Source organism: Pseudophryne corroboree, chromosome 11 (assembly GCF_028390025.1).
Source record: "Pseudophryne corroboree isolate aPseCor3 chromosome 11, aPseCor3.hap2, whole genome shotgun sequence".
NCBI classification, from domain to species: Eukaryota; Metazoa; Chordata; class Amphibia; order Anura; family Myobatrachidae; genus Pseudophryne; species Pseudophryne corroboree.
Window position 1 is genome coordinate 250,504,791 of NC_086454.1, and position 72,089 is coordinate 250,576,879.

Below are 72,089 nucleotides of genomic sequence, written 5' to 3' on the forward strand. Positions count from 1 at the left end.
AGTCTTAATTTGATAGTGCAAACCCAACAGCTTACTAACTGTGCTAACCAGACTGTGCATACCAGACACGCAATTTATCAGAGATTTAAGTGAATAAGCTACAATGTCCAAGGTACTAAACATAATATATTCTATGGGGTGTCATAAGCAAGTCATTAGAATACTTTCCTACTAAATTTATAAGACATAAGCATTCAATATTTGAGTAAACAAAGAGAAAATAAAGCTATCTATTGGGTTTCACTAAAAAGTCCATTGGAAGACTTGACTATTGTTGTTAAAAGACATAGGTATTCATATTATAGAGCCACAAACCACACTAGTAAAATAAAAACATGATGACATGGGATTCAAACCAATGACAGTCTTAATTTGATAGTGCAAACACCAACACCTTACTAACTGTGCTAACCAGACTGTGCACACCAGACACACAATTTATCAGAGATTTAAGTGAATAAGCTAAAGTGTCCAAGGTACTAAACATAATATATTCTATGGGGTATCATAAGCAAGTCATTAGAATACTTTCCTACTAAATTTATAAGACATAAGCATTCAATATTTGAGTAAACAAAGAGAAAATAAAGCTATCTATTGGGTTTCACTAAAAAGTCCATTGTAAGACTTGACTATTGTTGTTAAAAGACATAGGCATTCATATTATAGAGCCACAAACCACACTAGTAAAATAAAAACATGAGATTCAAACTTATGATAGTCTTAATTTGATAGTGCAAACCCAACACCTTACTAACTGTGCTAACCAGACTGTGCATACCAGACACACAATTTATCAGAGATTTAAGTGAATAAGCTACAATGTCCAAGGTACTAAACATAATATATTCTATGGGGTGTCATAAGCAAGTCATTAGAATACTTTCCTACTAAATTTATAAGACATAAGCATTCAATATTTGAGTAAACAAAGAGAAAATAAAGCTATCTATTGGGTTTCACTAAAAAGTCCATTGGAAGACTTGACTATTGTTGTTAAAAGACATAGGCATTCATATTATAGAGCCACAAACCACACTAGTAAAATAAAAACATGATGACATGGGATTCAAACCAATGACAGTCTTAATTTGATAGTGCAAACACCAACACCTTACTAACTGTGCTAACCAGACTGTGCACACCAGACACACAATTTATCAGAGATTTAAGTGAATAAGCTAAAGTGTCCAAGGTACTAAACATAATATATTCTATGGGGTATCATAAGCAAGTCATTAGAATACTTTCCTACTAAATTTATAAGACATAAGCATTCAATATTTGAGTAAACAAAGAGAAAATAAAGCTATCTATTGGGTTTCACTAAAAAGTCCATTGGAAGACTTGACTATTGTTGTTAAAAGACATAGGCATTCATATTATAGAACCACAAACCACACTAGTAAAATAAAAACATGATGACATGGGATTCAAACCAATGACAGTCTTAATTTGATAGTGCAAACACCAACACCTTACTAACTGTGCTAACCAGACTGTGCACACCAGACACACAATTTATCAGAGATTTAAGTGAATAAGCTAAAGTGTCCAAGGTACTAAACATAATATATTCTATGGGGTATCATAAGCAAGTCATTAGAATACTTTCCTACTAAATTTATAAGACATAAGCATTCAATATTTGAGTAAACAAAGAGAAAATAAAGCTATCTATTGGGTTTCACTAAAAAGTCCATTGTAAGACTTGACTATTGTTGTTAAAAGACATAGGCATTCATATTATAGAGCCACAAACCACACTAGTAAAATAAAAACATGAGATTCAAACTTATGATAGTCTTAATTTGATTGTGCAAACCCAACACCTTACTAACTGTGCTAACCAGACTGTGCATACCAGACACGCAATTTATCAGAGATTTAAGTGAATAAGCTACAATGTCCAAGGTACTAAACATAATATATTCTATGGGGTGTCATAAGCAAGTCATTAGAATACTTTCCTACTAAATTTATAAGACATAAGCATTCAATATTTGAGTAAACAAAGAGAAAATAAAGCTATCTATTGGGTTTCACTAAAAAGTCCATTGGAAGACTTGACTATTGTTGTTAAAAGACATAGGCATTCATATTATAGAGCCACAAACCACACTAGTAAAATAAAAACATGATGACATGGGATTCAAACCAATGACAGTCTTAATTTGATAGTGCAAACACCAACACCTTACTAACTGTGCTAACCAGACTGTGCACACCAGACACACAATTTATCAGAGATTTAAGTGAATAAGCTAAAGTGTCCAAGGTACTAAACATAATATATTCTATGGGGTATCATAAGCAAGTCATTAGAATACTTTCCTACTAAATTTATAAGACATAAGCATTCAATATTTGAGTAAACAAAGAGAAAATAAAGCTATCTATTGGGTTTCACTAAAAAGTCCATTGTAAGACTTGACTATTGTTGTTAAAAGACATAGGCATTCATATTATAGAGCCACAAACCACACTAGTAAAATAAAAACATGAGATTCAAACTTATGATAGTCTTAATTTGATAGTGCAAACCCAACAGCTTACTAACTGTGCTAACCAGACTGTGCATACCAGACACGCAATTTATCAGAGATTTAAGTGAATAAGCTACAATGTCCAAGGTACTAAACATAATATATTCTATGGGGTGTCATAAGCAAGTCATTAGAATACTTTCCTACTAAATTTATAAGACATAAGCATTCAATATTTGAGTAAACAAAGAGAAAATAAAGCTATCTATTGGGTTTCACTAAAAAGTCCATTGGAAGACTTGACTATTGTTGTTAAAAGACATAGGTATTCATATTATAGAGCCACAAACCACACTAGTAAAATAAAAACATGATGACATGGGATTCAAACCAATGACAGTCTTAATTTGATAGTGCAAACACCAACACCTTACTAACTGTGCTAACCAGACTGTGCACACCAGACACACAATTTATCAGAGATTTAAGTGAATAAGCTAAAGTGTCCAAGGTACTAAACATAATATATTCTATGGGGTATCATAAGCAAGTCATTAGAATACTTTCCTACTAAATTTATAAGACATAAGCATTCAATATTTGAGTAAACAAAGAGAAAATAAAGCTATCTATTGGGTTTCACTAAAAAGTCAATTGTAAGACTTGACTATTGTTGTTAAAAGACATAGGCATTCATATTATAGAGCCACAAACCACACTAGTAAAATAAAAACATGAGATTCAAACTTATGATAGTCTTAATTTGATAGTGCAAACCCAACAGCTTACTAACTGTGCTAACCAGACTGTGCATACCAGACACGCAATTTATCAGAGATTTAAGTGAATAAGCTACAATGTCCAAGGTACTAAACATAATATATTCTATGGGGTGTCATAAGCAAGTCATTAGAATACTTTCCTACTAAATTTATAAGACATAAGCATTCAATATTTGAGTAAACAAAGAGAAAATAAAGCTATCTATTGGGTTTCACTAAAAAGTCCATTGGAAGACTTGACTATTGTTGTTAAAAGACATAGGCATTCATATTATAGAGCCACAAACCACACTAGTAAAATAAAAACATGATGACATGGGATTCAAACCAATGACAGTCTTAATTTGATAGTGCAAACACCAACACCTTACTAACTGTGCTAACCAGACTGTGCACACCAGACACACAATTTATCAGAGATTTAAGTGAATAAGCTAAAGTGTCCAAGGTACTAAACATAATATATTCTATGGGGTATCATAAGCAAGTCATTAGAATACTTTCCTACTAAATTTATAAGACATAAGCATTCAATATTTGAGTAAACAAAGAGAAAATAAAGCTATCTATTGGGTTTCACTAAAAAGTCCATTGGAAGACTTGACTATTGTTGTTAAAAGACATAGGCATTCATATTATAGAGCCACAAACCACACTAGTAAAATAAAAACATGAGATTCAAACTTATGATAGTTTTAATTTGATAGTGCAAACCCAACACCTTACTAACTGTGCTAACCAGACTGTACATACCAGACACACAATTTATCAGAGATTTAAGTGAATAAGCTACAATGTCCAAGGTACTAAACATAATATATTCTATGGGGTGTCATAAGCAAGTCATTAGAATACTTTCCTACTAAATTTATAAGACATAAGCATTCAATATTTGAGTAAACAAAGAGAAAATAAAGCTATCTATTGGGTTTCACTAAAAAGTCCATTGGAAGACTTGACTATTGTTGTTAAAAGACATAGGTATTCATATTATAGAGCCACAAACCACACTAGTAAAATAAAAACATGATGACATGGGATTCAAACCAATGACAGTCTTAATTTGATAGTGCAAACACCAACACCTTACTAACTGTGCTAACCAGACTGTGCACACCAGACACACAATTTATCAGAGATTTAAGTGAATAAGCTAAAGTGTCCAAGGTACTAAACATAATATATTCTATGGGGTATCATAAGCAAGTCATTAGAATACTTTCCTACTAAATTTATAAGACATAAGCATTCAATATTTGAGTAAACAAAGAGAAAATAAAGCTATCTATTGGGTTTCACTAAAAAGTCAATTGTAAGACTTGACTATTGTTGTTAAAAGACATAGGCATTCATATTATAGAGCCACAAACCACACTAGTAAAATAAAAACATGAGATTCAAACTTATGATAGTCTTAATTTGATAGTGCAAACCCAACAGCTTACTAACTGTGCTAACCAGACTGTGCATACCAGACACGCAATTTATCAGAGATTTAAGTGAATAAGCTACAATGTCCAAGGTACTAAACATAATATATTCTATGGGGTGTCATAAGCAAGTCATTAGAATACTTTCCTACTAAATTTATAAGACATAAGCATTCAATATTTGAGTAAACAAAGAGAAAATAAAGCTATCTATTGGGTTTCACTAAAAAGTCCATTGGAAGACTTGACTATTGTTGTTAAAAGACATAGGCATTCATATTATAGAGCCACAAACCACACTAGTAAAATAAAAACATGATGACATGGGATTCAAACCAATGACAGTCTTAATTTGATAGTGCAAACACCAACACCTTACTAACTGTGCTAACCAGACTGTGCACACCAGACACACAATTTATCAGAGATTTAAGTGAATAAGCTAAAGTGTCCAAGGTACTAAACATAATATATTCTATGGGGTATCATAAGCAAGTCATTAGAATACTTTCCTACTAAATTTATAAGACATAAGCATTCAATATTTGAGTAAACAAAGAGAAAATAAAGCTATCTATTGGGTTTCACTAAAAAGTCCATTGGAAGACTTGACTATTGTTGTTAAAAGACATAGGCATTCATATTATAGAGCCACAAACCACACTAGTAAAATAAAAACATGAGATTCAAACTTATGATAGTTTTAATTTGATAGTGCAAACCCAACACCTTACTAACTGTGCTAACCAGACTGTACATACCAGACACACAATTTATCAGAGATTTAAGTGAATAAGCTACAATGTCCAAGGTACTAAACATAATATATTCTATGGGGTGTCATAAGCAAGTCATTAGAATACTTTCCTACTAAATTTATAAGACATAAGCATTCAATATTTGAGTAAACAAAGAGAAAATAAAGCTATCTATTGGGTTTCACTAAAAAGTCCATTGGAAGACTTGACTATTGTTGTTAAAAGACATAGGTATTCATATTATAGAGCCACAAACCACACTAGTAAAATAAAAACATGATGACATGGGATTCAAACCAATGACAGTCTTAATTTGATAGTGCAAACACCAACACCTTACTAACTGTGCTAACCAGACTGTGCACACCAGACACACAATTTATCAGAGATTTAAGTGAATAAGCTAAAGTGTCCAAGGTACTAAACATAATATATTCTATGGGGTATCATAAGCAAGTCATTAGAATACTTTCCTACTAAATTTATAAGACATAAGCATTCAATATTTGAGTAAACAAAGAGAAAATAAAGCTATCTATTGGGTTTCACTAAAAAGTCCATTGTAAGACTTGACTATTGTTGTTAAAAGACATAGGCATTCATATTATAGAGCCACAAACCACACTAGTAAAATAAAAACATGAGATTCAAACTTATGATAGTCTTAATTTGATAGTGCAAACCCAACACCTTACTAACTGTGCTAACCAGACTGTGCATACCAGACACGCAATTTATCAGAGATTTAAGTGAATAAGCTACAATGTCCAAGGTACTAAACATAATATATTCTATGGGGTGTCATAAGCAAGTCATTAGAATACTTTCCTACTAAATTTATAAGACATAAGCATTCAATATTTGAGTAAACAAAGAGAAAATAAAGCTATCTATTGGGTTTCACTAAAAAGTCCATTGGAAGACTTGACTATTGTTGTTAAAAGACATAGGCATTCATATTATAGAGCCACAAACCACACTAGTAAAATAAAAACATGATGACATGGGATTCAAACCAATGACAGTCTTAATTTGATAGTGCAAACACCAACACCTTACTAACTGTGCTAACCAGACTGTGCACACCAGACACACAATTTATCAGAGATTTAAGTGAATAAGCTAAAGTGTCCAAGGTACTAAACATAATATATTCTATGGGGTATCATAAGCAAGTCATTAGAATACTTTCCTACTAAATTTATAAGACATAAGCATTCAATATTTGAGTAAACAAAGAGAAAATAAAGCTATCTATTGGGTTTCACTAAAAAGTCCATTGTAAGACTTGACTATTGTTGTTAAAAGACATAGGCATTCATATTATAGAGCCACAAACCACACTAGTAAAATAAAAACATGAGATTCAAACTTATGATAGTCTTAATTTGATAGTGCAAACCCAACAGCTTACTAACTGTGCTAACCAGACTGTGCATACCAGACACGCAATTTATCAGAGATTTAAGTGAATAAGCTACAATGTCCAAGGTACTAAACATAATATATTCTATGGGGTGTCATAAGCAAGTCATTAGAATACTTTCCTACTAAATTTATAAGACATAAGCATTCAATATTTGAGTAAACAAAGAGAAAATAAAGCTATCTATTGGGTTTCACTAAAAAGTCCATTGGAAGACTTGACTATTGTTGTTAAAAGACATAGGCATTCATATTATAGAGCCACAAACCACACTAGTAAAATAAAAACATGATGACATGGGATTCAAACCAATGACAGTCTTAATTTGATAGTGCAAACACCAACACCTTACTAACTGTGCTAACCAGACTGTGCACACCAGACACACAATTTATCAGAGATTTAAGTGAATAAGCTAAAGTGTCCAAGGTACTAAACATAATATATTCTATGGGGTATCATAAGCAAGTCATTAGAATACTTTCCTACTAAATTTATAAGACATAAGCATTCAATATTTGAGTAAACAAAGAGAAAATAAAGCTATCTATTGGGTTTCACTAAAAAGTCCATTGTAAGACTTGACTATTGTTGTTAAAAGACATAGGCATTCATATTATAGAGCCACAAACCACACTAGTAAAATAAAAACATGAGATTCAAACTTATGATAGTCTTAATTTGATAGTGCAAACCCAACACCTTACTAACTGTGCTAACCAGACTGTGCATACCAGACACACAATTTATCAGAGATTTAAGTGAATAAGCTACAATGTCCAAGGTACTAAACATAATATATTCTATGGGGTGTCATAAGCAAGTCATTAGAATACTTTCCTACTAAATTTATAAGACATAAGCATTCAATATTTGAGTAAACAAAGAGAAAATAAAGCTATCTATTGGGTTTCACTAAAAAGTCCATTGGAAGACTTGACTATTGTTGTTAAAAGACATAGGCATTCATATTATAGAGCCACAAACCACACTAGTAAAATAAAAACATGATGACATGGGATTCAAACCAATGACAGTCTTAATTTGATAGTGCAAACACCAACACCTTACTAACTGTGCTAACCAGACTGTGCACACCAGACACACAATTTATCAGAGATTTAAGTGAATAAGCTAAAGTGTCCAAGGTACTAAACATAATATATTCTATGGGGTATCATAAGCAAGTCATTAGAATACTTTCCTACTAAATTTATAAGACATAAGCATTCAATATTTGAGTAAACAAAGAGAAAATAAAGCTATCTATTGGGTTTCACTAAAAAGTCCATTGGAAGACTTGACTATTGTTGTTAAAAGACATAGGCATTCATATTATAGAGCCACAAACCACACTAGTAAAATAAAAACATGAGATTCAAACTTATGATAGTCTTAATTTGATAGTGCAAACCCAACACCTTACTAACTGTGCTAACCAGACTGTACATACCAGACACAAAATTTATCAGAGATTTAAGTGAATAAGCTACAATGTCCAAGGTACTAAACATAATATATTCTATGGGGTGTCATAAGCAAGTCATTAGAATACTTTCCTACTAAATTTACAAGACATAAGCATTCAATATTTGAGTAAACAAAGAGAAAATAAAGCTATCTATTGGGTTTCACTAAAAAGTCCATTGGAAGACTTGACTATTGTTGTTAAAAGACATAGGTATTCATATTATAGAGCCACAAACCACACTAGTAAAATAAAAACATGATGACATGGGATTCAAACCAATGACAGTCTTAATTTGATAGTGCAAACACCAACACCTTACTAACTGTGCTAACCAGACTGTGCACACCAGACACACAATTTATCAGAGATTTAAGTGAATAAGCTAAAGTGTCCAAGGTACTAAACATAATATATTCTATGGGGTATCATAAGCAAGTCATTAGAATACTTTCCTACTAAATTTATAAGACATAAGCATTCAATATTTGAGTAAACAAAGAGAAAATAAAGCTATCTATTGGGTTTCACTAAAAAGTCCATTGTAAGACTTGACTATTGTTGTTAAAAGACATAGGCATTCATATTATAGAGCCACAAACCACACTAGTAAAATAAAAACATGAGATTCAAACTTATGATAGTCTTAATTTGATAGTGCAAACCCAACACCTTACTAACTGTGCTAACCAGACTGTGCATACCAGACACGCAATTTATCAGAGATTTAAGTGAATAAGCTACAATGTCCAAGGTACTAAACATAATATATTCTATGGGGTGTCATAAGCAAGTCATTAGAATACTTTCCTACTAAATTTATAAGACATAAGCATTCAATATTTGAGTAAACAAAGAGAAAATAAAGCTATCTATTGGGTTTCACTAAAAAGTCCATTGGAAGACTTGACTATTGTTGTTAAAAGACATAGGCATTCATATTATAGAGCCACAAACCACACTAGTAAAATAAAAACATGATGACATGGGATTCAAACCAATGACAGTCTTAATTTGATAGTGCAAACACCAACACCTTACTAACTGTGCTAACCAGACTGTGCACACCAGACACACAATTTATCAGAGATTTAAGTGAATAAGCTAAAGTGTCCAAGGTACTAAACATAATATATTCTATGGGGTATCATAAGCAAGTCATTAGAATACTTTCCTACTAAATTTATAAGACATAAGCATTCAATATTTGAGTAAACAAAGAGAAAATAAAGCTATCTATTGGGTTTCACTAAAAAGTCCATTGTAAGACTTGACTATTGTTGTTAAAAGACATAGGCATTCATATTATAGAGCCACAAACCACACTAGTAAAATAAAAACATGAGATTCAAACTTATGATAGTCTTAATTTGATAGTGCAAACCCAACAGCTTACTAACTGTGCTAACCAGACTGTGCATACCAGACACGCAATTTATCAGAGATTTAAGTGAATAAGCTACAATGTCCAAGGTACTAAACATAATATATTCTATGGGGTGTCATAAGCAAGTCATTAGAATACTTTCCTACTAAATTTATAAGACATAAGCATTCAATATTTGAGTAAACAAAGAGAAAATAAAGCTATCTATTGGGTTTCACTAAAAAGTCCATTGGAAGACTTGACTATTGTTGTTAAAAGACATAGGTATTCATATTATAGAGCCACAAACCACACTAGTAAAATAAAAACATGATGACATGGGATTCAAACCAATGACAGTCTTAATTTGATAGTGCAAACACCAACACCTTACTAACTGTGCTAACCAGACTGTGCACACCAGACACACAATTTATCAGAGATTTAAGTGAATAAGCTAAAGTGTCCAAGGTACTAAACATAATATATTCTATGGGGTATCATAAGCAAGTCATTAGAATACTTTCCTACTAAATTTATAAGACATAAGCATTCAATATTTGAGTAAACAAAGAGAAAATAAAGCTATCTATTGGGTTTCACTAAAAAGTCCATTGTAAGACTTGACTATTGTTGTTAAAAGACATAGGCATTCATATTATAGAGCCACAAACCACACTAGTAAAATAAAAACATGAGATTCAAACTTATGATAGTCTTAATTTGATAGTGCAAACCCAACAGCTTACTAACTGTGCTAACCAGACTGTGCATACCAGACACGCAATTTATCAGAGATTTAAGTGAATAAGCTACAATGTCCAAGGTACTAAACATAATATATTCTATGGGGTGTCATAAGCAAGTCATTAGAATACTTTCCTACTAAATTTATAAGACATAAGCATTCAATATTTGAGTAAACAAAGAGAAAATAAAGCTATCTATTGGGTTTCACTAAAAAGTCCATTGGAAGACTTGACTATTGTTGTTAAAAGACATAGGCATTCATATTATAGAGCCACAAACCACACTAGTAAAATAAAAACATGATGACATGGGATTCAAACCAATGACAGTCTTAATTTGATAGTGCAAACACCAACACCTTACTAACTGTGCTAACCAGACTGTGCACACCAGACACACAATTTATCAGAGATTTAAGTGAATAAGCTAAAGTGTCCAAGGTACTAAACATAATATATTCTATGGGGTATCATAAGCAAGTCATTAGAATACTTTCCTACTAAATTTATAAGACATAAGCATTCAATATTTGAGTAAACAAAGAGAAAATAAAGCTATCTATTGGGTTTCACTAAAAAGTCCATTGTAAGACTTGACTATTGTTGTTAAAAGACATAGGCATTCATATTATAGAGCCACAAACCACACTAGTAAAATAAAAACATGAGATTCAAACTTATGATAGTCTTAATTTGATAGTGCAAACCCAACACCTTACTAACTGTGCTAACCAGACTGTGCATACCAGACACACAATTTATCAGAGATTTAAGTGAATAAGCTACAATGTCCAAGGTACTAAACATAATATATTCTATGGGGTGTCATAAGCAAGTCATTAGAATACTTTCCTACTAAATTTATAAGACATAAGCATTCAATATTTGAGTAAACAAAGAGAAAATAAAGCTATCTATTGGGTTTCACTAAAAAGTCCATTGGAAGACTTGACTATTGTTGTTAAAAGACATAGGCATTCATATTATAGAGCCACAAACCACACTAGTAAAATAAAAACATGATGACATGGGATTCAAACCAATGACAGTCTTAATTTGATAGTGCAAACACCAACACCTTACTAACTGTGCTAACCAGACTGTGCACACCAGACACACAATTTATCAGAGATTTAAGTGAATAAGCTAAAGTGTCCAAGGTACTAAACATAATATATTCTATGGGGTATCATAAGCAAGTCATTAGAATACTTTCCTACTAAATTTATAAGACATAAGCATTCAATATTTGAGTAAACAAAGAGAAAATAAAGCTATCTATTGGGTTTCACTAAAAAGTCCATTGGAAGACTTGACTATTGTTGTTAAAAGACATAGGCATTCATATTATAGAGCCACAAACCACACTAGTAAAATAAAAACATGATGACATGGGATTCAAACCAATGACAGTCTTAATTTGATAGTGCAAACACCAACACCTTACTAACTGTGCTAACCAGACTGTGCACACCAGACACACAATTTATCAGAGATTTAAGTGAATAAGCTAAAGTGTCCAAGGTACTAAACATAATATATTCTATGGGGTATCATAAGCAAGTCATTAGAATACTTTCCTACTAAATTTATAAGACATAAGCATTCAATATTTGAGTAAACAAAGAGAAAATAAAGCTATCTATTGGGTTTCACTAAAAAGTCCATTGTAAGACTTGACTATTGTTGTTAAAAGACATAGGCATTCATATTATAGAGCCACAAACCACACTAGTAAAATAAAAACATGAGATTCAAACTTATGATAGTCTTAATTTGATTGTGCAAACCCAACACCTTACTAACTGTGCTAACCAGACTGTGCATACCAGACACGCAATTTATCAGAGATTTAAGTGAATAAGCTACAATGTCCAAGGTACTAAACATAATATATTCTATGGGGTGTCATAAGCAAGTCATTAGAATACTTTCCTACTAAATTTATAAGACATAAGCATTCAATATTTGAGTAAACAAAGAGAAAATAAAGCTATCTATTGGGTTTCACTAAAAAGTCCATTGGAAGACTTGACTATTGTTGTTAAAAGACATAGGCATTCATATTATAGAGCCACAAACCACACTAGTAAAATAAAAACATGATGACATGGGATTCAAACCAATGACAGTCTTAATTTGATAGTGCAAACACCAACACCTTACTAACTGTGCTAACCAGACTGTGCACACCAGACACACAATTTATCAGAGATTTAAGTGAATAAGCTAAAGTGTCCAAGGTACTAAACATAATATATTCTATGGGGTATCATAAGCAAGTCATTAGAATACTTTCCTACTAAATTTATAAGACATAAGCATTCAATATTTGAGTAAACAAAGAGAAAATAAAGCTATCTATTGGGTTTCACTAAAAAGTCCATTGTAAGACTTGACTATTGTTGTTAAAAGACATAGGCATTCATATTATAGAGCCACAAACCACACTAGTAAAATAAAAACATGAGATTCAAACTTATGATAGTCTTAATTTGATAGTGCAAACCCAACAGCTTACTAACTGTGCTAACCAGACTGTGCATACCAGACACGCAATTTATCAGAGATTTAAGTGAATAAGCTACAATGTCCAAGGTACTAAACATAATATATTCTATGGGGTGTCATAAGCAAGTCATTAGAATACTTTCCTACTAAATTTATAAGACATAAGCATTCAATATTTGAGTAAACAAAGAGAAAATAAAGCTATCTATTGGGTTTCACTAAAAAGTCCATTGGAAGACTTGACTATTGTTGTTAAAAGACATAGGTATTCATATTATAGAGCCACAAACCACACTAGTAAAATAAAAACATGATGACATGGGATTCAAACCAATGACAGTCTTAATTTGATAGTGCAAACACCAACACCTTACTAACTGTGCTAACCAGACTGTGCACACCAGACACACAATTTATCAGAGATTTAAGTGAATAAGCTAAAGTGTCCAAGGTACTAAACATAATATATTCTATGGGGTATCATAAGCAAGTCATTAGAATACTTTCCTACTAAATTTATAAGACATAAGCATTCAATATTTGAGTAAACAAAGAGAAAATAAAGCTATCTATTGGGTTTCACTAAAAAGTCAATTGTAAGACTTGACTATTGTTGTTAAAAGACATAGGCATTCATATTATAGAGCCACAAACCACACTAGTAAAATAAAAACATGAGATTCAAACTTATGATAGTCTTAATTTGATAGTGCAAACCCAACAGCTTACTAACTGTGCTAACCAGACTGTGCATACCAGACACGCAATTTATCAGAGATTTAAGTGAATAAGCTACAATGTCCAAGGTACTAAACATAATATATTCTATGGGGTGTCATAAGCAAGTCATTAGAATACTTTCCTACTAAATTTATAAGACATAAGCATTCAATATTTGAGTAAACAAAGAGAAAATAAAGCTATCTATTGGGTTTCACTAAAAAGTCCATTGGAAGACTTGACTATTGTTGTTAAAAGACATAGGCATTCATATTATAGAGCCACAAACCACACTAGTAAAATAAAAACATGATGACATGGGATTCAAACCAATGACAGTCTTAATTTGATAGTGCAAACACCAACACCTTACTAACTGTGCTAACCAGACTGTGCACACCAGACACACAATTTATCAGAGATTTAAGTGAATAAGCTAAAGTGTCCAAGGTACTAAACATAATATATTCTATGGGGTATCATAAGCAAGTCATTAGAATACTTTCCTACTAAATTTATAAGACATAAGCATTCAATATTTGAGTAAACAAAGAGAAAATAAAGCTATCTATTGGGTTTCACTAAAAAGTCCATTGGAAGACTTGACTATTGTTGTTAAAAGACATAGGCATTCATATTATAGAGCCACAAACCACACTAGTAAAATAAAAACATGAGATTCAAACTTATGATAGTTTTAATTTGATAGTGCAAACCCAACACCTTACTAACTGTGCTAACCAGACTGTACATACCAGACACACAATTTATCAGAGATTTAAGTGAATAAGCTACAATGTCCAAGGTACTAAACATAATATATTCTATGGGGTGTCATAAGCAAGTCATTAGAATACTTTCCTACTAAATTTATAAGACATAAGCATTCAATATTTGAGTAAACAAAGAGAAAATAAAGCTATCTATTGGGTTTCACTAAAAAGTCCATTGGAAGACTTGACTATTGTTGTTAAAAGACATAGGTATTCATATTATAGAGCCACAAACCACACTAGTAAAATAAAAACATGATGACATGGGATTCAAACCAATGACAGTCTTAATTTGATAGTGCAAACACCAACACCTTACTAACTGTGCTAACCAGACTGTGCACACCAGACACACAATTTATCAGAGATTTAAGTGAATAAGCTAAAGTGTCCAAGGTACTAAACATAATATATTCTATGGGGTATCATAAGCAAGTCATTAGAATACTTTCCTACTAAATTTATAAGACATAAGCATTCAATATTTGAGTAAACAAAGAGAAAATAAAGCTATCTATTGGGTTTCACTAAAAAGTCCATTGTAAGACTTGACTATTGTTGTTAAAAGACATAGGCATTCATATTATAGAGCCACAAACCACACTAGTAAAATAAAAACATGAGATTCAAACTTATGATAGTCTTAATTTGATAGTGCAAACCCAACACCTTACTAACTGTGCTAACCAGACTGTGCATACCAGACACGCAATTTATCAGAGATTTAAGTGAATAAGCTACAATGTCCAAGGTACTAAACATAATATATTCTATGGGGTGTCATAAGCAAGTCATTAGAATACTTTCCTACTAAATTTATAAGACATAAGCATTCAATATTTGAGTAAACAAAGAGAAAATAAAGCTATCTATTGGGTTTCACTAAAAAGTCCATTGGAAGACTTGACTATTGTTGTTAAAAGACATAGGCATTCATATTATAGAGCCACAAACCACACTAGTAAAATAAAAACATGATGACATGGGATTCAAACCAATGACAGTCTTAATTTGATAGTGCAAACACCAACACCTTACTAACTGTGCTAACCAGACTGTGCACACCAGACACACAATTTATCAGAGATTTAAGTGAATAAGCTAAAGTGTCCAAGGTACTAAACATAATATATTCTATGGGGTATCATAAGCAAGTCATTAGAATACTTTCCTACTAAATTTATAAGACATAAGCATTCAATATTTGAGTAAACAAAGAGAAAATAAAGCTATCTATTGGGTTTCACTAAAAAGTCCATTGTAAGACTTGACTATTGTTGTTAAAAGACATAGGCATTCATATTATAGAGCCACAAACCACACTAGTAAAATAAAAACATGAGATTCAAACTTATGATAGTCTTAATTTGATAGTGCAAACCCAACAGCTTACTAACTGTGCTAACCAGACTGTGCATACCAGACACGCAATTTATCAGAGATTTAAGTGAATAAGCTACAATGTCCAAGGTACTAAACATAATATATTCTATGGGGTGTCATAAGCAAGTCATTAGAATACTTTCCTACTAAATTTATAAGACATAAGCATTCAATATTTGAGTAAACAAAGAGAAAATAAAGCTATCTATTGGGTTTCACTAAAAAGTCCATTGGAAGACTTGACTATTGTTGTTAAAAGACATAGGTATTCATATTATAGAGCCACAAACCACACTAGTAAAATAAAAACATGATGACATGGGATTCAAACCAATGACAGTCTTAATTTGATAGTGCAAACACCAACACCTTACTAACTGTGCTAACCAGACTGTGCACACCAGACACACAATTTATCAGAGATTTAAGTGAATAAGCTAAAGTGTCCAAGGTACTAAACATAATATATTCTATGGGGTATCATAAGCAAGTCATTAGAATACTTTCCTACTAAATTTATAAGACATAAGCATTCAATATTTGAGTAAACAAAGAGAAAATAAAGCTATCTATTGGGTTTCACTAAAAAGTCCATTGTAAGACTTGACTATTGTTGTTAAAAGACATAGGCATTCATATTATAGAGCCACAAACCACACTAGTAAAATAAAAACATGAGATTCAAACTTATGATAGTCTTAATTTGATAGTGCAAACCCAACAGCTTACTAACTGTGCTAACCAGACTGTGCATACCAGACTCGCAATTTATCAGAGATTTAAGTGAATAAGCTACAATGTCCAAGGTACTAAACATAATATATTCTATGGGGTGTCATAAGCAAGTCATTAGAATACTTTCCTACTAAATTTATAAGACATAAGCATTCAATATTTGAGTAAACAAAGAGAAAATAAAGCTATCTATTGGGTTTCACTAAAAAGTCCATTGGAAGACTTGACTATTGTTGTTAAAAGACATAGGCATTCATATTATAGAGCCACAAACCACACTAGTAAAATAAAAACATGATGACATGGGATTCAAACCAATGACAGTCTTAATTTGATAGTGCAAACACCAACACCTTACTAACTGTGCTAACCAGACTGTGCACACCAGACACACAATTTATCAGAGATTTAAGTGAATAAGCTAAAGTGTCCAAGGTACTAAACATAATATATTCTATGGGGTATCATAAGCAAGTCATTAGAATACTTTCCTACTAAATTTATAAGACATAAGCATTCAATATTTGAGTAAACAAAGAGAAAATAAAGCTATCTATTGGGTTTCACTAAAAAGTCCATTGTAAGACTTGACTATTGTTGTTAAAAGACATAGGCATTCATATTATAGAGCCACAAACCACACTAGTAAAATAAAAACATGAGATTCAAACTTATGATAGTCTTAATTTGATAGTGCAAACCCAACACCTTACTAACTGTGCTAACCAGACTGTGCATACCAGACACACAATTTATCAGAGATTTAAGTGAATAAGCTACAATGTCCAAGGTACTAAACATAATATATTCTATGGGGTGTCATAAGCAAGTCATTAGAATACTTTCCTACTAAATTTATAAGACATAAGCATTCAATATTTGAGTAAACAAAGAGAAAATAAAGCTATCTATTGGGTTTCACTAAAAAGTCCATTGGAAGACTTGACTATTGTTGTTAAAAGACATAGGCATTCATATTATAGAGCCACAAACCACACTAGTAAAATAAAAACATGATGACATGGGATTCAAACCAATGACAGTCTTAATTTGATAGTGCAAACACCAACACCTTACTAACTGTGCTAACCAGACTGTGCACACCAGACACACAATTTATCAGAGATTTAAGTGAATAAGCTAAAGTGTCCAAGGTACTAAACATAATATATTCTATGGGGTATCATAAGCAAGTCATTAGAATACTTTCCTACTAAATTTATAAGACATAAGCATTCAATATTTGAGTAAACAAAGAGAAAATAAAGCTATCTATTGGGTTTCACTAAAAAGTCCATTGGAAGACTTGACTATTGTTGTTAAAAGACATAGGCATTCATATTATAGAGCCACAAACCACACTAGTAAAATAAAAACATGAGATTCAAACTTATGATAGTCTTAATTTGATAGTGCAAACCCAACACCTTACTAACTGTGCTAACCAGACTGTACATACCAGACACACAATTTATCAGAGATTTAAGTGAATAAGCTACAATGTCCAAGGTACTAAACATAATATATTCTATGGGGTGTCATAAGCAAGTCATTAGAATACTTTCCTACTAAATTTATAAGACATAAGCATTCAATATTTGAGTAAACAAAGAGAAAATAAAGCTATCTATTGGGTTTCACTAAAAAGTCCATTGGAAGACTTGACTATTGTTGTTAAAAGACATAGGTATTCATATTATAGAGCCACAAACCACACTAGTAAAATAAAAACATGATGACATGGGATTCAAACCAATGACAGTCTTAATTTGATAGTGCAAACACCAACACCTTACTAACTGTGCTAACCAGACTGTGCACACCAGACACACAATTTATCAGAGATTTCAGTGAATAAGCTAAAGTGTCCAAGGTACTAAACATAATATATTCTATGGGGTATCATAAGCAAGTCATTAGAATACTTTCCTACTAAATTTATAAGACATAAGCATTCAATATTTGAGTAAACAAAGAGAAAATAAAGCTATCTATTGGGTTTCACTAAAAAGTCCATTGTAAGACTTGACTATTGTTGTTAAAAGACATAGGCATTCATATTATAGAGCCACAAACCACACTAGTAAAATAAAAACATGAGATTCAAACTTATGATAGTCTTAATTTGATAGTGCAAACCCAACACCTTACTAACTGTGCTAACCAGACTGTGCATACCAGACACGCAATTTATCAGAGATTTAAGTGAATAAGCTACAATGTCCAAGGTACTAAACATAATATATTCTATGGGGTGTCATAAGCAAGTCATTAGAATACTTTCCTACTAAATTTATAAGACATAAGCATTCAATATTTGAGTAAACAAAGAGAAAATAAAGCTATCTATTGGGTTTCACTAAAAAGTCCATTGGAAGACTTGACTATTGTTGTTAAAAGACATAGGCATTCATATTATAGAGCCACAAACCACACTAGTAAAATAAAAACATGATGACATGGGATTCAAACCAATGACAGTCTTAATTTGATAGTGCAAACACCAACACCTTACTAACTGTGCTAACCAGACTGTGCACACCAGACACACAATTTATCAGAGATTTAAGTGAATAAGCTAAAGTGTCCAAGGTACTAAACATAATATATTCTATGGGGTATCATAAGCAAGTCATTAGAATACTTTCCTACTAAATTTATAAGACATAAGCATTCAATATTTGAGTAAACAAAGAGAAAATAAAGCTATCTATTGGGTTTCACTAAAAAGTCCATTGTAAGACTTGACTATTGTTGTTAAAAGACATAGGCATTCATATTATAGAGCCACAAACCACACTAGTAAAATAAAAACATGAGATTCAAACTTATGATAGTCTTAATTTGATAGTGCAAACCCAACAGCTTACTAACTGTGCTAACCAGACTGTGCATACCAGACACGCAATTTATCAGAGATTTAAGTGAATAAGCTACAATGTCCAAGGTACTAAACATAATATATTCTATGGGGTGTCATAAGCAAGTCATTAGAATACTTTCCTACTAAATTTATAAGACATAAGCATTCAATATTTGAGTAAACAAAGAGAAAATAAAGCTATCTATTGGGTTTCACTAAAAAGTCCATTGGAAGACTTGACTATTGTTGTTAAAAGACATAGGTATTCATATTATAGAGCCACAAACCACACTAGTAAAATAAAAACATGATGACATGGGATTCAAACCAATGACAGTCTTAATTTGATAGTGCAAACACCAACACCTTACTAACTGTGCTAACCAGACTGTGCACACCAGACACACAATTTATCAGAGATTTAAGTGAATAAGCTAAAGTGTCCAAGGTACTAAACATAATATATTCTATGGGGTATCATAAGCAAGTCATTAGAATACTTTCCTACTAAATTTATAAGACATAAGCATTCAATATTTGAGTAAACAAAGAGAAAATAAAGCTATCTATTGGGTTTCACTAAAAAGTCCATTGTAAGACTTGACTATTGTTGTTAAAAGACATAGGCATTCATATTATAGAGCCACAAACCACACTAGTAAAATAAAAACATGAGATTCAAACTTATGATAGTCTTAATTTGATAGTGCAAACCCAACAGCTTACTAACTGTGCTAACCAGACTGTGCATACCAGACACGCAATTTATCAGAGATTTAAGTGAATAAGCTACAATGTCCAAGGTACTAAACATAATATATTCTATGGGGTGTCATAAGCAAGTCATTAGAATACTTTCCTACTAAATTTATAAGACATAAGCATTCAATATTTGAGTAAACAAAGAGAAAATAAAGCTATCTATTGGGTTTCACTAAAAAGTCCATTGGAAGACTTGACTATTGTTGTTAAAAGACATAGGCATTCATATTATAGAGCCACAAACCACACTAGTAAAATAAAAACATGATGACATGGGATTCAAACCAATGACAGTCTTAATTTGATAGTGCAAACACCAACACCTTACTAACTGTGCTAACCAGACTGTGCACACCAGACACACAATTTATCAGAGATTTAAGTGAATAAGCTAAAGTGTCCAAGGTACTAAACATAATATATTCTATGGGGTATCATAAGCAAGTCATTAGAATACTTTCCTACTAAATTTATAAGACATAAGCATTCAATATTTGAGTAAACAAAGAGAAAATAAAGCTATCTATTGGGTTTCACTAAAAAGTCCATTGTAAGACTTGACTATTGTTGTTAAAAGACATAGGCATTCATATTATAGAGCCACAAACCACACTAGTAAAATAAAAACATGAGATTCAAACTTATGATAGTCTTAATTTGATAGTGCAAACCCAACACCTTACTAACTGTGCTAACCAGACTGTGCATACCAGACACACAATTTATCAGAGATTTAAGTGAATAAGCTACAATGTCCAAGGTACTAAACATAATATATTCTATGGGGTGTCATAAGCAAGTCATTAGAATACTTTCCTACTAAATTTATAAGACATAAGCATTCAATATTTGAGTAAACAAAGAGAAAATAAAGCTATCTATTGGGTTTCACTAAAAAGTCCATTGGAAGACTTGACTATTGTTGTTAAAAGACATAGGCATTCATATTATAGAGCCACAAACCACACTAGTAAAATAAAAACATGATGACATAAGATTCAAACCAATGACAGTCTTAATTTGATAGTGCAAACACCAACACCTTACTAACTGTGCTAACCAGACTGTGCACACCAGACACACAATTTATCAGAGATTTAAGTGAATAAGCTAAAGTGTCCAAGGTACTAAACATAATATATTCTATGGGGTATCATAAGCAAGTCATTAGAATACTTTCCTACTAAATTTATAAGACATAAGCATTCAATATTTGAGTAAACAAAGAGAAAATAAAGCTATCTATTGGGTTTCACTAAAAAGTCCATTGGAAGACTTGACTATTGTTGTTAAAAGACATAGGCATTCATATTATAGAGCCACAAACCACACTAGTAAAATAAAAACATGAGATTCAAACTTATGATAGTCTTAATTTGATAGTGCAAACCCAACACCTTACTAACTGTGCTAACCAGACTGTACATACCAGACACACAATTTATCAGAGATTTAAGTGAATAAGCTACAATGTCCAAGGTACTAAACATAATATATTCTATGGGGTGTCATAAGCAAGTCATTAGAATACTTTCCTACTAAATTTATAAGACATAAGCATTCAATATTTGAGTAAACAAAGAGAAAATAAAGCTATCTATTGGGTTTCACTAAAAAGTCCATTGGAAGACTTGACTATTGTTGTTAAAAGACATAGGTATTCATATTATAGAGCCACAAACCACACTAGTAAAATAAAAACATGATGACATGGGATTCAAACCAATGACAGTCTTAATTTGATAGTGCAAACACCAACACCTTACTAACTGTGCTAACCAGACTGTGCACACCAGACACACAATTTATCAGAGATTTAAGTGAATAAGCTAAAGTGTCCAAGGTACTAAACATAATATATTCTATGGGGTATCATAAGCAAGTCATTAGAATACTTTCCTACTAAATTTATAAGACATAAGCATTCAATATTTGAGTAAACAAAGAGAAAATAAAGCTATCTATTGGGTTTCACTAAAAAGTCCATTGTAAGACTTGACTATTGTTGTTAAAAGACATAGGCATTCATATTATAGAGCCACAAACCACACTAGTAAAATAAAAACATGAGATTCAAACTTATGATAGTCTTAATTTGATAGTGCAAACCCAACAGCTTACTAACTGTGCTAACCAGACTGTGCATACCAGACACGCAATTTATCAGAGATTTAAGTGAATAAGCTACAATGTCCAAGGTACTAAACATAATATATTCTATGGGGTGTCATAAGCAAGTCATTAGAATACTTTCCTACTAAATTTATAAGACATAAGCATTCAATATTTGAGTAAACAAAGAGAAAATAAAGCTATCTATTGGGTTTCACTAAAAAGTCCATTGGAAGACTTGACTATTGTTGTTAAAAGACATAGGCATTCATATTATAGAGCCACAAACCACACTAGTAAAATAAAAACATGATGACATGGGATTCAAACCAATGACAGTCTTAATTTGATAGTGCAAACACCAACACCTTACTAACTGTGCTAACCAGACTGTGCACACCAGACACACAATTTATCAGAGATTTAAGTGAATAAGCTAAAGTGTCCAAGGTACTAAACATAATATATTCTATGGGGTATCATAAGCAAGTCATTAGAATACTTTCCTACTAAATTTATAAGACATAAGCATTCAATATTTGAGTAAACAAAGAGAAAATAAAGCTATCTATTGGGTTTCACTAAAAAGTCCATTGTAAGACTTGACTATTGTTGTTAAAAGACATAGGCATTCATATTATAGAGCCACAAACCACACTAGTAAAATAAAAACATGAGATTCAAACTTATGATAGTCTTAATTTGATAGTGCAAACCCAACACCTTACTAACTGTGCTAACCAGACTGTGCATACCAGACACACAATTTATCAGAGATTTAAGTGAATAAGCTACAATGTCCAAGGTACTAAACATAATATATTCTATGGGGTGTCATAAGCAAGTCATTAGAATACTTTCCTACTAAATTTATAAGACATAAGCATTCAATATTTGAGTAAACAAAGAGAAAATAAAGCTATCTATTGGGTTTCACTAAAAAGTCCATTGGAAGACTTGACTATTGTTGTTAAAAGACATAGGCATTCATATTATAGAGCCACAAACCACACTAGTAAAATAAAAACATGATGACATAAGATTCAAACCAATGACAGTCTTAATTTGATAGTGCAAACACCAACACCTTACTAACTGTGCTAACCAGACTGTGCACACCAGACACACAATTTATCAGAGATTTAAGTGAATAAGCTAAAGTGTCCAAGGTACTAAACATAATATATTCTATGGGGTATCATAAGCAAGTCATTAGAATACTTTCCTACTAAATTTATAAGACATAAGCATTCAATATTTGAGTAAACAAAGAGAAAATAAAGCTATCTATTGGGTTTCACTAAAAAGTCCATTGGAAGACTTGACTATTGTTGTTAAAAGACATAGGCATTCATATTATAGAGCCACAAACCACACTAGTAAAATAAAAACATGAGATTCAAACTTATGATAGTCTTAATTTGATAGTGCAAACCCAACACCTTACTAACTGTGCTAACCAGACTGTACATACCAGACACACAATTTATCAGAGATTTAAGTGAATAAGCTACAATGTCCAAGGTACTAAACATAATATATTCTATGGGGTGTCATAAGCAAGTCATTAGAATACTTTCCTACTAAATTTATAAGACATAAGCATTCAATATTTGAGTAAACAAAGAGAAAATAAAGCTATCTATTGGGTTTCACTAAAAAGTCCATTGGAAGACTTGACTATTGTTGTTAAAAGACATAGGTATTCATATTATAGAGCCACAAACCACACTAGTAAAATAAAAACATGATGACATGGGATTCAAACCAATGACAGTCTTAATTTGATAGTGCAAACACCAACACCTTACTAACTGTGCTAACCAGACTGTGCACACCAGACACACAATTTATCAGAGATTTAAGTGAATAAGCTAAAGTGTCCAAGGTACTAAACATAATATATTCTATGGGGTATCATAAGCAAGTCATTAGAATACTTTCCTACTAAATTTATAAGACATAAGCATTCAATATTTGAGTAAACAAAGAGAAAATAAAGCTATCTATTGGGTTTCACTAAAAAGTCCATTGTAAGACTTGACTATTGTTGTTAAAAGACATAGGCATTCATATTATAGAGCCACAAACCACACTAGTAAAATAAAAACATGAGATTCAAACTTATGATAGTCTTAATTTGATAGTGCAAACCCAACACCTTACTAACTGTGCTAACCAGACTGTGCATACCAGACACGCAATTTATCAGAGATTTAAGTGAATAAGCTACAATGTCCAAGGTACTAAACATAATATATTCTATGGGGTGTCATAAGCAAGTCATTAGAATACTTTCCTACTAAATTTATAAGACATAAGCATTCAATATTTGAGTAAACAAAGAGAAAATAAAGCTATCTATTGGGTTTCACTAAAAAGTCCATTGGAAGACTTGACTATTGTTGTTAAAAGACATAGGCATTCATATTATAGAGCCACAAACCACACTAGTAAAATAAAAACATGATGACATGGGATTCAAACCAATGACAGTCTTAATTTGATAGTGCAAACACCAACACCTTACTAACTGTGCTAACCAGACTGTGCACACCAGACACACAATTTATCAGAGATTTAAGTGAATAAGCTAAAGTGTCCAAGGTACTAAACATAATATATTCTATGGGGTATCATAAGCAAGTCATTAGAATACTTTCCTACTAAATTTATAAGACATAAGCATTCAATATTTGAGTAAACAAAGAGAAAATAAAGCTATCTATTGGGTTTCACTAAAAAGTCCATTGTAAGACTTGACTATTGTTGTTAAAAGACATAGGCATTCATATTATAGAGCCACAAACCACACTAGTAAAATAAAAACATGAGATTCAAACTTATGATAGTCTTAATTTGATAGTGCAAACCCAACAGCTTACTAACTGTGCTAACCAGACTGTGCATACCAGACACGCAATTTATCAGAGATTTAAGTGAATAAGCTACAATGTCCAAGGTACTAAACATAATATATTCTATGGGGTGTCATAAGCAAGTAATTAGAATACTTTCCTACTAAATTTATAAGACATAAGCATTCAATATTTGAGTAAACAAAGAGAAAATAAAGCTATCTATTGGGTTTCACTAAAAAGTCCATTGGAAGACTTGACTATTGTTGTTAAAAGACATAGGTATTCATATTATAGAGCCACAAACCACACTAGTAAAATAAAAACATGATGACATGGGATTCAAACCAATGACAGTCTTAATTTGATAGTGCAAACACCAACACCTTACTAACTGTGCTAACCAGACTGTGCACACCAGACACACAATTTATCAGAGATTTAAGTGAATAAGCTAAAGTGTCCAAGGTACTAAACATAATATATTCTATGGGGTATCATAAGCAAGTCATTAGAATACTTTCCTACTAAATTTATAAGACATAAGCATTCAATATTTGAGTAAACAAAGAGAAAATAAAGCTATCTATTGGGTTTCACTAAAAAGTCCATTGTAAGACTTGACTATTGTTGTTAAAAGACATAGGCATTCATATTATAGAGCCACAAACCACACTAGTAAAATAAAAACATGAGATTCAAACTTATGATAGTCTTAATTTGATAGTGCAAACCCAACAGCTTACTAACTGTGCTAACCAGACTGTGCATACCAGACACGCAATTTATCAGAGATTTAAGTGAATAAGCTACAATGTCCAAGGTACTAAACATAATATATTCTATGGGGTGTCATAAGCAAGTCATTAGAATACTTTCCTACTAAATTTATAAGACATAAGCATTCAATATTTGAGTAAACAAAGAGAAAATAAAGCTATCTATTGGGTTTCACTAAAAAGTCCATTGTAAGACTTGACTATTGTTGTTAAAAGACATAGGCATTCATATTATAGAGCCACAAACCACACTAGTAAAATAAAAACATGAGATTCAAACTTATGACAGTCTTAATTTGATAGTGCAAACCCAACAGCTTACTAACTGTGCTAACCAGACTGTGCATACCAGACACGCAATTTATCAGAGATTTAAGTGAATAAGCTACAATGTCCAAGGTACTAAACATAATATATTCTATGGGGTGTCATAAGCAAGTCATTAGAATACTTTCCTACTAAATTTATAAGACATAAGCATTCAATATTTGAGTAAACAAAGAGAAAATAAAGCTATCTATTGGGTTTCACTAAAAAGTCCATTGGAAGACTTGACTATTGTTGTTAAAAGACATAGGCATTCATATTATAGAGCCACAAACCACACTAGTAAAATAAAAACATGATGACATGGGATTCAAACCAATGACAGTCTTAATTTGATAGTGCAAACACCAACACCTTACTAACTGTGCTAACCAGACTGTGCACACCAGACACACAATTTATCAGAGATTTAAGTGAATAAGCTAAAGTGTCCAAGGTACTAAACATAATATATTCTATGGGGTATCATAAGCAAGTCATTAGAATACTTTCCTACTAAATTTATAAGACATAAGCATTCAATATTTGAGTAAACAAAGAGAAAATAAAGCTATCTATTGGGTTTCACTAAAAAGTCCATTGTAAGACTTGACTATTGTTGTTAAAAGACATAGGCATTCATATTATAGAGCCACAAACCACACTAGTAAAATAAAAACATGAGATTCAAACTTATGATAGTCTTAATTTGATAGTGCAAACCCAACACCTTACTAACTGTGCTAACCAGACTGTGCATACCAGACACACAATTTATCAGAGATTTAAGTGAATAAGCTACAATGTCCAAGGTACTAAACATAATATATTCTATGGGGTGTCATAAGCAAGTCATTAGAATACTTTCCTACTAAATTTATAAGACATAAGCATTCAATATTTGAGTAAACAAAGAGAAAATAAAGCTATCTATTGGGTTTCACTAAAAAGTCCATTGGAAGACTTGACTATTGTTGTTAAAAGACATAGGCATTCATATTATAGAGCCACAAACCACACTAGTAAAATAAAAACATGATGACATGGGATTCAAACCAATGACAGTCTTAATTTGATAGTGCAAACACCAACACCTTACTAACTGTGCTAACCAGACTGTGCACACCAGACACACAATTTATCAGAGATTTAAGTGAATAAGCTAAAGTGTCCAAGGTACTAAACATAATATATTCTATGGGGTATCATAAGCAAGTCATTAGAATACTTTCCTACTAAATTTATAAGACATAAGCATTCAATATTTGAGTAAACAAAGAGAAAATAAAGCTATCTATTGGGTTTCACTAAAAAGTCCATTGGAAGACTTGACTATTGTTGTTAAAAGACATAGGCATTCATATTATAGAGCCACAAACCACACTAGTAAAATAAAAACATGAGATTCAAACTTATGATAGTCTTAATTTGATAGTGCAAACCCAACACCTTACTAACTGTGCTAACCAGACTGTACATACCAGACACACAATTTATCAGAGATTTAAGTGAATAAGCTACAATGTCCAAGGTACTAAACATAATATATTCTATGGGGTGTCATAAGCAAGTCATTAGAATACTTTCCTACTAAATTTACAAGACATAAGCATTCAATATTTGAGTAAACAAAGAGAAAATAAAGCTATCTATTGGGTTTCACTAAAAAGTCCATTGGAAGACTTGACTATTGTTGTTAAAAGACATAGGTATTCATATTATAGAGCCACAAACCACACTAGTAAAATAAAAACATGATGACATGGGATTCAAACCAATGACAGTCTTAATTTGATAGTGCAAACACCAACACCTTACTAACTGTGCTAACCAGACTGTGCACACCAGACACACAATTTATCAGAGATTTAAGTGAATAAGCTAAAGTGTCCAAGGTACTAAACATAATATATTCTATGGGGTATCATAAGCAAGTCATTAGAATACTTTCCTACTAAATTTATAAGACATAAGCATTCAATATTTGAGTAAACAAAGAGAAAATAAAGCTATCTATTGGGTTTCACTAAAAAGTCCATTGTAAGACTTGACTATTGTTGTTAAAAGACATAGGCATTCATATTATAGAGCCACAAACCACACTAGTAAAATAAAAACATGAGATTCAAACTTATGATAGTCTTAATTTGATAGTGCAAACCCAACACCTTACTAACTGTGCTAACCAGACTGTGCATACCAGACACGCAATTTATCAGAGATTTAAGTGAATAAGCTACAATGTCCAAGGTACTAAACATAATATATTCTATGGGGTGTCATAAGCAAGTCATTAGAATACTTTCCTACTAAATTTATAAGACATAAGCATTCAATATTTGAGTAAACAAAGAGAAAATAAAGCTATCTATTGGGTTTCACTAAAAAGTCCATTGGAAGACTTGACTATTGTTGTTAAAAGACATAGGCATTCATATTATAGAGCCACAAACCACACTAGTAAAATAAAAACATGATGACATGGGATTCAAACCAATGACAGTCTTAATTTGATAGTGCAAACACCAACACCTTACTAACTGTGCTAACCAGACTGTGCACACCAGACACACAATTTATCAGAGATTTAAGTGAATAAGCTAAAGTGTCCAAGGTACTAAACATAATATATTCTATGGGGTATCATAAGCAAGTCATTAGAATACTTTCCTACTAAATTTATAAGACATAAGCATTCAATATTTGAGTAAACAAAGAGAAAATAAAGCTATCTATTGGGTTTCACTAAAAAGTCCATTGTAAGACTTGACTATTGTTGTTAAAAGACATAGGCATTCATATTATAGAGCCACAAACCACACTAGTAAAATAAAAACATGAGATTCAAACTTATGATAGTCTTAATTTGATAGTGCAAACCCAACACCTTACTAACTGTGCTAACCAGACTGTGCACACCAGACACACAATTTATCAGAGATTTAAGTGAATAAGCTAAAGTGTCCAAGGTACTAAACATAATATATTCTATGGGGTATCATAAGCAAGTCATTAGAATACTTTCCTACTAAATTTATAAGACATAAGCATTCAATATTTGAGTAAACAAAGAGAAAATAAAGCTATCTATTGGGTTTCACTAAAAAGTCCATTGGAAGACTTGACTATTGTTGTTAAAAGACATAGGCATTCATATTATAGAGCCACAAACCACACTAGTAAAATAAAAACATGAGATTCAAACTTATGATAGTCTTAATTTGATAGTGCAAACCCAACACCTTACTAACTGTGCTAACCAGACTGTACATACCAGACACACAATTTATCAGAGATTTAAGTGAATAAGCTACAATGTCCAAGGTACTAAACATAATATATTCTATGGGGTGTCATAAGCAAGTCATTAGAATACTTTCCTACTAAATTTACAAGACATAAGCATTCAATATTTGAGTAAACAAAGAGAAAATAAAGCTATCTATTGGGTTTCACTAAAAAGTCCATTGGAAGACTTGACTATTGTTGTTAAAAGACATAGGTATTCATATTATAGAGCCACAAACCACACTAGTAAAATAAAAACATGATGACATGGGATTCAAACCAATGACAGTCTTAATTTGATAGTGCAAACACCAACACCTTACTAACTGTGCTAACCAGACTGTGCACACCAGACACACAATTTATCAGAGATTTAAGTGAATAAGCTAAAGTGTCCAAGGTACTAAACATAATATATTCTATGGGGTATCATAAGCAAGTCATTAGAATACTTTCCTACTAAATTTATAAGACATAAGCATTCAATATTTGAGTAAACAAAGAGAAAATAAAGCTATCTATTGGGTTTCACTAAAAAGTCCATTGTAAGACTTGACTATTGTTGTTAAAAGACATAGGCATTCATATTATAGAGCCACAAACCACACTAGTAAAATAAAAACATGAGATTCAAACTTATGATAGTCTTAATTTGATAGTGCAAACCCAACACCTTACTAACTGTGCTAACCAGACTGTGCATACCAGACACGCAATTTATCAGAGATTTAAGTGAATAAGCTACAATGTCCAAGGTACTAAACATAATATATTCTATGGGGTGTCATAAGCAAGTCATTAGAATACTTTCCTACTAAATTTATAAGACATAAGCATTCAATATTTGAGTAAACAAAGAGAAAATAAAGCTATCTATTGGGTTTCACTAAAAAGTCCATTGGAAGACTTGACTATTGTTGTTAAAAGACATAGGCATTCATATTATAGAGCCACAAACCACACTAGTAAAATAAAAACATGATGACATGGGATTCAAACCAATGACAGTCTTAATTTGATAGTGCAAACACCAACACCTTACTAACTGTGCTAACCAGACTGTGCACACCAGACACACAATTTATCAGAGATTTAAGTGAATAAGCTAAAGTGTCCAAGGTACTAAACATAATATATTCTATGGGGTATCATAAGCAAGTCATTAGAATACTTTCCTACTAAATTTATAAGACATAAGCATTCAATATTTGAGTAAACAAAGAGAAAATAAAGCTATCTATTGGGTTTCACTAAAAAGTCCATTGTAAGACTTGACTATTGTTGTTAAAAGACATAGGCATTCATATTATAGAGCCACAAACCACACTAGTAAAATAAAAACATGAGATTCAAACTTATGATAGTCTTAATTTGATAGTGCAAACCCAACAGCTTACTAACTGTGCTAACCAGACTGTGCATACCAGACACGCAATTTATCAGAGATTTAAGTGAATAAGCTACAATGTCCAAGGTACTAAACATAATATATTCTATGGGGTGTCATAAGCAAGTCATTAGAATACTTTCCTACTAAATTTATAAGACATAAGCATTCAATATTTGAGTAAACAAAGAGAAAATAAAGCTATCTATTGGGTTTCACTAAAAAGTCCATTGGAAGACTTGACTATTGTTGTTAAAAGACATAGGTATTCATATTATAGAGCCACAAACCACACTAGTAAAATAAAAACATGATGACATGGGATTCAAACCAATGACAGTCTTAATTTGATAGTGCAAACACCAACACCTTACTAACTGTGCTAACCAGACTGTGCACACCAGACACACAATTTATCAGAGATTTAAGTGAATAAGCTAAAGTGTCCAAGGTACTAAACATAATATATTCTATGGGGTATCATAAGCAAGTCATTAGAATACTTTCCTACTAAATTTATAAGACATAAGCATTCAATATTTGAGTAAACAAAGAGAAAATAAAGCTATCTATTGGGTTTCACTAAAAAGTCCATTGTAAGACTTGACTATTGTTGTTAAAAGACATAGGCATTCATATTATAGAGCCACAAACCACACTAGTAAAATAAAAACATGAGATTCAAACTTATGATAGTCTTAATTTGATAGTGCAAACCCAACAGCTTACTAACTGTGCTAACCAGACTGTGCATACCAGACACGCAATTTATCAGAGATTTAAGTGAATAAGCTACAATGTCCAAGGTACTAAACATAATATATTCTATGGGGTGTCATAAGCAAGTCATTAGAATACTTTCCTACTAAATTTATAAGACATAAGCATTCAATATTTGAGTAAACAAAGAGAAAATAAAGCTATCTATTGGGTTTCACTAAAAAGTCCATTGGAAGACTTGACTATTGTTGTTAAAAGACATAGGCATTCATATTATAGAGCCACAAACCACACTAGTAAAATAAAAACATGATGACATGGGATTCAAACCAATGACAGTCTTAATTTGATAGTGCAAACACCAACACCTTACTAACTGTGCTAACCAGACTGTGCACACCAGACACACAATTTATCAGAGATTTAAGTGAATAAGCTAAAGTGTCCAAGGTACTAAACATAATATATTCTATGGGGTATCATAAGCAAGTCATTAGAATACTTTCCTACTAAATTTATAAGACATAAGCATTCAATATTTGAGTAAACAAAGAGAAAATAAAGCTATCTATTGGGTTTCACTAAAAAGTCCATTGTAAGACTTGACTATTGTTGTTAAAAGACATAGGCATTCATATTATAGAGCCACAAACCACACTAGTAAAATAAAAACATGAGATTCAAACTTATGATAGTCTTAATTTGATAGTGCAAACCCAACAGCTTACTAACTGTGCTAACCAGACTGTGCACACCAGACACACAATTTATCAGAGATTTAAGTGAATAAGCTAAAGTGTCCAAGGTACTAAACATAATATATTCTATGGGGTATCATAAGCAAGTCATTAGAATACTTTCCTACTAAATTTATAAGACATAAGCATTCAATATTTGAGTAAACAAAGAGAAAATAAAGCTATCTATTGGGTTTCACTAAAAAGTCCATTGTAAGACTTGACTATTGTTGTTAAAAGACATAGGCATTCATATTATAGAGCCACAAACCACACTAGTAAAATAAAAACATGAGATTCAAACTTATGATAGTCTTAATTTGATAGTGCAAACCCAACAGCTTACTAACTGTGCTAACCAGACTGTGCATACCAGACACGCAATTTATCAGAGATTTAAGTGAATAAGCTACAATGTCCAAGGTACTAAACATAATATATTCTATGGGGTGTCATAAGCAAGTCATTAGAATACTTTCCTACTAAATTTATAAGACATAAGCATTCAATATTTGAGTAAACAAAGAGAAAATAAAGCTATCTATTGGGTTTCACTAAAAAGTCCATTGGAAGACTTGACTATTGTTGTTAAAAGACATAGGCATTCATATTATAGAGCCACAAACCACACTAGTAAAATAAAAACATGATGACATGGGATTCAAACCAATGACAGTCTTAATTTGATAGTGCAAACACCAACACCTTACTAACTGTGCTAACCAGACTGTGCACACCAGACACACAATTTATCAGAGATTTAAGTGAATAAGCTAAAGTGTCCAAGGTACTAAACATAATATATTCTATGGGGTATCATAAGCAAGTCATTAGAATACTTTCCTACTAAATTTATAAGATATAAGCATTCAATATTTGAGTAAACAAAGAGAAAATAAAGCTATCTATTGGGTTTCACTAAAAAGTCCATTGTAAGACTTGACTATTGTTGTTAAAAGACATAGGCATTCATATTATAGAGCCACAAACCACACTAGTAAAATAAAAACATGAGATTCAAACTTATGATAGTCTTAATTTGATAGTGCAAACCCAACACCTTACTAACTGTGCTAACCAGACTGTGCATACCAGACACACAATTTATCAGAGATTTAAGTGAATAAGCTACAATGTCCAAGGTACTAAACATAATATATTCTATGGGGTGTCATAAGCAAGTCATTAGAATACTTTCCTACTAAATTTATAAGACATAAGCATTCAATATTTGAGTAAACAAAGAGAAAATAAAGCTATCTATTGGGTTTCACTAAAAAGTCCATTGGAAGACTTGACTATTGTTGTTAAAAGACATAGGCATTCATATTATAGAGCCACAAACCACACTAGTAAAATAAAAACATGATGACATGGGATTCAAACCAATGACAGTCTTAATTTGATAGTGCAAACACCAACACCTTACTAACTGTGCTAACCAGACTGTGCACACCAGACACACAATTTATCAGAGATTTAAGTGAATAAGCTAAAGTGTCCAAGGTACTAAACATAATATATTCTATGGGGTATCATAAGCAAGTCATTAGAATACTTTCCTACTAAATTTATAAGACATAAGCATTCAATATTTGAGTAAACAAAGAGAAAATAAAGCTATCTATTGGGTTTCACTAAAAAGTCCATTGGAAGACTTGACTATTGTTGTTAAAAGACATAGGCATTCATATTATAGAGCCACAAACCACACTAGTAAAATAAAAACATGAGATTCAAACTTATGATAGTCTTAATTTGATAGTGCAAACCCAACACCTTACTAACTGTGCTAACCAGACTGTACATACCAGACACACAATTTATCAGAGATTTAAGTGAATAAGCTACAATGTCCAAGGTACTAAACATAATATATTCTATGGGGTGTCATAAGCAAGTCATTAGAATACTTTCCTACTAAATTTATAAGACATAAGCATTCAATATTTGAGTAAACAAAGAGAAAATAAAGCTATCTATTGGGTTTCACTAAAAAGTCCATTGGAAGACTTGACTATTGTTGTTAAAAGACATAGGTATTCATATTATAGAGCCACAAACCACACTAGTAAAATAAAAACATGATGACATGGGATTCAAACCAATGACAGTCTTAATTTGATAGTGCAAACACCAACACCTTACTAACTGTGCTAACCAGACTGTGCACACCAGACACACAATTTATCAGAGATTTAAGTGAATAAGCTAAAGTGTCCAAGGTACTAAACATAATATATTCTATGGGGTATCATAAGCAAGTCATTAGAATACTTTCCTACTAAATTTATAAGACATAAGCATTCAATATTTGAGTAAACAAAGAGAAAATAAAGCTATCTATTGGGTTTCACTAAAAAGTCCATTGTAAGACTTGACTATTGTTGTTAAAAGACATAGGCATTCATATTATAGAGCCACAAACCACACTAGTAAAATAAAAACATGAGATTCAAACTTATGATAGTCTTAATTTGATAGTGCAAACCCAACAGCTTACTAACTGTGCTAACCAGACTGTGCATACCAGACACGCAATTTATCAGAGATTTAAGTGAATAAGCTACAATGTCCAAGGTACTAAACATAATATATTCTATGGGGTGTCATAAGCAAGTCATTAGAATACTTTCCTACTAAATTTATAAGACATAAGCATTCAATATTTGAGTAAACAAAGAGAAAATAAAGCTATCTATTGGGTTTCACTAAAAAGTCCATTGGAAGACTTGACTATTGTTGTTAAAAGACATAGGCATTCATATTATAGAGCCACAAACCACACTAGTAAAATAAAAACATGATGACATGGGATTCAAACCAATGACAGTCTTAATTTGATAGTGCAAACACCAACACCTTACTAACTGTGCTAACCAGACTGTGCACACCAGACACACAATTTATCAGAGATTTAAGTGAATAAGCTAAAGTGTCCAAGGTACTAAACATAATATATTCTATGGGGTATCATAAGCAAGTCATTAGAATACTTTCCTACTAAATTTATAAGACATAAGCATTCAATATTTGAGTAAACAAAGAGAAAATAAAGCTATCTATTGGGTTTCACTAAAAAGTCCATTGTAAGACTTGACTATTGTTGTTAAAAGACATAGGCATTCATATTATAGAGCCACAAACCACACTAGTAAAATAAAAACATGAGATTCAAACTTATGATAGTCTTAATTTGATAGTGCAAACCCAACAGCTTACTAACTGTGCTAACCAGACTGTGCATACCAGACACGCAATTTATCAGAGATTTAAGTGAATAAGCTACAATGTCCAAGGTACTAAACATAATATATTCTATGGGGTGTCATAAGCAAGTCATTAGAATACTTTCCTACTAAATTTATAAGACATAAGCATTCAATATTTGAGTAAACAAAGAGAAAATAAAGCTATCTATTGGGTTTCACTAAAAAGTCCATTGGAAGACTTGACTATTGTTGTTAAAAGACATAGGTATTCATATTATAGAGCCACAAACCACACTAGTAAAATAAAAACAAGATGACATGGGATTCAAACCAATGACAGTCTTAATTTGATAGTGCAAACACCAACACCTTACTAACTGTGCTAACCAGACTGTGCACACCAGACACACAATTTATCAGAGATTTAAGTGAATAAGCTAAAGTGTCCAAGGTACTAAACATAATATATTCTATGGGGTATCATAAGCAAGTCATTAGAATACTTTCCTACTAAATTTATAAGACATAAGCATTCAATATTTGAGTAAACAAAGAGAAAATAAAGCTATCTATTGGGTTTCACTAAAAAGTCCATTGTAAGACTTGACTATTGTTGTTAAAAGACATAGGCATTCATATTATAGAGCCACAAACCACACTAGTAAAATAAAAACATGAGATTCAAACTTATGATAGTCTTAATTTGATAGTGCAAACCCAACAGCTTACTAACTGTGCTAACCAGACTGTGCATACCAGACACGCAATTTATCAGAGATTTAAGTGAATAAGCTACAATGTCCAAGGTACTAAACATAATATATTCTATGGGGTGTCATAAGCAAGTCATTAGAATACTTTCCTACTAAATTTATAAGACATAAGCATTCAATATTTGAGTAAACAAAGAGAAAATAAAGCTATCTATTGGGTTTCACTAAAAAGTCCATTGGAAGACTTGACTATTGTTGTTAAAAGACATAGGCATTCATATTATAGAGCCACAAACCACACTAGTAAAATAAAAACTTGATGACATGGGATTCAAACCAATGACAGTCTTAATTTGATAGTGCAAACACCAACACCTTACTAACTGTGCTAACCAGACTGTGCACACCAGACACACAATTTATCAGAGATTTAAGTGAATAAGCTAAAGTGTCCAAGGTACTAAACATAATATATTCTATGGGGTATCATAAGCAAGTCATTAGAATACTTTCCTACTAAATTTATAAGACATAAGCATTCAATATTTGAGTAAACAAAGAGAAAATAAAGCTATCTATTGGGTTTCACTAAAAAGTCCATTGTAAGACTTGACTATTGTTGTTAAAAGACATAGGCATTCATATTATAGAGCCACAAACCACACTAGTAAAATAAAAACATGAGATTCAAACTTATGATAGTCTTAATTTGATAGTGCAAACCCAACACCTTACTAACTGTGCTAACCAGACTGTGCATACCAGACACGCAATTTATCAGAGATTTAAGTGAATAAGCTACAATGTCCAAGGTACTAAACATAATATATTCTATGGGGTGTCATAAGCAAGTCATTAGAATACTTTCCTACTAAATTTATAAGACATAAGCATTCAATATTTGAGTAAACAAAGAGAAAATAAAGCTATCTATTGGGTTTCACTAAAAAGTCCATTGGAAGACTTGACTATTGTTGTTAAAAGACATAGGTATTCATATTATAGAGCCACAAACCACACTAGTAAAATAAAAACATGATGACATGGGATTCAAACCAATGACAGTCTTAATTTGATAGTGCAAACACCAACACCTTACTAACTGTGCTAACCAGACTGTGCACACCAGACACACAATTTATCAGAGATTTAAGTGAATAAGCTAAAGTGTCCAAGGTACTAAACATAATATATTCTATGGGGTATCATAAGCAAGTCATTAGAATACTTTCCTACTAAATTTATAAGACATAAGCATTCAATATTTGAGTAAACAAAGAGAAAATAAAGCTATCTATTGGGTTTCACTAAAAAGTCCATTGTAAGACTTGACTATTGTTGTTAAAAGACATAGGCATTCATATTATAGAGCCACAAACCACACTAGTAAAATAAAAACATGAGATTCAAACTTATGATAGTCTTAATTTGATAGTGCAAACCCAACAGCTTACTAACTGTGCTAACCAGACTGTGCATACCAGACACGCAATTTATCAGAGATTTAAGTGAATAAGCTACAATGTCCAAGGTACTAAACATAATATATTCTATGGGGTGTCATAAGCAAGTCATTAGAATACTTTCCTACTAAATTTATAAGACATAAGCATTCAATATTTGAGTAAACAAAGAGAAAATAAAGCTATCTATTGGGTTTCACTAAAAAGTCCATTGGAAGACTTGACTATTGTTGTTAAAAGACATAGGCATTCATATTATAGAGCCACAAACCACACTAGTAAAATAAAAACATGATGACATGGGATTCAAACCAATGACAGTCTTAATTTGATAGTGCAAACACCAACACCTTACTAACTGTGCTAACCAGACTGTGCACACCAGACACACAATTTATCAGAGATTTAAGTGAATAAGCTAAAGTGTCCAAGGTACTAAACATAATATATTCTATGGGGTATCATAAGCAAGTCATTAGAATACTTTCCTACTAAATTTATAAGACATAAGCATTCAATATTTGAGTAAACAAAGAGAAAATAAAGCTATCTATTGGGTTTCACTAAAAAGTCCATTGTAAGACTTGACTATTGTTGTTAAAAGACATAGGCATTCATATTATAGAGCCACAAACCACACTAGTAAAATAAAAACATGAGATTCAAACTTATGATAGTCTTAATTTGATAGTGCAAACCCAACAGCTTACTAACTGTGCTAACCAGACTGTGCACACCAGACACACAATTTATCAGAGATTTAAGTGAATAAGCTAAAGTGTCCAAGGTACTAAACATAATATATTCTATGGGGTATCATAAGCAAGTCATTAGAATACTTTCCTACTAAATTTATAAGACATAAGCATTCAATATTTGAGTAAACAAAGAGAAAATAAAGCTATCTATTGGGTTTCACTAAAAAGTCCATTGTAAGACTTGACTATTGTTGTTAAAAGACATAGGCATTCATATTATAGAGCCACAAACCACACTAGTAAAATAAAAACATGAGATTCAAACTTATGATAGTCTTAATTTGATAGTGCAAACCCAACAGCTTACTAACTGTGCTAACCAGACTGTGCATACCAGACACGCAATTTATCAGAGATTTAAGTGAATAAGCTACAATGTCCAAGGTACTAAACATAATATATTCTATGGGGTGTCATAAGCAAGTCATTAGAATACTTTCCTACTAAATTTATAAGACATAAGCATTCAATATTTGAGTAAACAAAGAGAAAATAAAGCTATCTATTGGGTTTCACTAAAAAGTCCATTGGAAGACTTGACTATTGTTGTTAAAAGACATAGGCATTCATATTATAGAGCCACAAACCACACTAGTAAAATAAAAACATGATGACATGGGATTCAAACCAATGACAGTCTTAATTTGATAGTGCAAACACCAACACCTTACTAACTGTGCTAACCAGACTGTGCACACCAGACACACAATTTATCAGAGATTTAAGTGAATAAGCTAAAGTGTCCAAGGTACTAAACATAATATATTCTATGGGGTATCATAAGCAAGTCATTAGAATACTTTCCTACTAAATTTATAAGACATAAGCATTCAATATTTGAGTAAACAAAGAGAAAATAAAGCTATCTATTGGGTTTCACTAAAAAGTCCATTGTAAGACTTGACTATTGTTGTTAAAAGACATAGGCATTCATATTATAGAGCCACAAACCACACTAGTAAAATAAAAACATGAGATTCAAACTTATGATAGTCTTAATTTGATAGTGCAAACCCAACACCTTACTAACTGTGCTAACCAGACTGTGCATACCAGACACACAATTTATCAGAGATTTAAGTGAATAAGCTACAATGTCCAAGGTACTAAACATAATATATTCTATGGGGTGTCATAAGCAAGTCATTAGAATACTTTCCTACTAAATTTATAAGACATAAGCATTCAATATTTGAGTAAACAAAGAGAAAATAAAGCTATCTATTGGGTTTCACTAAAAAGTCCATTGGAAGACTTGACTATTGTTGTTAAAAGACATAGGCATTCATATTATAGAGCCACAAACCACACTAGTAAAATAAAAACATGATGACATGGGATTCAAACCAATGACAGTCTTAATTTGATAGTGCAAACACCAACACCTTACTAACTGTGCTAACCAGACTGTGCACACCAGACACACAATTTATCAGAGATTTAAGTGAATAAGCTAAAGTGTCCAAGGTACTAAACATAATATATTCTATGGGGTATCATAAGCAAGTCATTAGAATACTTTCCTACTAAATTTATAAGACATAAGCATTCAATATTTGAGTAAACAAAGAGAAAATAAAGCTATCTATTGGGTTTCACTAAAAAGTCCATTGGAAGACTTGACTATTGTTGTTAAAAGACATAGGCATTCATATTATAGAGCCACAAACCACACTAGTAAAATAAAAACATGAGATTCAAACTTATGATAGTCTTAATTTGATAGTGCAAACCCAACACCTTACTAACTGTGCTAACCAGACTGTACATACCAGACACACAATTTATCAGAGATTTAAGTGAATAAGCTACAATGTCCAAGGTACTAAACATAATATATTCTATGGGGTGTCATAAGCAAGTCATTAGAATACTTTCCTACTAAATTTATAAGACATAAGCATTCAATATTTGAGTAAACAAAGAGAAAATAAAGCTATCTATTGGGTTTCACTAAAAAGTCCATTGGAAGACTTGACTATTGTTGTTAAAAGACATAGGTATTCATATTATAGAGCCACAAACCACACTAGTAAAATAAAAACATGATGACATGGGATTCAAACCAATGACAGTCTTAATTTGATAGTGCAAACACCAACACCTTACTAACTGTGCTAACCAGACTGTGCACACCAGACACACAATTTATCAGAGATTTAAGTGAATAAGCTAAAGTGTCCAAGGTACTAAACATAATATATTCTATGGGGTATCATAAGCAAGTCATTAGAATACTTTCCTACTAAATTTATAAGACATAAGCATTCAATATTTGAGTAAACAAAGAGAAAATAAAGCTATCTATTGGGTTTCACTAAAAAGTCCATTGTAAGACTTGACTATTGTTGTTAAAAGACATAGGCATTCATATTATAGAGCCACAAACCACACTAGTAAAATAAAAACATGAGATTCAAACTTATGATAGTCTTAATTTGATAGTGCAAACCCAACACCTTACTAACTGTGCTAACCAGACTGTGCATACCAGACACGCAATTTATCAGAGATTTAAGTGAATAAGCTACAATGTCCAAGGTACTAAACATAATATATTCTATGGGGTGTCATAAGCAAGTCATTAGAATACTTTCCTACTAAATTTATAAGACATAAGCATTCAATATTTGAGTAAACAAAGAGAAAATAAAGCTATCTATTGGGTTTCACTAAAAAGTCCATTGGAAGACTTGACTATTGTTGTTAAAAGACATAGGCATTCATATTATAGAGCCACAAACCACACTAGTAAAATAAAAACATGATGACATGGGATTCAAACCAATGACAGTCTTAATTTGATAGTGCAAACACCAACACCTTACTAACTGTGCTAACCAGACTGTGCACACCAGACACACAATTTATCAGAGATTTAAGTGAATAAGCTAAAGTGTCCAAGGTACTAAACATAATATATTCTATGGGGTATCATAAGCAAGTCATTAGAATACTTTCCTACTAAATTTATAAGACATAAGCATTCAATATTTGAGTAAACAAAGAGAAAATAAAGCTATCTATTGGGTTTCACTAAAAAGTCCATTGTAAGACTTGACTATTGTTGTTAAAAGACATAGGCATTCATATTATAGAGCCACAAACCACACTAGTAAAATAAAAACATGAGATTCAAACTTATGATAGTCTTAATTTGATAGTGCAAACCCAACAGCTTACTAACTGTGCTAACCAGACTGTGCATACCAGACACGCAATTTATCAGAGATTTAAGTGAATAAGCTACAATGTCCAAGGTACTAAACATAATATATTCTATGGGGTGTCATAAGCAAGTCATTAGAATACTTTCCTACTAAATTTATAAGACATAAGCATTCAATATTTGAGTAAACAAAGAGAAAATAAAGCTATCTATTGGGTTTCACTAAAAAGTCCATTGGAAGACTTGACTATTGTTGTTAAAAGACATAGGTATTCATATTATAGAGCCACAAACCACACTAGTAAAATAAAAACAAGATGACATGGGATTCAAACCAATGACAGTCTTAATTTGATAGTGCAAACACCAACACCTTACTAACTGTGCTAACCAGACTGTGCACACCAGACACACAATTTATCAGAGATTTAAGTGAATAAGCTAAAGTGTCCAAGGTACTAAACATAATATATTCTATGGGGTATCATAAGCAAGTCATTAGAATACTTTCCTACTAAATTTATAAGACATAAGCATTCAATATTTGAGTAAACAAAGAGAAAATAAAGCTATCTATTGGGTTTCACTAAAAAGTCCATTGGAAGACTTGACTATTGTTGTTAAAAGACATAGGCATTCATATTATAGAGCCACAAACCACACTAGTAAAATAAAAACATGATGACATGGGATTCAAACCAATGACAGTCTTAATTTGATAGTGCAAACACCAACACCTTACTAACTGTGCTAACCAGACTGTGCACACCAGACACACAATTTATCAGAGATTTAAGTGAATAAGCTAAAGTGTCCAAGGTACTAAACATAATATATTCTATGGGGTATCATAAGCAAGTCATTAGAATACTTTCCTACTAAATTTATAAGACATAAGCATTCAATATTTGAGTAAACAAAGAGAAAATAAAGCTATCTATTGGGTTTCACTAAAAAGTCCATTGTAAGACTTGACTATTGTTGTTAAAAGACATAGGCATTCATATTATAGAGCCACAAACCACACTAGTAAAATAAAAACATGAGATTCAAACTTATGATAGTCTTAATTTGATAGTGCAAACCCAACACCTTACTAACTGTGCTAACCAGACTGTGCATACCAGACACGCAATTTATCAGAGATTTAAGTGAATAAGCTACAATGTCCAAGGTACTAAACATAATATATTCTATGGGGTGTCATAAGCAAGTCATTAGAATACTTTCCTACTAAATTTATAAGACATAAGCATTCAATATTTGAGTAAACAAAGAGAAAATAAAGCTATCTATTGGGTTTCACTAAAAAGTCCATTGGAAGACTTGACTATTGTTGTTAAAAGACATAGGCATTCATATTATAGAGCCACAAACCACACTAGTAAAATAAAAACATGATGACATGGGATTCAAACCAATGACAGTCTTAATTTGATAGTGCAAACACCAACACCTTACTAACTGTGCTAACCAGACTGTGCACACCAGACACACAATTTATCAGAGATTTAAGTGAATAAGCTAAAGTGTCCAAGGTACTAAACATAATATATTCTATGGGGTATCATAAGCAAGTCATTAGAATACTTTCCTACTAAATTTATAAGACATAAGCATTCAATATTTGAGTAAACAAAGAGAAAATAAAGCTATCTATTGGGTTTCACTAAAAAGTCCATTGGAAGACTTGACTATTGTTGTTAAAAGACATAGGCATTCATATTATAGAGCCACAAACCACACTAGTAAAATAAAAACATGAGATTCAAACTTATGATAGTCTTAATTTGATAGTGCAAACCCAACACCTTACTAACTGTGCTAACCAGACTGTACATACCAGACACACAATTTATCAGAGATTTAAGTGAATAAGCTACAATGTCCAAGGTACTAAACATAATATATTCTATGGGGTGTCATAAGCAAGTCATTAGAATACTTTCCTACTAAATTTATAAGACATAAGCATTCAATATTTGAGTAAACAAAGAGAAAATAAAGCTATCTATTGGGTTTCACTAAAAAGTCCATTGGAAGACTTGACTATTGTTGTTAAAAGACATAGGTATTCATATTATAGAGCCACAAACCACACTAGTAAAATAAAAACATGATGACATGGGATTCAAACCAATGACAGTCTTAATTTGATAGTGCAAACACCAACACCTTACTAACTGTGCTAACCAGACTGTGCACACCAGACACACAATTTATCAGAGATTTAAGTGAATAAGCTAAAGTGTCCAAGGTACTAAACATAATATATTCTATGGGGTATCATAAGCAAGTCATTAGAATACTTTCCTACTAAATTTATAAGACATAAGCATTCAATATTTGAGTAAACAAAGAGAAAATAAAGCTATCTATTGGGTTTCACTAAAAAGTCCATTGTAAGACTTGACTATTGTTGTTAAAAGACATAGGCATTCATATTATAGAGCCACAAACCACACTAGTAAAATAAAAACATGAGATTCAAACTTATGATAGTCTTAATTTGATAGTGCAAACCCAACAGCTTACTAACTGTGCTAACCAGACTGTGCATACCAGACACGCAATTTATCAGAGATTTAAGTGAATAAGCTACAATGTCCAAGGTACTAAACATAATATATTCTATGGGGTGTCATAAGCAAGTCATTAGAATACTTTCCTACTAAATTTATAAGACATAAGCATTCAATATTTGAGTAAACAAAGAGAAAATAAAGCTATCTATTGGGTTTCACTAAAAAGTCCATTGGAAGACTTGACTATTGTTGTTAAAAGACATAGGCATTCATATTATAGAGCCACAAACCACACTAGTAAAATAAAAACATGATGACATGGGATTCAAACCAATGACAGTCTTAATTTGATAGTGCAAACACCAACACCTTACTAACTGTGCTAACCAGACTGTGCACACCAGACACACAATTTATCAGAGATTTAAGTGAATAAGCTAAAGTGTCCAAGGTACTAAACATAATATATTCTATGGGGTATCATAAGCAAGTCATTAGAATACTTTCCTACTAAATTTATAAGACATAAGCATTCAATATTTGAGTAAACAAAGAGAAAATAAAGCTATCTATTGGGTTTCACTAAAAAGTCCATTGTAAGACTTGACTATTGTTGTTAAAAGACATAGGCATTCATATTATAGAGCCACAAACCACACTAGTAAAATAAAAACATGAGATTCAAACTTATGATAGTCTTAATTTGATAGTGCAAACCCAACAGCTTACTAACTGTGCTAACCAGACTGTGCATACCAGACACGCAATTTATCAGAGATTTAAGTGAATAAGCTACAATGTCCAAGGTACTAAACATAATATATTCTATGGGGTGTCATAAGCAAGTCATTAGAATACTTTCCTACTAAATTTATAAGACATAAGCATTCAATATTTGAGTAAACAAAGAGAAAATAAAGCTATCTATTGGGTTTCACTAAAAAGTCCATTGGAAGACTTGACTATTGTTGTTAAAAGACATAGGTATTCATATTATAGAGCCACAAACCACACTAGTAAAATAAAAACAAGATGACATGGGATTCAAACCAATGACAGTCTTAATTTGATAGTGCAAACACCAACACCTTACTAACTGTGCTAACCAGACTGTGCACACCAGACACACAATTTATCAGAGATTTAAGTGAATAAGCTAAAGTGTCCAAGGTACTAAACATAATATATTCTATGGGGTATCATAAGCAAGTCATTAGAATACTTTCCTACTAAATTTATAAGACATAAGCATTCAATATTTGAGTAAACAAAGAGAAAATAAAGCTATCTATTGGGTTTCACTAAAAAGTCCATTGTAAGACTTGACTATTGTTGTTAAAAGACATAGGCATTCATATTATAGAGCCACAAACCACACTAGTAAAATAAAAACATGAGATTCAAACTTATGATAGTCTTAATTTGATAGTGCAAACCCAACAGCTTACTAACTGTGCTAACCAGACTGTGCATACCAGACACGCAATTTATCAGAGATTTAAGTGAATAAGCTACAATGTCCAAGGTACTAAACATAATATATTCTATGGGGTGTCATAAGCAAGTCATTAGAATACTTTCCTACTAAATTTATAAGACATAAGCATTCAATATTTGAGTAAACAAAGAGAAAATAAAGCTATCTATTGGGTTTCACTAAAAAGTCCATTGGAAGACTTGACTATTGTTGTTAAAAGACATAGGCATTCATATTATAGAGCCACAAACCACACTAGTAAAATAAAAACTTGATGACATGGGATTCAAACCAATGACAGTCTTAATTTGATAGTGCAAACACCAACACCTTACTAACTGTGCTAACCAGACTGTGCACACCAGACACACAATTTATCAGAGATTTAAGTGAATAAGCTAAAGTGTCCAAGGTACTAAACATAATATATTCTATGGGGTATCATAAGCAAGTCATTAGAATACTTTCCTACTAAATTTATAAGACATAAGCATTCAATATTTGAGTAAACAAAGAGAAAATAAAGCTATCTATTGGGTTTCACTAAAAAGTCCATTGTAAGACTTGACTATTGTTGTTAAAAGACATAGGCATTCATATTATAGAGCCACAAACCACACTAGTAAAATAAAAACATGAGATTCAAACTTATGATAGTCTTAATTTGATAGTGCAAACCCAACACCTTACTAACTGTGCTAACCAGACTGTGCATACCAGACACGCAATTTATCAGAGATTTAAGTGAATAAGCTACAATGTCCAAGGTACTAAACATAATATATTCTATGGGGTGTCATAAGCAAGTCATTAGAATACTTTCCTACTAAATTTATAAGACATAAGCATTCAATATTTGAGTAAACAAAGAGAAAATAAAGCTATCTATTGGGTTTCACTAAAAAGTCCATTGGAAGACTTGACTATTGTTGTTAAAAGACATAGGTATTCATATTATAGAGCCACAAACCACACTAGTAAAATAAAAACATGATGACATGGGATTCAAACCAATGACAGTCTTAATTTGATAGTGCAAACACCAACACCTTACTAACTGTGCTAACCAGACTGTGCACACCAGACACACAATTTATCAGAGATTTAAGTGAATAAGCTAAAGTGTCCAAGGTACTAAACATAATATATTCTATGGGGTATCATAAGCAAGTCATTAGAATACTTTCCTACTAAATTTATAAGACATAAGCATTCAATATTTGAGTAAACAAAGAGAAAATAAAGCTATCTATTGGGTTTCACTAAAAAGTCCATTGTAAGACTTGACTATTGTTGTTAAAAGACATAGGCATTCATATTATAGAGCCACAAACCACACTAGTAAAATAAAAACATGAGATTCAAACTTATGATAGTCTTAATTTGATAGTGCAAACCCAACAGCTTACTAACTGTGCTAACCAGACTGTGCATACCAGACACGCAATTTATCAGAGATTTAAGTGAATAAGCTACAATGTCCAAGGTACTAAACATAATATATTCTATGGGGTGTCATAAGCAAGTCATTAGAATACTTTCCTACTAAATTTATAAGACATAAGCATTCAATATTTGAGTAAACAAAGAGAAAATAAAGCTATCTATTGGGTTTCACTAAAAAGTCCATTGGAAGACTTGACTATTGTTGTTAAAAGACATAGGCATTCATATTATAGAGCCACAAACCACACTAGTAAAATAAAAACATGATGACATGGGATTCAAACCAATGACAGTCTTAATTTGATAGTGCAAACACCAACACCTTACTAACTGTGCTAACCAGACTGTGCACACCAGACACACAATTTATCAGAGATTTAAGTGAATAAGCTAAAGTGTCCAAGGTACTAAACATAATATATTCTATGGGGTATCATAAGCAAGTCATTAGAATACTTTCCTACTAAATTTATAAGACATAAGCATTCAATATTTGAGTAAACAAAGAGAAAATAAAGCTATCTATTGGGTTTCACTAAAAAGTCCATTGTAAGACTTGACTATTGTTGTTAAAAGACATAGGCATTCATATTATAGAGCCACAAACCACACTAGTAAAATAAAAACATGAGATTCAAACTTATGATAGTCTTAATTTGATAGTGCAAACCCAACAGCTTACTAACTGTGCTAACCAGACTGTGCACACCAGACACACAATTTATCAGAGATTTAAGTGAATAAGCTAAAGTGTCCAAGGTACTAAACATAATATATTCTATGGGGTATCATAAGCAAGTCATTAGAATACTTTCCTACTAAATTTATAAGACATAAGCATTCAATATTTGAGTAAACAAAGAGAAAATAAAGCTATCTATTGGGTTTCACTAAAAAGTCCATTGTAAGACTTGACTATTGTTGTTAAAAGACATAGGCATTCATATTATAGAGCCACAAACCACACTAGTAAAATAAAAACATGAGATTCAAACTTATGATAGTCTTAATTTGATAGTGCAAACCCAACAGCTTACTAACTGTGCTAACCAGACTGTGCATACCAGACACGCAATTTATCAGAGATTTAAGTGAATAAGCTACAATGTCCAAGGTACTAAACATAATATATTCTATGGGGTGTCATAAGCAAGTCATTAGAATACTTTCCTACTAAATTTATAAGACATAAGCATTCAATATTTGAGTAAACAAAGAGAAAATAAAGCTATCTATTGGGTTTCACTAAAAAGTCCATTGGAAGACTTGACTATTGTTGTTAAAAGACATAGGCATTCATATTATAGAGCCACAAACCACACTAGTAAAATAAAAACATGATGACATGGGATTCAAACCAATGACAGTCTTAATTTGATAGTGCAAACACCAACACCTTACTAACTGTGCTAACCAGACTGTGCACACCAGACACACAATTTATCAGAGATTTAAGTGAATAAGCTAAAGTGTCCAAGGTACTAAACATAATATATTCTATGGGGTATCATAAGCAAGTCATTAGAATACTTTCCTACTAAATTTATAAGACATAAGCATTCAATATTTGAGTAAACAAAGAGAAAATAAAGCTATCTATTGGGTTTCACTAAAAAGTCCATTGTAAGACTTGACTATTGTTGTTAAAAGACATAGGCATTCATATTATAGAGCCACAAACCACACTAGTAAAATAAAAACATGAGATTCAAACTTATGATAGTCTTAATTTGATAGTGCAAACCCAACACCTTACTAACTGTGCTAACCAGACTGTGCATACCAGACACACAATTTATCAGAGATTTAAGTGAATAAGCTACAATGTCCAAGGTACTAAACATAATATATTCTATGGGGTGTCATAAGCAAGTCATTAGAATACTTTCCTACTAAATTTATAAGACATAAGCATTCAATATTTGAGTAAACAAAGAGAAAATAAAGCTATCTATTGGGTTTCACTAAAAAGTCCATTGGAAGACTTGACTATTGTTGTTAAAAGACATAGGCATTCATATTATAGAGCCACAAACCACACTAGTAAAATAAAAACATGATGACATGGGATTCAAACCAATGACAGTCTTAATTTGATAGTGCAAACACCAACACCTTACTAACTGTGCTAACCAGACTGTGCACACCAGACACACAATTTATCAGAGATTTAAGTGAATAAGCTAAAGTGTCCAAGGTACTAAACATAATATATTCTATGGGGTATCATAAGCAAGTCATTAGAATACTTTCCTACTAAATTTATAAGACATAAGCATTCAATATTTGAGTAAACAAAGAGAAAATAAAGCTATCTATTGGGTTTCACTAAAAAGTCCATTGGAAGACTTGACTATTGTTGTTAAAAGACATAGGCATTCATATTATAGAGCCACAAACCACACTAGTAAAATAAAAACATGAGATTCAAACTTATGATAGTCTTAATTTGATAGTGCAAACCCAACACCTTACTAACTGTGCTAACCAGACTGTACATACCAGACACACAATTTATCAGAGATTTAAGTGAATAAGCTACAATGTCCAAGGTACTAAACATAATATATTCTATGGGGTGTCATAAGCAAGTCATTAGAATACTTTCCTACTAAATTTATAAGACATAAGCATTCAATATTTGAGTAAACAAAGAGAAAATAAAGCTATCTATTGGGTTTCACTAAAAAGTCCATTGGAAGACTTGACTATTGTTGTTAAAAGACATAGGTATTCATATTATAGAGCCACAAACCACACTAGTAAAATAAAAACATGATGACATGGGATTCAAACCAATGACAGTCTTAATTTGATAGTGCAAACACCAACACCTTACTAACTGTGCTAACCAGACTGTGCACACCAGACACACAATTTATCAGAGATTTAAGTGAATAAGCTAAAGTGTCCAAGGTACTAAACATAATATATTCTATGGGGTATCATAAGCAAGTCATTAGAATACTTTCCTACTAAATTTATAAGACATAAGCATTCAATATTTGAGTAAACAAAGAGAAAATAAAGCTATCTATTGGGTTTCACTAAAAAGTCCATTGTAAGACTTGACTATTGTTGTTAAAAGACATAGGCATTCATATTATAGAGCCACAAACCACACTAGTAAAATAAAAACATGAGATTCAAACTTATGATAGTCTTAATTTGATAGTGCAAACCCAACACCTTACTAACTGTGCTAACCAGACTGTGCATACCAGACACGCAATTTATCAGAGATTTAAGTGAATAAGCTACAATGTCCAAGGTACTAAACATAATATATTCTATGGGGTGTCATAAGCAAGTCATTAGAATACTTTCCTACTAAATTTATAAGACATAAGCATTCAATATTTGAGTAAACAAAGAGAAAATAAAGCTATCTATTGGGTTTCACTAAAAAGTCCATTGGAAGACTTGACTATTGTTGTTAAAAGACATAGGCATTCATATTATAGAGCCACAAACCACACTAGTAAAATAAAAACATGATGACATGGGATTCAAACCAATGACAGTCTTAATTTGATAGTGCAAACACCAACACCTTACTAACTGTGCTAACCAGACTGTGCACACCAGACACACAATTTATCAGAGATTTAAGTGAATAAGCTAAAGTGTCCAAGGTACTAAACATAATATATTCTATGGGGTATCATAAGCAAGTCATTAGAATACTTTCCTACTAAATTTATAAGACATAAGCATTCAATATTTGAGTAAACAAAGAGAAAATAAAGCTATCTATTGGGTTTCACTAAAAAGTCCATTGTAAGACTTGACTATTGTTGTTAAAAGACATAGGCATTCATATTATAGAGCCACAAACCACACTAGTAAAATAAAAACATGAGATTCAAACTTATGATAGTCTTAATTTGATAGTGCAAACCCAACAGCTTACTAACTGTGCTAACCAGACTGTGCATACCAGACACGCAATTTATCAGAGATTTAAGTGAATAAGCTACAATGTCCAAGGTACTAAACATAATATATTCTATGGGGTGTCATAAGCAAGTCATTAGAATACTTTCCTACTAAATTTATAAGACATAAGCATTCAATATTTGAGTAAACAAAGAGAAAATAAAGCTATCTATTGGGTTTCACTAAAAAGTCCATTGGAAGACTTGACTATTGTTGTTAAAAGACATAGGTATTCATATTATAGAGCCACAAACCACACTAGTAAAATAAAAACAAGATGACATGGGATTCAAACCAATGACAGTCTTAATTTGATAGTGCAAACACCAACACCTTACTAACTGTGCTAACCAGACTGTGCACACCAGACACACAATTTATCAGAGATTTAAGTGAATAAGCTAAAGTGTCCAAGGTACTAAACATAATATATTCTATGGGGTATCATAAGCAAGTCATTAGAATACTTTCCTACTAAATTTATAAGACATAAGCATTCAATATTTGAGTAAACAAAGAGAAAATAAAGCTATCTATTGGGTTTCACTAAAAAGTCCATTGTAAGACTTGACTATTGTTGTTAAAAGACATAGGCATTCATATTATAGAGCCACAAACCACACTAGTAAAATAAAAACATGAGATTCAAACTTATGATAGTCTTAATTTGATAGTGCAAACCCAACAGCTTACTAACTGTGCTAACCAGACTGTGCATACCAGACACGCAATTTATCAGAGATTTAAGTGAATAAGCTACAATGTCCAAGGTACTAAACATAATATATTCTATGGGGTGTCATAAGCAAGTCATTAGAATACTTTCCTACTAAATTTATAAGACATAAGCATTCAATATTTGAGTAAACAAAGAGAAAATAAAGCTATCTATTGGGTTTCACTAAAAAGTCCATTGGAAGACTTGACTATTGTTGTTAAAAGACATAGGTATTCATATTATAGAGCCACAAACCACACTAGTAAAATAAAAACAAGATGACATGGGATTCAAACCAATGACAGTCTTAATTTGATAGTGCAAACACCAACACCTTACTAACTGTGCTAACCAGACTGTGCACACCAGACACACAATTTATCAGAGATTTAAGTGAATAAGCTAAAGTGTCCAAGGTACTAAACATAATATATTCTATGGGGTATCATAAGCAAGTCATTAGAATACTTTCCTACTAAATTTATAAGACATAAGCATTCAATATTTGAGTAAACAAAGAGAAAATAAAGCTATCTATTGGGTTTCACTAAAAAGTCCATTGTAAGACTTGACTATTGTTGTTAAAAGACATAGGCATTCATATTATAGAGCCACAAACCACACTAGTAAAATAAAAACATGAGATTCAAACTTATGATAGTCTTAATTTGATAGTGCAAACCCAACAGCTTACTAACTGTGCTAACCAGACTGTGCATACCAGACACGCAATTTATCAGAGATTTAAGTGAATAAGCTACAATGTCCAAGGTACTAAACATAATATATTCTATGGGGTGTCATAAGCAAGTCATTAGAATACTTTCCTACTAAATTTATAAGACATAAGCATTCAATATTTGAGTAAACAAAGAGAAAATAAAGCTATCTATTGGGTTTCACTAAAAAGTCCATTGGAAGACTTGACTATTGTTGTTAAAAGACATAGGCATTCATATTATAGAGCCACAAACCACACTAGTAAAATAAAAACATGATGACATGGGATTCAAACCAATGACAGTCTTAATTTGATAGTGCAAACACCAACACCTTACTAACTGTGCTAACCAGACTGTGCACACCAGACACACAATTTATCAGAGATTTAAGTGAATAAGCTAAAGTGTCCAAGGTACTAAACATAATATATTCTATGGGGTATCATAAGCAAGTCATTAGAATACTTTCCTACTAAATTTATAAGACATAAGCATTCAATATTTGAGTAAACAAAGAGAAAATAAAGCTATCTATTGGGTTTCACTAAAAAGTCCATTGTAAGACTTGACTATTGTTGTTAAAAGACATAGGCATTCATATTATAGAGCCACAAACCACACTAGTAAAATAAAAACATGAGATTCAAACTTATGATAGTCTTAATTTGATAGTGCAAACCCAACACCTTACTAACTGTGCTAACCAGACTGTGCATACCAGACACGCAATTTATCAGAGATTTAAGTGAATAAGCTACAATGTCCAAGGTACTAAACATAATATATTCTATGGGGTGTCATAAGCAAGTCATTAGAATACTTTCCTACTAAATTTATAAGACATAAGCATTCAATATTTGAGTAAACAAAGAGAAAATAAAGCTATCTATTGGGTTTCACTAAAAAGTCCATTGGAAGACTTGACTATTGTTGTTAAAAGACATAGGCATTCATATTATAGAGCCACAAACCACACTAGTAAAATAAAAACATGATGACATGGGATTCAAACCAATGACAGTCTTAATTTGATAGTGCAAACACCAACACCTTACTAACTGTGCTAACCAGACTGTGCACACCAGACACACAATTTATCAGAGATTTAAGTGAATAAGCTAAAGTGTCCAAGGTACTAAACATAATATATTCTATGGGGTATCATAAGCAAGTCATTAGAATACTTTCCTACTAAATTTATAAGACATAAGCATTCAATATTTGAGTAAACAAAGAGAAAATAAAGCTATCTATTGGGTTTCACTAAAAAGTCCATTGTAAGACTTGACTATTGTTGTTAAAAGACATAGGCATTCATATTATAGAGCCACAAACCACACTAGTAAAATAAAAACATGAGATTCAAACTTATGATAGTCTTAATTTGATAGTGCAAACCCAACACCTTACTAACTGTGCTAACCAGACTGTGCATACCAGACACGCAATTTATCAGAGATTTAAGTGAATAAGCTACAATGTCCAAGGTACTAAACATAATATATTCTATGGGGTGTCATAAGCAAGTCATTAGAATACTTTCCTACTAAATTTATAAGACATAAGCATTCAATATTTGAGTAAACAAAGAGAAAATAAAGCTATCTATTGGGTTTCACTAAAAAGTCCATTGGAAGACTTGACTATTGTTGTTAAAAGACATAGGCATTCATATTATAGAGCCACAAACCACACTAGTAAAATAAAAACATGATGACATGGGATTCAAACCAATGACAGTCTTAATTTGATAGTGCAAACACCAACACCTTACTAACTGTGCTAACCAGACTGTGCACACCAGACACACAATTTATCAGAGATTTAAGTGAATAAGCTAAAGTGTCCAAGGTACTAAACATAATATATTCTATGGGGTATCATAAGCAAGTCATTAGAATACTTTCCTACTAAATTTATAAGACATAAGCATTCAATATTTGAGTAAACAAAGAGAAAATAAAGCTATCTATTGGGTTTCACTAAAAAGTCCATTGTAAGACTTGACTATTGTTGTTAAAAGACATAGGCATTCATATTATAGAGCCACAAACCACACTAGTAAAATAAAAACATGAGATTCAAACTTATGATAGTCTTAATTTGATAGTGCAAACCCAACAGCTTACTAACTGTGCTAACCAGACTGTGCATACCAGACACGCAATTTATCAGAGATTTAAGTGAATAAGCTACAATGTCCAAGGTACTAAACATAATATATTCTATGGGGTGTCATAAGCAAGTCATTAGAATACTTTCCTACTAAATTTATAAGACATAAGCATTCAATATTTGAGTAAACAAAGAGAAAATAAAGCTATCTATTGGGTTTCACTAAAAAGTCCATTGGAAGACTTGACTATTGTTGTTAAAAGACATAGGTATTCATATTATAGAGCCACAAACCACACTAGTAAAATAAAAACATGATGACATGGGATTCAAACCAATGACAGTCTTAATTTGATAGTGCAAACACCAACACCTTACTAACTGTGCTAACCAGACTGTGCACACCAGACACACAATTTATCAGAGATTTAAGTGAATAAGCTAAAGTGTCCAAGGTACTAAACATAATATATTCTATGGGGTATCATAAGCAAGTCATTAGAATACTTTCCTACTAAATTTATAAGACATAAGCATTCAATATTTGAGTAAACAAAGAGAAAATAAAGCTATCTATTGGGTTTCACTAAAAAGTCCATTGTAAGACTTGACTATTGTTGTTAAAAGACATAGGCATTCATATTATAGAGCCACAAACCACACTAGTAAAATAAAAACATGAGATTCAAACTTATGATAGTCTTAATTTGATAGTGCAAACCCAACAGCTTACTAACTGTGCTAACCAGACTGTGCATACCAGACACGCAATTTATCAGAGATTTAAGTGAATAAGCTACAATGTCCAAGGTACTAAACATAATATATTCTATGGGGTGTCATAAGCAAGTCATTAGAATACTTTCCTACTAAATTTATAAGACATAAGCATTCAATATTTGAGTAAACAAAGAGAAAATAAAGCTATCTATTGGGTTTCACTAAAAAGTCCATTGGAAGACTTGACTATTGTTGTTAAAAGACATAGGCATTCATATTATAGAGCCACAAACCACACTAGTAAAATAAAAACATGATGACATGGGATTCAAACCAATGACAGTCTTAATTTGATAGTGCAAACACCAACACCTTACTAACTGTGCTAACCAGACTGTGCACACCAGACACACAATTTATCAGAGATTTAAGTGAATAAGCTAAAGTGTCCAAGGTACTAAACATAATATATTCTATGGGGTATCATAAGCAAGTCATTAGAATACTTTCCTACTAAATTTATAAGACATAAGCATTCAATATTTGAGTAAACAAAGAGAAAATAAAGCTATCTATTGGGTTTCACTAAAAAGTCCATTGTAAGACTTGACTATTGTTGTTAAAAGACATAGGCATTCATATTATAGAGCCACAAACCACACTAGTAAAATAAAAACATGAGATTCAAACTTATGATAGTCTTAATTTGATAGTGCAAACCCAACAGCTTACTAACTGTGCTAACCAGACTGTGCATACCAGACACGCAATTTATCAGAGATTTAAGTGAATAAGCTACAATGTCCAAGGTACTAAACATAATATATTCTATGGGGTGTCATAAGCAAGTCATTAGAATACTTTCCTACTAAATTTATAAGACATAAGCATTCAATATTTGAGTAAACAAAGAGAAAATAAAGCTATCTATTGGGTTTCACTAAAAAGTCCATTGGAAGACTTGACTATTGTTGTTAAAAGACATAGGTATTCATATTATAGAGCCACAAACCACACTAGTAAAATAAAAACAAGATGACATGGGATTCAAACCAATGACAGTCTTAATTTGATAGTGCAAACACCAACACCTTACTAACTGTGCTAACCAGACTGTGCACACCAGACACACAATTTATCAGAGATTTAAGTGAATAAGCTAAAGTGTCCAAGGTACTAAACATAATATATTCTATGGGGTATCATAAGCAAGTCATTAGAATACTTTCCTACTAAATTTATAAGACATAAGCATTCAATATTTGAGTAAACAAAGAGAAAATAAAGCTATCTATTGGGTTTCACTAAAAAGTCCATTGTAAGACTTGACTATTGTTGTTAAAAGACATAGGCATTCATATTATAGAGCCACAAACCACACTAGTAAAATAAAAACATGAGATTCAAACTTATGATAGTCTTAATTTGATAGTGCAAACCCAACAGCTTACTAACTGTGCTAACCAGACTGTGCATACCAGACACGCAATTTATCAGAGATTTAAGTGAATAAGCTACAATGTCCAAGGTACTAAACATAATATATTCTATGGGGTGTCATAAGCAAGTCATTAGAATACTTTCCTACTAAATTTATAAGACATAAGCATTCAATATTTGAGTAAACAAAGAGAAAATAAAGCTATCTATTGGGTTTCACTAAAAAGTCCATTGGAAGACTTGACTATTGTTGTTAAAAGACATAGGCATTCATATTATAGAGCCACAAACCACACTAGTAAAATAAAAACATGATGACATGGGATTCAAACCAATGACAGTCTTAATTTGATAGTGCAAACACCAACACCTTACTAACTGTGCTAACCAGACTGTGCACACCAGACACACAATTTATCAGAGATTTAAGTGAATAAGCTAAAGTGTCCAAGGTACTAAACATAATATATTCTATGGGGTATCATAAGCAAGTCATTAGAATACTTTCCTACTAAATTTATAAGACATAAGCATTCAATATTTGAGTAAACAAAGAGAAAATAAAGCTATCTATTGGGTTTCACTAAAAAGTCCATTGTAAGACTTGACTATTGTTGTTAAAAGACATAGGCATTCATATTATAGAGCCACAAACCACACTAGTAAAATAAAAACATGAGATTCAAACTTATGATAGTCTTAATTTGATAGTGCAAACCCAACACCTTACTAACTGTGCTAACCAGACTGTGCATACCAGACACGCAATTTATCAGAGATTTAAGTGAATAAGCTACAATGTCCAAGGTACTAAACATAATATATTCTATGGGGTGTCATAAGCAAGTCATTAGAATACTTTCCTACTAAATTTATAAGACATAAGCATTCAATATTTGAGTAAACAAAGAGAAAATAAAGCTATCTATTGGGTTTCACTAAAAAGTCCATTGGAAGACTTGACTATTGTTGTTAAAAGACATAGGCATTCATATTATAGAGCCACAAACCACACTAGTAAAATAAAAACATGATGACATGGGATTCAAACCAATGACAGTCTTAATTTGATAGTGCAAACACCAACACCTTACTAACTGTGCTAACCAGACTGTGCACACCAGACACACAATTTATCAGAGATTTAAGTGAATAAGCTAAAGTGTCCAAGGTACTAAACATAATATATTCTATGGGGTATCATAAGCAAGTCATTAGAATACTTTCCTACTAAATTTATAAGACATAAGCATTCAATATTTGAGTAAACAAAGAGAAAATAAAGCTATCTATTGGGTTTCACTAAAAAGTCCATTGTAAGACTTGACTATTGTTGTTAAAAGACATAGGCATTCATATTATAGAGCCACAAACCACACTAGTAAAATAAAAACATGAGATTCAAACTTATGATAGTCTTAATTTGATAGTGCAAACCCAACAGCTTACTAACTGTGCTAACCAGACTGTGCATACCAGACACGCAATTTATCAGAGATTTAAGTGAATAAGCTACAATGTCCAAGGTACTAAACATAATATATTCTATGGGGTGTCATAAGCAAGTCATTAGAATACTTTCCTACTAAATTTATAAGACATAAGCATTCAATATTTGAGTAAACAAAGAGAAAATAAAGCTATCTATTGGGTTTCACTAAAAAGTCCATTGGAAGACTTGACTATTGTTGTTAAAAGACATAGGTATTCATATTATAGAGCCACAAACCACACTAGTAAAATAAAAACATGATGACATGGGATTCAAACCAATGACAGTCTTAATTTGATAGTGCAAACACCAACACCTTACTAACTGTGCTAACCAGACTGTGCACACCAGACACACAATTTATCAGAGATTTAAGTGAATAAGCTAAAGTGTCCAAGGTACTAAACATAATATATTCTATGGGGTATCATAAGCAAGTCATTAGAATACTTTCCTACTAAATTTATAAGACATAAGCATTCAATATTTGAGTAAACAAAGAGAAAATAAAGCTATCTATTGGGTTTCACTAAAAAGTCCATTGTAAGACTTGACTATTGTTGTTAAAAGACATAGGCATTCATATTATAGAGCCACAAACCACACTAGTAAAATAAAAACATGAGATTCAAACTTATGATAGTCTTAATTTGATAGTGCAAACCCAACAGCTTACTAACTGTGCTAACCAGACTGTGCATACCAGACACGCAATTTATCAGAGATTTAAGTGAATAAGCTACAATGTCCAAGGTACTAAACATAATATATTCTATGGGGTGTCATAAGCAAGTCATTAGAATACTTTCCTACTAAATTTATAAGACATAAGCATTCAATATTTGAGTAAACAAAGAGAAAATAAAGCTATCTATTGGGTTTCACTAAAAAGTCCATTGGAAGACTTGACTATTGTTGTTAAAAGACATAGGCATTCATATTATAGAGCCACAAACCACACTAGTAAAATAAAAACATGATGACATGGGATTCAAACCAATGACAGTCTTAATTTGATAGTGCAAACACCAACACCTTACTAACTGTGCTAACCAGACTGTGCACACCAGACACACAATTTATCAGAGATTTAAGTGAATAAGCTAAAGTGTCCAAGGTACTAAACATAATATATTCTATGGGGTATCATAAGCAAGTCATTAGAATACTTTCCTACTAAATTTATAAGACATAAGCATTCAATATTTGAGTAAACAAAGAGAAAATAAAGCTATCTATTGGGTTTCACTAAAAAGTCCATTGGAAGACTTGACTATTGTTGTTAAAAGACATAGGCATTCATATTATAGAGCCACAAACCACACTAGTAAAATAAAAACATGAGATTCAAACTTATGATAGTCTTAATTTGATAGTGCAAACCCAACACCTTACTAACTGTGCTAACCAGACTGTACATACCAGACACACAATTTATCAGAGATTTAAGTGAATAAGCTACAATGTCCAAGGTACTAAACATAATATATTCTATGGGGTGTCATAAGCAAGTCATTAGAATACTTTCCTACTAAATTTATAAGACATAAGCATTCAATATTTGAGTAAACAAAGAGAAAATAAAGCTATCTATTGGGTTTCACTAAAAAGTCCATTGGAAGACTTGACTATTGTTGTTAAAAGACATAGGTATTCATATTATAGAGCCACAAACCACACTAGTAAAATAAAAACATGATGACATGGGATTCAAACCAATGACAGTCTTAATTTGATAGTGCAAACACCAACACCTTACTAACTGTGCTAACCAGACAGTGCACACCAGACACACAATTTATCAGAGATTTAAGTGAATAAGCTAAAGTGTCCAAGGTACTAAACATAATATATTCTATGGGGTATCATAAGCAAGTCATTAGAATACTTTCCTACTAAATTTATAAGACATAAGCATTCAATATTTGAGTAAACAAAGAGAAAATAAAGCTATCTATTGGGTTTCACTAAAAAGTCCATTGTAAGACTTGACTATTGTTGTTAAAAGACATAGGCATTCATATTATAGAGCCACAAACCACACTAGTAAAATAAAAACATGAGATTCAAACTTATGATAGTCTTAATTTGATAGTGCAAACCCAACACCTTACTAACTGTGCTAACCAGACTGTGCATACCAGACACGCAATTTATCAGAGATTTAAGTGAATAAGCTACAATGTCCAAGGTACTAAACATAATATATTCTATGGGGTGTCATAAGCAAGTCATTAGAATACTTTCCTACTAAATTTATAAGACATAAGCATTCAATATTTGAGTAAACAAAGAGAAAATAAAGCTATCTATTGGGTTTCACTAAAAAGTCCATTGGAAGACTTGACTATTGTTGTTAAAAGACATAGGCATTCATATTATAGAGCCACAAACCACACTAGTAAAATAAAAACATGATGACATGGGATTCAAACCAATGACAGTCTTAATTTGATAGTGCAAACACCAACACCTTACTAACTGTGCTAACCAGACTGTGCACACCAGACACACAATTTATCAGAGATTTAAGTGAATAAGCTAAAGTGTCCAAGGTACTAAACATAATATATTCTATGGGGTATCATAAGCAAGTCATTAGAATACTTTCCTACTAAATTTATAAGACATAAGCATTCAATATTTGAGTAAACAAAGAGAAAATAAAGCTATCTATTGGGTTTCACTAAAAAGTCCATTGTAAGACTTGACTATTGTTGTTAAAAGACATAGGCATTCATATTATAGAGCCACAAACCACACTAGTAAAATAAAAACATGAGATTCAAACTTATGATAGTCTTAATTTGATAGTGCAAACCCAACACCTTACTAACTGTGCTAACCAGACTGTACATACCAGACACACAATTTATCAGAGATTTAAGTGAATAAGCTACAATGTCCAAGGTACTAAACATAATATATTCTATGGGGTGTCATAAGCAAGTCATTAGAATACTTTCCTACTAAATTTATAAGACATAAGCATTCAATATTTGAGTAAACAAAGAGAAAATAAAGCTATCTATTGGGTTTCACTAAAAAGTCCATTGGAAGACTTGACTATTGTTGTTAAAAGACATAGGTATTCATATTATAGAGCCACAAACCACACTAGTAAAATAAAAACATGATGACATGGGATTCAAACCAATGACAGTCTTAATTTGATAGTGCAAACACCAACACCTTACTAACTGTGCTAACCAGACTGTGCACACCAGACACACAATTTATCAGAGATTTAAGTGAATAAGCTAAAGTGTCCAAGGTACTAAACATAATATATTCTATGGGGTATCATAAGCAAGTCATTAGAATACTTTCCTACTAAATTTATAAGACATAAGCATTCAATATTTGAGTAAACAAAGAGAAAATAAAGCTATCTATTGGGTTTCACTAAAAAGTCCATTGTAAGACTTGACTATTGTTGTTAAAAGACATAGGCATTCATATTATAGAGCCACAAACCACACTAGTAAAATAAAAACATGAGATTCAAACTTATGATAGTCTTAATTTGATAGTGCAAACCCAACACCTTACTAACTGTGCTAACCAGACTGTGCATACCAGACACGCAATTTATCAGAGATTTAAGTGAATAAGCTACAATGTCCAAGGTACTAAACATAATATATTCTATGGGGTGTCATAAGCAAGTCATTAGAATACTTTCCTACTAAATTTATAAGACATAAGCATTCAATATTTGAGTAAACAAAGAGAAAATAAAGCTATCTATTGGGTTTCACTAAAAAGTCCATTGGAAGACTTGACTATTGTTGTTAAAAGACATAGGCATTCATATTATAGAGCCACAAACCACACTAGTAAAATAAAAACATGATGACATGGGATTCAAACCAATGACAGTCTTAATTTGATAGTGCAAACACCAACACCTTACTAACTGTGCTAACCAGACTGTGCACACCAGACACACAATTTATCAGAGATTTAAGTGAATAAGCTAAAGTGTCCAAGGTACTAAACATAATATATTCTATGGGGTATCATAAGCAAGTCATTAGAATACTTTCCTGCTAAATTTATAAGACATAAGCATTCAATATTTGAGTAAACAAAGAGAAAATAAAGCTATCTATTGGGTTTCACTAAAAAGTCCATTGTAAGACTTGACTATTGTTGTTAAAAGACATAGGCATTCATATTATAGAGCCACAAACCACACTAGTAAAATAAAAACATGAGATTCAAACTTATGATAGTCTTAATTTGATAGTGCAAACCCAACAGCTTACTAACTGTGCTAACCAGACTGTGCATACCAGACACGCAATTTATCAGAGATTTAAGTGAATAAGCTACAATGTCCAAGGTACTAAACATAATATATTCTATGGGGTGTCATAAGCAAGTCATTAGAATACTTTCCTACTAAATTTATAAGACATAAGCATTCAATATTTGAGTAAACAAAGAGAAAATAAAGCTATCTATTGGGTTTCACTAAAAAGTCCATTGGAAGACTTGACTATTGTTGTTAAAAGACATAGGTATTCATATTATAGAGCCACAAACCACACTAGTAAAATAAAAACATGATGACATGGGATTCAAACCAATGACAGTCTTAATTTGATAGTGCAAACACCAACACCTTACTAACTGTGCTAACCAGACTGTGCACACCAGACACACAATTTATCAGAGATTTAAGTGAATAAGCTAAAGTGTCCAAGGTACTAAACATAATATATTCTATGGGGTATCATAAGCAAGTCATTAGAATACTTTCCTACTAAATTTATAAGACATAAGCATTCAATATTTGAGTAAACAAAGAGAAAATAAAGCTATCTATTGGGTTTCACTAAAAAGTCCATTGTAAGACTTGACTATTGTTGTTAAAAGACATAGGCATTCATATTATAGAGCCACAAACCACACTAGTAAAATAAAAACATGAGATTCAAACTTATGATAGTCTTAATTTGATAGTGCAAACCCAACAGCTTACTAACTGTGCTAACCAGACTGTGCATACCAGACACGCAATTTATCAGAGATTTAAGTGAATAAGCTACAATGTCCAAGGTACTAAACATAATATATTCTATGGGGTGTCATAAGCAAGTCATTAGAATACTTTCCTACTAAATTTATAAGACATAAGCATTCAATATTTGAGTAAACAAAGAGAAAATAAAGCTATCTATTGGGTTTCACTAAAAAGTCCATTGGAAGACTTGACTATTGTTGTTAAAAGACATAGGCATTCATATTATAGAGCCACAAACCACACTAGTAAAATAAAAACATGATGACATGGGATTCAAACCAATGACAGTCTTAATTTGATAGTGCAAACACCAACACCTTACTAACTGTGCTAACCAGACTGTGCACACCAGACACACAATTTATCAGAGATTTAAGTGAATAAGCTAAAGTGTCCAAGGTACTAAACATAATATATTCTATGGGGTATCATAAGCAAGTCATTAGAATACTTTCCTACTAAATTTATAAGACATAAGCATTCAATATTTGAGTAAACAAAGAGAAAATAAAGCTATCTATTGGGTTTCACTAAAAAGTCCATTGTAAGACTTGACTATTGTTGTTAAAAGACATAGGCATTCATATTATAGAGCCACAAACCACACTAGTAAAATAAAAACATGAGATTCAAACTTATGATAGTCTTAATTTGATAGTGCAAACCCAACACCTTACTAACTGTGCTAACCAGACTGTGCATACCAGACACACAATTTATCAGAGATTTAAGTGAATAAGCTACAATGTCCAAGGTACTAAACATAATATATTCTATGGGGTGTCATAAGCAAGTCATTAGAATACTTTCCTACTAAATTTATAAGACATAAGCATTCAATATTTGAGTAAACAAAGAGAAAATAAAGCTATCTATTGGGTTTCACTAAAAAGTCCATTGGAAGACTTGACTATTGTTGTTAAAAGACATAGGCATTCATATTATAGAGCCACAAACCACACTAGTAAAATAAAAACATGATGACATGGGATTCAAACCAATGACAGTCTTAATTTGATAGTGCAAACACCAACACCTTACTAACTGTGCTAACCAGACTGTGCACACCAGACACACAATTTATCAGAGATTTAAGTGAATAAGCTAAAGTGTCCAAGGTACTAAACATAATATATTCTATGGGGTATCATAAGCAAGTCATTAGAATACTTTCCTACTAAATTTATAAGACATAAGCATTCAATATTTGAGTAAACAAAGAGAAAATAAAGCTATCTATTGGGTTTCACTAAAAAGTCCATTGGAAGACTTGACTATTGTTGTTAAAAGACATAGGCATTCATATTATAGAGCCACAAACCACACTAGTAAAATAAAAACATGAGATTCAAACTTATGATAGTCTTAATTTGATAGTGCAAACCCAACACCTTACTAACTGTGCTAACCAGACTGTACATACCAGACACACAATTTATCAGAGATTTAAGTGAATAAGCTACAATGTCCAAGGTACTAAACATAATATATTCTATGGGGTGTCATAAGCAAGTCATTAGAATACTTTCCTACTAAATTTATAAGACATAAGCATTCAATATTTGAGTAAACAAAGAGAAAATAAAGCTATCTATTGGGTTTCACTAAAAAGTCCATTGGAAGACTTGACTATTGTTGTTAAAAGACATAGGTATTCATATTATAGAGCCACAAACCACACTAGTAAAATAAAAACATGATGACATGGGATTCAAACCAATGACAGTCTTAATTTGATAGTGCAAACACCAACACCTTACTAACTGTGCTAACCAGACTGTGCACACCAGACACACAATTTATCAGAGATTTAAGTGAATAAGCTAAAGTGTCCAAGGTACTAAACATAATATATTCTATGGGGTATCATAAGCAAGTCATTAGAATACTTTCCTACTAAATTTATAAGACATAAGCATTCAATATTTGAGTAAACAAAGAGAAAATAAAGCTATCTATTGGGTTTCACTAAAAAGTCCATTGTAAGACTTGACTATTGTTGTTAAAAGACATAGGCATTCATATTATAGAGCCACAAACCACACTAGTAAAATAAAAACATGAGATTCAAACTTATGATAGTCTTAATTTGATAGTGCAAACCCAACACCTTACTAACTGTGCTAACCAGACTGTGCATACCAGACACGCAATTTATCAGAGATTTAAGTGAATAAGCTACAATGTCCAAGGTACTAAACATAATATATTCTATGGGGTGTCATAAGCAAGTCATTAGAATACTTTCCTACTAAATTTATAAGACATAAGCATTCAATATTTGAGTAAACAAAGAGAAAATAAAGCTATCTATTGGGTTTCACTAAAAAGTCCATTGGAAGACTTGACTATTGTTGTTAAAAGACATAGGCATTCATATTATAGAGCCACAAACCACACTAGTAAAATAAAAACATGATGACATGGGATTCAAACCAATGACAGTCTTAATTTGATAGTGCAAACACCAACACCTTACTAACTGTGCTAACCAGACTGTGCACACCAGACACACAATTTATCAGAGATTTAAGTGAATAAGCTAAAGTGTCCAAGGTACTAAACATAATATATTCTATGGGGTATCATAAGCAAGTCATTAGAATACTTTCCTACTAAATTTATAAGACATAAGCATTCAATATTTGAGTAAACAAAGAGAAAATAAAGCTATCTATTGGGTTTCACTAAAAAGTCCATTGTAAGACTTGACTATTGTTGTTAAAAGACATAGGCATTCATATTATAGAGCCACAAACCACACTAGTAAAATAAAAACATGAGATTCAAACTTATGATAGTCTTAATTTGATAGTGCAAACCCAACAGCTTACTAACTGTGCTAACCAGACTGTGCATACCAGACACGCAATTTATCAGAGATTTAAGTGAATAAGCTACAATGTCCAAGGTACTAAACATAATATATTCTATGGGGTGTCATAAGCAAGTCATTAGAATACTTTCCTACTAAATTTATAAGACATAAGCATTCAATATTTGAGTAAACAAAGAGAAAATAAAGCTATCTATTGGGTTTCACTAAAAAGTCCATTGGAAGACTTGACTATTGTTGTTAAAAGACATAGGTATTCATATTATAGAGCCACAAACCACACTAGTAAAATAAAAACATGATGACATGGGATTCAAACCAATGACAGTCTTAATTTGATAGTGCAAACACCAACACCTTACTAACTGTGCTAACCAGACTGTGCACACCAGACACACAATTTATCAGAGATTTAAGTGAATAAGCTAAAGTGTCCAAGGTACTAAACATAATATATTCTATGGGGTATCATAAGCAAGTCATTAGAATACTTTCCTACTAAATTTATAAGACATAAGCATTCAATATTTGAGTAAACAAAGAGAAAATAAAGCTATCTATTGGGTTTCACTAAAAAGTCCATTGTAAGACTTGACTATTGTTGTTAAAAGACATAGGCATTCATATTATAGAGCCACAAACCACACTAGTAAAATAAAAACATGAGATTCAAACTTATGATAGTCTTAATTTGATAGTGCAAATCCAACAGCTTACTAACTGTGCTAACCAGACTGTGCATACCAGACACGCAATTTATCAGAGATTTAAGTGAATAAGCTACAATGTCCAAGGTACTAAACATAATATATTCTATGGGGTGTCATAAGCAAGTCATTAGAATACTTTCCTACTAAATTTATAAGACATAAGCATTCAATATTTGAGTAAACAAAGAGAAAATAAAGCTATCTATTGGGTTTCACTAAAAAGTCCATTGGAAGACTTGACTATTGTTGTTAAAAGACATAGGCATTCATATTATAGAGCCACAAACCACACTAGTAAAATAAAAACATGATGACATGGGATTCAAACCAATGACAGTCTTAATTTGATAGTGCAAACACCAACACCTTACTAACTGTGCTAACCAGACTGTGCACACCAGACACACAATTTATCAGAGATTTAAGTGAATAAGCTAAAGTGTCCAAGGTACTAAACATAATATATTCTATGGGGTATCATAAGCAAGTCATTAGAATACTTTCCTACTAAATTTATAAGACATAAGCATTCAATATTTGAGTAAACAAAGAGAAAATAAAGCTATCTATTGGGTTTCACTAAAAAGTCCATTGTAAGACTTGACTATTGTTGTTAAAAGACATAGGCATTCATATTATAGAGCCACAAACCACACTAGTAAAATAAAAACATGAGATTCAAACTTATGATAGTCTTAATTTGATAGTGCAAACCCAACACCTTACTAACTGTGCTAACCAGACTGTGCATACCAGACACACAATTTATCAGAGATTTAAGTGAATAAGCTACAATGTCCAAGGTACTAAACATAATATATTCTATGGGGTGTCATAAGCAAGTCATTAGAATACTTTCCTACTAAATTTATAAGACATAAGCATTCAATATTTGAGTAAACAAAGAGAAAATAAAGCTATCTATTGGGTTTCACTAAAAAGTCCATTGGAAGACTTGACTATTGTTGTTAAAAGACATAGGCATTCATATTATAGAGCCACAAACCACACTAGTAAAATAAAAACATGATGACATGGGATTCAAACCAATGACAGTCTTAATTTGATAGTGCAAACACCAACACCTTACTAACTGTGCTAACCAGACTGTGCACACCAGACACACAATTTATCAGAGATTTAAGTGAATAAGCTAAAGTGTCCAAGGTACTAAACATAATATATTCTATGGGGTATCATAAGCAAGTCATTAGAATACTTTCCTACTAAATTTATAAGACATAAGCATTCAATATTTGAGTAAACAAAGAGAAAATAAAGCTATCTATTGGGTTTCACTAAAAAGTCCATTGGAAGACTTGACTATTGTTGTTAAAAGACATAGGCATTCATATTATAGAGCCACAAACCACACTAGTAAAATAAAAACATGAGATTCAAACTTATGATAGTCTTAATTTGATAGTGCAAACCCAACACCTTACTAACTGTGCTAACCAGACTGTACATACCAGACACACAATTTATCAGAGATTTAAGTGAATAAGCTACAATGTCCAAGGTACTAAACATAATATATTCTATGGGGTGTCATAAGCAAGTCATTAGAATACTTTCCTACTAAATTTATAAGACATAAGCATTCAATATTTGAGTAAACAAAGAGAAAATAAAGCTATCTATTGGGTTTCACTAAAAAGTCCATTGGAAGACTTGACTATTGTTGTTAAAAGACATAGGCATTCATATTATAGAGCCACAAACCACACTAGTAAAATAAAAACATGATGACATGGGATTCAAACCAATGACAGTCTTAATTTGATAGTGCAAACACCAACACCTTACTAACTGTGCTAACCAGACTGTGCACACCAGACACACAATTTATCAGAGATTTAAGTGAATAAGCTAAAGTGTCCAAGGTACTAAACATAATATATTCTATGGGGTATCATAAGCAAGTCATTAGAATACTTTCCTACTAAATTTATAAGACATAAGCATTCAATATTTGAGTAAACAAAGAGAAAATAAAGCTATCTATTGGGTTTCACTAAAAAGTCCATTGTAAGACTTGACTATTGTTGTTAAAAGACATAGGCATTCATATTATAGAGCCACAAACCACACTAGTAAAATAAAAACATGAGATTCAAACTTATGATAGTCTTAATTTGATAGTGCAAACCCAACAGCTTACTAACTGTGCTAACCAGACTGTGCATACCAGACACGCAATTTATCAGAGATTTAAGTGAATAAGCTACAATGTCCAAGGTACTAAACATAATATATTCTATGGGGTGTCATAAGCAAGTCATTAGAATACTTTCCTACTAAATTTATAAGACATAAGCATTCAATATTTGAGTAAACAAAGAGAAAATAAAGCTATCTATTGGGTTTCACTAAAAAGTCCATTGGAAGACTTGACTATTGTTGTTAAAAGACATAGGTATTCATATTATAGAGCCACAAACCACACTAGTAAAATAAAAACATGATGACATGGGATTCAAACCAATGACAGTCTTAATTTGATAGTGCAAACACCAACACCTTACTAACTGTGCTAACCAGACTGTGCACACCAGACACACAATTTATCAGAGATTTAAGTGAATAAGCTAAAGTGTCCAAGGTACTAAACATAATATATTCTATGGGGTATCATAAGCAAGTCATTAGAATACTTTCCTACTAAATTTATAAGACATAAGCATTCAATATTTGAGTAAACAAAGAGAAAATAAAGCTATCTATTGGGTTTCACTAAAAAGTCCATTGTAAGACTTGACTATTGTTGTTAAAAGACATAGGCATTCATATTATAGAGCCACAAACCACACTAGTAAAATAAAAACATGAGATTCAAACTTATGATAGTCTTAATTTGATAGTGCAAACCCAACAGCTTACTAACTGTGCTAACCAGACTGTGCATACCAGACACGCAATTTATCAGAGATTTAAGTGAATAAGCTACAATGTCCAAGGTACTAAACATAATATATTCTATGGGGTGTCATAAGCAAGTCATTAGAATACTTTCCTACTAAATTTATAAGACATAAGCATTCAATATTTGAGTAAACAAAGAGAAAATAAAGCTATCTATTGGGTTTCACTAAAAAGTCCATTGGAAGACTTGACTATTGTTGTTAAAAGACATAGGCATTCATATTATAGAGCCACAAACCACACTAGTAAAATAAAAACATGATGACATGGGATTCAAACCAATGACAGTCTTAATTTGATAGTGCAAACACCAACACCTTACTAACTGTGCTAACCAGACTGTGCACACCAGACACACAATTTATCAGAGATTTAAGTGAATAAGCTAAAGTGTCCAAGGTACTAAACATAATATATTCTATGGGGTATCATAAGCAAGTCATTAGAATACTTTCCTACTAAATTTATAAGACATAAGCATTCAATATTTGAGTAAACAAAGAGAAAATAAAGCTATCTATTGGGTTTCACTAAAAAGTCCATTGTAAGACTTGACTATTGTTGTTAAAAGACATAGGCATTCATATTATAGAGCCACAAACCACACTAGTAAAATAAAAACATGAGATTCAAACTTATGATAGTCTTAATTTGATAGTGCAAACCCAACAGCTTACTAACTGTGCTAACCAGACTGTGCATACCAGACACGCAATTTATCAGAGATTTAAGTGAATAAGCTACAATGTCCAAGGTACTAAACATAATATATTCTATGGGGTGTCATAAGCAAGTCATTAGAATACTTTCCTACTAAATTTATAAGACATAAGCATTCAATATTTGAGTAAACAAAGAGAAAATAAAGCTATCTATTGGGTTTCACTAAAAAGTCCATTGGAAGACTTGACTATTGTTGTTAAAAGACATAGGTATTCATATTATAGAGCCACAAACCACACTAGTAAAATAAAAACATGATGACATGGGATTCAAACCAATGACAGTCTTAATTTGATAGTGCAAACACCAACACCTTACTAACTGTGCTAACCAGACTGTGCACACCAGACACACAATTTATCAGAGATTTAAGTGAATAAGCTAAAGTGTCCAAGGTACTAAACATAATATATTCTATGGGGTATCATAAGCAAGTCATTAGAATACTTTCCTACTAAATTTATAAGACATAAGCATTCAATATTTGAGTAAACAAAGAGAAAATAAAGCTATCTATTGGGTTTCACTAAAAAGTCCATTGTAAGACTTGACTATTGTTGTTAAAAGACATAGGCATTCATATTATAGAGCCACAAACCACACTAGTAAAATAAAAACATGAGATTCAAACTTATGATAGTCTTAATTTGATAGTGCAAACCCAACAGCTTACTAACTGTGCTAACCAGACTGTGCATACCAGACACGCAATTTATCAGAGATTTAAGTGAATAAGCTACAATGTCCAAGGTACTAAACATAATATATTCTATGGGGTGTCATAAGCAAGTCATTAGAATACTTTCCTACTAAATTTATAAGACATAAGCATTCAATATTTGAGTAAACAAAGAGAAAATAAAGCTATCTATTGGGTTTCACTAAAAAGTCCATTGGAAGACTTGACTATTGTTGTTAAAAGACATAGGCATTCATATTATAGAGCCACAAACCACACTAGTAAAATAAAAACATGATGACATGGGATTCAAACCAATGACAGTCTTAATTTGATAGTGCAAACACCAACACCTTACTAACTGTGCTAACCAGACTGTGCACACCAGACACACAATTTATCAGAGATTTAAGTGAATAAGCTAAAGTGTCCAAGGTACTAAACATAATATATTCTATGGGGTATCATAAGCAAGTCATTAGAATACTTTCCTACTAAATTTATAAGACATAAGCATTCAATATTTGAGTAAACAAAGAGAAAATAAAGCTATCTATTGGGTTTCACTAAAAAGTCCATTGTAAGACTTGACTATTGTTGTTAAAAGACATAGGCATTCATATTATAGAGCCACAAACCACACTAGTAAAATAAAAACATGAGATTCAAACTTATGATAGTCTTAATTTGATAGTGCAAACCCAACACCTTACTAACTGTGCTAACCAGACTGTGCATACCAGACACACAATTTATCAGAGATTTAAGTGAATAAGCTACAATGTCCAAGGTACTAAACATAATATATTCTATGGGGTGTCATAAGCAAGTCATTAGAATACTTTCCTACTAAATTTATAAGACATAAGCATTCAA